Source organism: Pleurodeles waltl, chromosome 8, assembly GCF_031143425.1.
Source record: "Pleurodeles waltl isolate 20211129_DDA chromosome 8, aPleWal1.hap1.20221129, whole genome shotgun sequence".
Lineage (NCBI taxonomy): Eukaryota > Metazoa > Chordata > Amphibia > Caudata > Salamandridae > Pleurodeles > Pleurodeles waltl.
The window spans coordinates 438,869,543-438,941,631 of record NC_090447.1 but is presented as its reverse complement, the minus strand read 5'-3'; the positions used below and the strand labels follow the sequence as shown (position 1 = coordinate 438,941,631).

General features: G+C 47.7%; 1 long non-coding RNA gene across 1 annotated transcript; it reads left to right on the top strand.

The window, feature by feature from the left end:
- The first annotated feature begins 12,472 nt into the window (after positions 1–12,472).
- On the top strand, positions 12,473–57,963 carry LOC138249110 (uncharacterized). The gene is made up of 3 exons (XR_011194722.1): positions 12,473–12,569; positions 25,028–25,101; positions 57,843–57,963. It is a non-coding gene; the product is annotated as an uncharacterized lncRNA (long non-coding RNA).
- The last annotated feature ends 14,126 nt before the right edge of the window (positions 57,964–72,089 follow it).

Here is a 72,089-nt window from a genome sequence, read left to right as displayed (position 1 = left end):
TCTTTCTGGGGTAGTAGGGTAACTTTACTCCTACTTTCTAGGGTCTTGGGGTGGGGTATCTAGGACACCCATACAGTTTTCTTACAGTCCCAGTGACTCTCTACAACCTCCCATAGGTCTGGGGTCCATTCGTGATTCGCATTCCACTTTTGGAGTATATGGTCTGTGTTGCCCCTAGACCTATGTTTACTTATTGCATCCTATTGTGATTCTACATTGTTTGCACTACTTTTTGTACTGTTACTTACCTGTTTTGGGTTTGTGTACATATAACTTGTGTATATTAATTACCTCCTAAGTGAGGGTATTCTCTGAGGTACTTTTGGCAGATTGTCACTAAAATAAAGTACCTTTATTTTTAGCAAGTCTGAGTATTGTTTTTTCTTCTGATATTGTGCTACATGATATAAGTGGTATAGTAGGAGCTTTGCATGTCTCCCAGTTCAGCCTAAGCTGCTTTGCCATAAACTACCTTCTATCAGCCTAAGCTGCTAGAAACACCTCTATTCTACTAATAAGGGATAACTGGACCTGGCACAGGGTGTAAGTACCACCAGGTACCCACTATACGTAGGCCAGCCTCCTACATTGGTGGTGCAGCGGTGGGATAAGTACTTGTAACTGCTTTACCACTTTGTCATTTGGTGCTTTTCATAGGAAAATCATATTCCAAATAGTTCAGTATAGGTACACTTAACCAAAACAGTTTACTTTTCTACTCTAAAACTTTTAACAAAGTTTCTGAAAAGTTTTGAAAACTTCTAAAAGTGTTCCAAAAGCTTGAACAAGTTTTTTCTCTGTGCTTTCTAAAGTTCTAAAACTTTTTCTCTCACTATCCTTAAACCTTTTGCTATCATGTCTACAGTAGAGGCTATGTCCAAAGTTGTTCAGGCAACTTATGAAAGTTTAAACTACAAGAGTTTGAGGGGTCTCTGCCTGGATAGAGGTTTAAGCATAGGTAAAAAAACAACAAAAGAGTTTCTTTTTAACCTGCTCTTACAGGATGACCAGAACCAGTCTGGCCCATCTCAGTAGAGGGTAGAAAAAGGGGAAGCTTCCCAGTCACACTCAGAGGAGTTCCCTGAAGAAGCTGTGGGGGTTCTTACAAAGTACTGCCCCCTAGCAGGGCACCTAGTGACACTGGTAATGTTAGAGGGTCACACATCAGTACGGCATCTTTCACTCCTAGAGGCCAGGTCACTAGGGTCCAGACTGTTAGGGACAGGTCTCTCTCTGCAAATTCCCAAATCTCCTCTGTGTCCAAACATTCCCAAGCCTCCCACCCTGAGGATAACTTAATGGAAAGGGAACTCAGAGAGGGAAAGACAGAGATTGGGGTTAGTGCCCCATGGTAGCAACAGCATTGTTTCAGATAGTAATCCTGTTAGAGCAAGATTCCAGAAACCTGCATAAGATAGTCCCCGCTTACAAGGAGGGGGATTACATTAATATGTGGTTTGCTGCACTTGAGAGGGCCTGTATGCTACAGTTGGTCCCTCAAAGGCAGTGGGCTGCTATCTTGTGGCTATCTTTCACTGGAAAGGGTAGGGATAGGCTCCTTACTGTCATAGAAAGTGATGCCAATAATTACAACGTTTTGAAGGATGCACTCTTGGATGGATTTGGCTTAACCACTGAACAATACAGGATTAAGTTCAGAGACACCAGAAAAGAGTCCTCTCAAGACTGGACAGATTTTGTGGACTATTCAGTGAAGACCTTGGAAGATTGGTTGCATGGCAGTAAAGTTTCTGACTATGAAAGCCTGTATAATCCTATTCTGCGAGAGCAAATTCTTAACAATTGTGTATCTGACTTGTTGCACCAATACCTAGTAGACTCTGATGTGACCTCTCCCCAAGAATTGGGAAAGAAGGCAGACAAATGGGTCAGAACAAGGGCGAACAGAAAAGTTCATACAGGGGGTGACAAGGATGGCAAGAAGAAGGATGATAAGTCTTCTGAGAAGGGTGGGGACAAAAGTAAGCATTCTGAGTCTTCATCAGGCCCACAAAAATCCTCTTGGGGTGGTGGGTCCAAATCCTCTTCAAACAATCAGAAAAAGCCTTGGTGTTATTTGTGTAAAGTCAAAAGCCATTGGGCAAGTGATTCCACTTGTCCAAAGAAAAACACCAAACCTCCCACCACCACAACCCCAACTGCAACCTCTAGTGCCCCTAGTAATAGCAGTGGTTGTGGGAGGTCTACTGAGAATAGGGGAGAGATCAGGAGGAGTTATGGTCCAGTGTATATCCTCCTTGTGTGAGTATTGAAAATAAGTGATACACTGTTCCAATCATACAAAACAAAAAATAGTGACCGGGGTCCTAAATTCTAGGAGCAAGAGGCCTCAGAAACATGTTGACCCGTGAGGGGGTAGTCTTTGGAGAATTCCCAAACTCATCTCTTTGATATGTTCTGCATTACAAGAGTGATTGATCTTAACTTCTTTATTCACTCTTTTGATTCTAATTTTTAACCTTGGCCCTGGACCGTCAGACATTGCAGCGCCGGTCTGACGAGGAGCAGTGCCTATGATGAAGCATGACACCCCATGGGTGTGTGAGGCCTCTTGCTCCTAGAATTTAGGACCCCGGTCACTATTTTTTGTTTTGTATGATTGGAACAGTGTATCACTTATTTTCAATACTCACACTGTGGGAGGTCTACTACTAATAGCCAATCCAAGGGTGTAGCTGGGCTCACTATTGGCAATTTAGTTGGGGTTGGTCTTGTTAGGGAGACCACAGAGGCTGTTTTAGTCTCTGATGGTGGCATTGACTTTGCCACCTTGGTTGCTTGTCCCCTTAATATGGGTAAGTACAAGCAACTAACTCTAATCAACGGTGTTGAGGTTGAGGCCTACAGGGACACAGGAGCCAGTGTAACTATGGTGATAGAAAAATTGGTCCACCCTAATCAACACCTGCTTGGTCAGCAGTACCAAGTGACTGATGCTCATAACAACACTCTTAGCCACCCCATGGCTGGTGTGAATCTCAACTGGGGGGGAGGGGGTTACTGGTCCAAAGAAAGTTGTGGTAGCCACTGAATTACCTGTAGATTGCCTACTAGGGAACGATTTGGAAACATCATCTTGGGCTGAGGTAGAGTTGGAGGCTCATGCAGCAATGCTGGGCATTCCTGGGCATATTTCTGCTTTGACAAGGGCTCAGGCCAAGAAGCAAAAAGGACAGGGAAACTTGTATCCTGGAACAATGTACCAAGTGCTCCCAAAAACTAGGGGTAGAAAGGCTAAATCCCAACCCACTATCCCTCCCTCTACAAATGATTCCCCTTTTGAAGAAGAGGAATCCTCTCCTTGTGCAGAACCTACACCAGAGGAGCTGGCAGCAGACACTGCTGAGCTTTTGGGTGCAGGGGGGCCTGCCAGGGAGGAGCTGAGTGTGGCACAGCAAGCCTGTCCCACATTAGAGGGTTTAAGACAGCAAGCTGTCAAGCAGCAGAATGGGGATGTCAATGATAGCCATAGGGTGTACTGGGAAGACAACCTCTTGTACACAGAGTCGAGGGACTCTAAACCTGGAGCTGCCAGGATATTGGTCATTCCCTTGCAGTACAGAGAGTTTCTTCTCACCCTGGCTCATGACATTCCTTTGGCTGGGCATTTGGGCCAGACGAAAACTTGGGAAAGAGTTTTCCCCTTGTTTTAACAGACTTTTGTAAATCTTGTGTGACCTGCCAAGCCAGTGGCAAGACTGGTGGCACTCCAAAGGCCCCTCTAATTCCACTTCCAGTGGTTGGGGTGCCCTTTGAAAGGGTAGGGGTTAACATAGTTGGCCCCCTTGACACTCCAACAGCTTCAGGTAATAGATTTATCTTGGTGGTAGTGGACTATGCCACAAGATATCCTGAAGCCATCCCCTTAAGGACCACTACAGCTCCTGCCGTGGCAAAGGCCTTCCTGGGAATCTTTTCCAGGATGGGTTTTCCTAAGGAACTGGTGTCAGACAGAGGTAGCAACTTCATGTCTGCATACCTAAAAACAATGTGGAAGGAGTGTGGTGCGACTTACAAGTTCACAATTCCTTACCATCCACAAACAAATGGTCTGGTTGAGAGGTTTAATAAAACTCTCAAAGGTATGATAATGGGACTCCCTGAAAAACTCAGAAGGAGATGGGATGTCCTGTTACCTTGCCTCCTTTTTGCTTACAGAGAGGTACCCAAAAAAGGAGTGGGCTTCAGCCCCTTTGAAGTCCTCTTTGGGCACCCTGTAAGAGGTCCACTTGCTCTTGTGAAGGAGGGTTTGAACAACCTTTAAAAGCACCTAAACAGGACATAGTAGACTATGTACTTGGCCTAAGATCCAGAATGGCTGAGTATATGAGAAAGGCCAGTAAAAACCTTCAGGATAGCCAGGAGCTGCAAAAGCAATGGCATGACCAGAAAGCTGTCCTGACTCAGTACACCCAGGACAGAAGGTGTGGGTATTGGAGCCTGTGGCCCCAAGAGCACTCCAGGACAAATGGAGTGGACCCCATCTAATTGTTGAAAAGAAGGGTGAGGTTACCTATTTGGTAGACCTAGGCACTGCCAGGAGTCCCCTTAGGGGGATTCATGTCAACCGCCTAAAACCCTACTATGACAGGGCTGATCTCACCCTGGACAGGAAGAAGAGAGTGACTCTCCCCCGATCTCTTCTCCACCACTGAAGCTGATGCCTTAGTGGAGGGAGTAGTCTTAGCAGATTGTCTGACTGCAGGACAGAAAGACAACTGCATAAATCTCTTAAGTCAGTTTTCAGACCTCTTTTCACTTGTACCAGTTACAACATCCTGGTGTAAACATACAATTGACAGCCTGCCTGTCACAAGTTACATTTATAGGCAGCCTAACCATGTCAGGGACTGCATTAAACAAGAGGTGCAGAAAATGTTGGACTTAGGGGTGATTGAACCTTCTGAAAGCCCCTGGGCTAGCCCAGTTGTGCTTGTACCAAAACCTCACACCAAAGATGGAAAGAGAGAGATTAGGTTTTGTGAAGATTACAGAGGGCTCAATCAGGTAACAAAAACTGATGCTCACCCTATACCCAGGGCAGATGAGCTCATTGATACACTGGCTTCTGCCATGTATCTTAGCACTTTTGATCTAACTGCAGGGTATTGGCAGATTAGATTATCAAAAGATGCTAAACCCAAGACTGCATTTTCTACCATTGGAGGGCACTACCAATTGACAGTAATGCCCTTTGGTTTGAAAAATGCACCGCCAATTTTCAGAGGTTGGTGAACACAGTCCTGCAAGGGTTGGAAGCTTTCAGTGCAGCATATCTAGATGATATTGCTTTCTTTAGCTCAACCTGGGATGATCACCTGGTCCACCTATGTAAAAGTTTTGGAGGCCCTGCAAAAGGCAGGCCTCACTATCAAGGCCTCAAGGTGCCAGATAGGGCAGGTGAAAGTGGTTTATCTGGGCCACCTGGTTGGTGGAGAAAAGATTGCACCACTACAGGGGAAAATCCAAACTATCATGGATTGGGTTCCCCCTACTACTCAGACCCATGTGAGAGCCTTTTTAGGCCTCACAGAGTACTACAGGAGATTCATAAAGAATTATGGATCCATAGCAGCCCCTCTTAATGATCTCACTAACAAGAAAATGCCTAAGAAGGTATTATGGACAGCCCGCTGTCAGAAAGCTTTTGAGGAGCTCAAACAGGCCATGTGCACTGCACCTGTCCTAAAAAGCCCATGTTACTCCAAGAAATTCATTGTTCAAACTGATGCATCTGAATTAGGGGTAGGGGCAGTACTATCACAACTGAATTTTGAAGGCCAGGATCAACCAGTTGCTTTTATCAGCAGACGGTTGACCCCTAAAGAAAAGGGTTGGTCTGCCATAGAGAGGGAGGCCTTTGCTGTGGTCTTGGCACTGAAAAGGTTGAGACCATACCTGTTTGGTACTAACTTTATTGTTCAGACAGACCACAAACCTCTACTTTGGCTAAAACAAATGAAAGGTGAAAACCCTAATTTGTTGAGGTGGTCCATATTCCTACAGGGAATGGACTATACAGTGTAACATAGACCTGGGAGTACCCACTCCAATGCAGATAGACTTTCCAGATATTTCCACTTAGACAGTGAAGACTCATCTGGGCAAGGTGAGCCTTATTGTCCTTCGTTTGGGGGGGGGGGTTGTGTAGGAAAGTGCCATCTTGCCTGGCACGTTACTCCCATTTTCACTGTATGTATGTTTGTTTTTGCCCATGTGTCACTGGGATCCTGCTGGTGCAGGACCCCAGTGCTCATAATGTATGCCCTGTATGTGTTCCCTTAGTGGTGCCTAACTGTATCACTGAGGCTCTGCTAACCAGAACCTGTGTTTATGCTCTTTGTGCTTTCTAAAATTGTCACTGTAGGTTAGTGACCAATTTTACCAATTCTCATTGGCAAACTGGTACACCTACATAATCCCCTTCCATATGATACCTAGGTACCTAGGTATTGGGGTTCCAGGAGATCCCTATTGGTTGCAGCATTTCTTTGGCACCCATAGGGAGCTCTGACAATTCTTACACAGGCCTGCCAGTGCAGCCTGAGTGAAATAACATCCACGTTATTTCACAGCCATTTACCACTGCACTTAAGTAACTTATAAGTCACCTATATGTCTAACCATCACCTGGTGAAGGTTGGGTGCAAAGTTACTTAGTGTGTGGGCACCCTGGCACTAGCCAAGGTGCTAGCCCAAAAGGGGAGGAGGGACCAGGAGATTATATGGTCCAGTGTACAGTCTCCCAAATATAGTGAATAAATAGAAAATACACTGTTCCAGAAAGGCTGCCAGCCTAGGAGACCAGTAGTCTCAGGAGCGAGAGCCCTCAAGCATCACAATGGATGACTAGCATCATCATCGGGAAATGCTCCTCATCAGGCCGGCACTGCAATGCCTGGCGGGCACCCCGATATTGGGGCTCTAAACCGTACTACTCTGATAGTGACTGGTAAGTTCAACTATACAGACCAAGATGCTTATAATTAGGCACCAGTACACAAGAGAGAGGGAAAAAAAGGTGTTAAAATTGGTTATTCATCACACAATCTACATCATAATTTTTAATCAGTTAAACGAGGATGAAGACCAAGATTAAAATCAAAAAAATGAAAGTCACAAATTGAGATGTAATGCTCAATAACTTTCAAAAGACAAATAAATATCAGAGGACTCTAGGTATTATAGGACCTCTAAGCTCGGGTCGACATGTTTCGCGTCTAGTGGTCCAGCCGGATCCATTGACGCTTCATCAGGACTAAACACATACAAACGTTAAGTCACCTCTTCATCAAAAAAGAAAAAAACTCATATTAGGGTAAATAGCACCGGTCACTCACATTTAAGTAAACTGGTTAAGTCAGGTCTCCCTAGGAGACAGAAACATAAAAAATACACAAACCAACAGTACCCAAGGTGTGGTTATAAAGGTAATTAAATAAATATATAAGTGATGGGTCATTGAAAAATGTGACAAGTCAAGCTTACCATCCCCAATTCGAGAACAGGTTCCTTGGGAGGCACGTTCCAAGGACTCAAAATGACACTGTGCATGATAAATAACAACAACATCAGTCTCTTATACCACATAACATATATGAGACAAGAACGGGTATATCCTGTCAGATGTGAAGTATTATTGTAAACAATTTGTATGAAAAAACCAGAGTAATAAGGAGGAGTAAAAGTTTGTTGTAAAACTTATACCCAATGTTGTTGCATCTATGTTAGAGTAAACAATTATTTAGCAAGGGTTAGATGAAATCAAAAATAAAACTAATCGTATTGCGAGGAATGGGGGCTGGACTGATCCCTATTAGTATTGGGAGAAAGCAACTGTTACCCTCACAACAACATCCAAGAATGCATACAGTGAAAACCAGGTCGTACTCACATACCAGTCAAAGGTCCTTTGTGGTAGACCTACCCTCTGGAACGGCGTCCCGAAACCAAATGAGTCGGTGCCGTCAGTGTTCTTAATAGACGCCGCGAAACCAGAAGAGAATGAATCTCCAGGTTTGCGCGCGTCTATGTCATAGAAATTGACGACAGGCTAACGTGTAGCCCCTCGGTATGAAGACAAAGGAAGGACTACCTTCCTGTAAGAGCCAAGGTCCCAGGTAACAAACGAAGGACTCAAACCATATTGATGGTAACAGGGAAATTTAGGAAGGCACATAGCTGTCACCAACAGGAACCGGGGATCAATAGTCCCTTGCTCATCTCACAAAAGGATTTACCTAGTAAGGTAAAAGATCTTAGAGACAGTCTCACATAAATTGTAAGAGACAGTGAGTGAATTTAAATATATTACCTAGTGAGGTAAACCTTACTCAGGCAAAAAATCTTAGAGACAGTCTCACACAAATTATAAGCGACAATATGTAAATTTAAAAATAGATCCTCAGCATTATGATGAGAGTGAAGTCCAGGGGATATCATCATTCAACCCCCGTAGGTTAGTCCCCAATTTAAACACCCATCTTTGTTCAATCCTGAACAGTGCCCCAGGGTCGTCAGGTCGAATTCTTGGTGCTTCTATTACCACCCACCAAAGGTCATCGGGGGAGTGTGAGGACTCCAAAAAGTGTGCACTCAGTTTAGTTGTAATTCTATTACATCTGATGTTGCTTCTATGTTCGTTAATACGTATCTTAACAGGTCTGGATGTCATGCCAATGTAACGTAAATCGCAAGGGCAAGTTATCATGTAAATACAATTCCTAGTGTTACAATTGGTGTGTTTTATAAGACACCAGGTACCCATGGGATCTAGATTCAGTGTTGTAAGGTGCCTAGTGAGACAACACACATTACAGTTACCGCAAGGGTGGTGGCCCTCCACTAAACTGAGTGCACACTTTTTGGAGTCCTCACACTCCCCCGATGACCTTTGGTGGGTGGTAATAGAAGCACCAAGAATTCGACCCTGGGGCACTGTAGGAGGCTGGACTGGCTTGTAGTGAGTATCAAGGGGTACTTACACCTTGCACCAAGCCCAGGTATCCCTTTTTAGTGTAGAGGGGTGTCTAGCAGCTTAGGCTGATAGAAAAGGTAGCTTAGCAGAGCAGCTTAGGCTGAACTAGGAGACGAGTGAAGCTCCTACAGTACCACTAGTGTCACTTGCACAATATCATAAGAAAACACAATACACAGATATACTAAAAATAAAGGTACTTCATTTTTATGACAATATGCCAAAGTATCTCAGTGAGTACCCTCAGTGTGAGGATAGCAAATATACACAAGATATATGTACACAATACCAAAATATGCAGTAATAGCAATAGAAAACAGTGCAAACAATGTATATTCACAATAGAATGCAATGGGGGCACATAGGGATAGGGGCAACACAAACCATATACTCTAGAAGTGGAATGCGAATCACGAATGGACCCCAAACCTATGTGACCTTGTAGAGGGTCGCTGGGACTGTAAGGAAACAGTGAGGGTTAGAAAAATAGCCCACCCCAAGACCCTGAAAAGTGGGTGCAAAGTGCACCTAAGTTCCCCAAAGAGCACAGAAGTCGTGATAGGGGAATTCTGCAGGAAAGACCAACACCAGCAATGCAACAACGATGGATTTCCAGACAAGAGTACCTGTGGAACAAAGGGACCAAGTCCAAAAGTCAAGATCAAGTCGGGAGTGGGCAGATGACCAGGAAATGCCAGCTGTGGGTGCAAAGAAGCTGCCACAGGATGGTAGAAGCTGAGGATTCTGCAAGAACGACAAGAGCTAGAAACTTCCCCTTTGGAGGATAGATGTCCCACGTCGTGAAGAGTTGTGCAGAAGTGTTTTCCCGCAGAAAGACCGCAAACAAGCCTTGCTAGCTGCAAAGCTTGCGGTTATGGCTTTTGGATGCTGCTGTGGCCCAGGAGGGACCAGGATGTTGCCAATTGCGTGAGGAGACAAAGGGGGCGTCCAGCAGGACAAGGAGCCCACTCAGAAGCAAGCAGCACCCGGATAAGTGCCGGAACAGGCACTACAAAGTGGAGTAAATCGGTGCTCACCTGAAGTTGCACAAGAGAGTCCCACGCCGCCGGAGGACAACTCAGGAGGTCGTGCAATGCAGGTTAGAGTGCTGTGGACTCAGGCTTGGCTCTGCACAAAGGAAATCCTGGAAAAGTGCACAGGAGCCGGAGTAGCTGCAAAACACACGGTTCCCAGCAATGCAGTCTGGCGTGGGGAGGCAAGGACTTACCTCCACCAAACTTGGACTGAAGAGACACTGGACTGTGGGAGTCACTTGGACAGAGTTGCTGAGTTCAAGGGACCTCGCTCGTCGTGCTGAGAGGAGACCCAGAGGACCAGTGATGCAGTTCTTTGGTGCCTGCGGTTGCAGGGGGAAGATTCCGTCGACCCACTGGAGATTTCTTCGGAGCTTCTAGTGCAGAGAGGAGGCAGACTACCCCCACAGCATGCACCACCAGGAAAACAGTCGAGAAGGCAGCAGGATCAGCGTTACAAGGTCGCAGTAGTCGTCTTTGCTACTTTGATGCAGTTTTGCAGGCTTCCAGCGCGGTCAGCAGTCGATTCCTTGGCAGAAGGTGAAGAGAGAGATGCAGAGGAACTCTGATGAGCTCTTGCATTCGTTATCTAAGGAATTCCCCAGAGCAGAGACCCTAAATAGCCAGAAAAGGAGGTTTGGCTACCTAGGAGAGAGGATAGGCTAGCACCACCTGAAGGAGCCTATCAGAAGGAGTCTCTGACGTCACCTGCTGGCACTGGCCACTCAGAGCAGTCCAGTGTGCCAGCAGCACCTCTGTTTCCAAGATGGCAGAGGTCTGGAGCACACTGGAGGAGCTCTGGGCATCTCCCAGGGGAGGTGCAGGTCAGGGGAGTGGTCACTCCCCTTTCCTTTGTCCAGTTTCGCGCCAGAGCAGGGCTGGGGGATCCCTGAACCAGTGTAGACTGGCTTATGCAGAAATGGGCACCATCTGTGCCCCTGAAAGCATTTCCAGAGGCTGGGGGAGGCTACTCCTCCCAAGCCCTAACACCTTTTTCCAAAGGGAGAGGGTGTAACACCCTCTCTCTGAGGAAGTCCTTTGTTCTGCCTTCCTGGGCCAGGCCTGGCTGGACCCCAGGAGGGCAGAAACCTGTCTGAGGGGTTGGCAGCAGCAGCAGCTGCAGTGAAACCCCGGGAAAGGTAGTTTTGCAGTACCCGGGTCTGAGCTAGAGACTCTGGGGATCATGGAATTGTCTCCCCAATGCCAGAATGGCATTGGGGTGACAATTCCATGATCCTAGACATGTTACATGGCCATGTTCGGAGTTACCATTGTGACGCTATACATATGTCGTGACATATGTATAGTGCACGCGTGTAATGGTGTCCCTGCACTCACAAAGTCCGGGGAATTTGCCCTGAACAATGTGGGGGCACCTTGGCTAGTGCCAGGTTGCCCACACACTAAGTAACTTAGCACCCAACCTTTACCAGATAAAGGTTAGACATATAGGTGACTTATAAGTTACTTAAGTGCAGTGGTAAATGGCTGTGAAATAACGTGGACGTTATTTCACTCAGTCTGCACTGGCAGGCCTGTGTAGGAATTGTCAGATTTCCCTATGGGTGGCACAAGAAATGCTGCAGCCCATATGGATCTCCTGGAACCCCAATACCCTGGGTTCCTCAGTACCAGATACTAGGGAATTATAAGTGTGTTCCAGTATGCCAATGTAAATTGGTGAAATTGGTCACTAGCCTGTTAGTGACAATTTGGAAAGAGAATGAGAGAGCATAACCACTGAGGTTCTGGATAGCAGAGCCTCAGTGAGACAGTTAGTCATAACACAGGTAACACATACAGGGCACACTTATGAGCACTGGGGCCCTGACTGGCAGGGTCCTAGTGACACATACAACTAAAACAACATATATACAGTGAAATATGGGGGTAACATGGCAGGCAAGATGGTACTTTCCTACAGGCACTGTTCAGGATTGAACAAAGATGGGTGTTTAAATTGGGGACTAACCTACTGGGGTTGAATGATGACATCGCCTGGACTTCACTCTCATCATAATGCTGAGGATCTATTTTTAAATTTACCTATTGTAGCTTATAATTTGTGTGAGACTGTCTCTAAGATATTTTGCCTGAGTAAGATTTACCTCACTAGGTAATATATTTAAATTCACTCACTGTCTCTTACAGTTTATGTGAGACTGTCTCTAAGATCTTTTACCTTACTAGGTATATCCTTTTGTGAGATGAGCAAGGGACTATTGATCCCCGGTTCCTGTTGGTGACAGCTATGTGCCTTCCTAAATTTCCCTGTTACCATCAATATGGTTTGAGTCCTTCGTTTGTTACCTGGGACCTTGGCTCTTACAGGAAGGTAGTCCTTCCTTATTCTTCATACCGAGGGGCTACACGTTAGCCCGTCGTCAATTTCTATTACATAGACGCGCACGAACCTGGAGATTCATTCTCTCCCAGTTTCGCGGCGTCTATTAAGAACTCTGATGGCGCCCGACTCATTTGGTTTCGGGACGCCGTTCCAGAGGGTAGGTCCACCACAAAGGACCTTTGATTAGTATGTGAGTACGACCTGGTTTTCACCATATGCATTTTTGGATGTTGTTGAGAGGGTAACAGTTGCTTTCTCCCAATACTAATAGGGATCAGTCCTGCCCCCATTCCTCGCAATACGATGAGTTTTATTTTTGATTTCATCTAAACCTTGCTAAATAATTGTTTACTCTAACATAGATGCAACAACATTGGGTATAAGTTTTACAACAAACTTTTACTCCTCCTTATTACTCTGTTTTTTTCATACAAATTGTTTACAATAATACTTCACATCTGACAGGATATACCCGTTCTTGTCTCATATATGTTATGTGGTATAAGAGACTGATGTTGTTATTTATCATGCACAGTGTCATTTTGAGTCCTTGGAACGTGCCTCCCAAGGAACCTGTTCTCGAATTGGGGATGGTAAGCTTGACTTGTCACATTTTTCAATGACCCATCACTTATATATATATTTAATTACCTTTATATCCACACCTTGGGTACTGTTGGTTTGTGTATTTTTTTATGTTTCTGTCTCCTAGGGTGACCTGACTTAACCAGTTTACTTAAATGTAAGTGACCGGTGCTATTTACCATAATATGAGTTTTTTTCTTTTTTGATGAAGAGGTGACTTAACGTTTGTATGTGTTTGGTCCTGATGAAGCGTCAATGGATCCGGCTGGACCACTAGACGCGAAACATGTCGACCCGAGCTTAGAGGTCCTATAATACCTAGAGTCCTCTGATATTTATCTGTCTTTTGAAAGTTATTGAGCATTACATCTCAATTTGTGACTTTCATTTTTTTGATTTTAATCTTGGTCTTCATCCTCGTTTAACTGATTAAAAATTATGGTGTAGATTGTGTGATGAATAACCAATTTTAACACCTTTTTTTCCCTCTCTCTTGTGTACTGGTGCCTAATTATAAGCATCTTGGTCTGTATAGTTCAACTTACCAGTCACTATCAGAGTAGTACGGTTTAGAGCCCCCCTATCGGGGTGCCCGCCAGGCATTGCAGTGCCGGCCTGGTGAGGAGCATTTCCCGATGATGATGCTAGTCATCCATTGTGATGCTTGAGGGCTCTCGCTCCTGAGACTACTGGTCTCCTAGGTTGGCAGCCTTTCTGGAAAAGTGTATTTTATATTTAGTCACTAGCCAAGGTGCCCCCACATCGTTCAGGGCAAATTCCTCGGGCTTTGTGAGTGCGGGGACTCCATTACACGCGTGCACTGTACATAGGTCACTACCTATGTACAGCGTCACAATGGTAACTCCGAACATGGCCATGTAACATGTATAAGATCATGGAATTGTCCCCCCAATGCCATTCTGGCATTGGGGGGACAATTCCATGATCCCCCGGGTCTCTAGCACAGAACCCGGGTACTGCCAAACTGCCTTTCCGGGGTCTCCACTGCTGCTGCTGCTGCTGCCAACCCCTCAGACAGGTTTCTGACCCCCTGGGGTCCAGGCAGCCCTGGCCCAGGAAGGCAGAACAAAGGATTTCCTTTGAGAAAGGGTGTAAAACCCTCTCCCTTTGGAAATAGGTGTGAAGGCTGGGGAGGAGTAGCCTCCCCTAGCTTCTGGAAATGCATTGCAGATGGTGCCCATCTCTGCATAAGCCAGTCTACACCGGTTTAGGGATCCCCCAACTCTGCTCTTGTGCAAAACTGGACAAACATAAGGGAAGTGACCACTCCCCTGACCTGCACCTCCCAGGGGAGGTGCCCAGAGCTCCTCCAGTGTGTCCCAGACCTATGCCATCTTGGAAACAGAGGTGTCTGTGGCACACTGGACTGCCCTGAGTGGCCAGTGCCAGCAGGTGACGTCAGAGGCTCCTTCAGATAGGCTCTTACCTCTCTTGGTAGCCAATCCTCCTTCCTAAGTAGCCAAACCTCCTTTTCTGGCTATTTAGGGTCTCTGCTTTGGGGATCTCACCAGATAACGAATGCAAGAGCTCACCAGAGTTCCTCTGCATCTTCCTCTTCACCTTCTGCCAAAGGATCGACCACTGACTGCTCAGGACGCCTGCAAAAACGCAACAAAGTAGAAAGACCACTACTAGCAACCTTGTATCGCTTCATCCTGCCGGCTTTCTCTACTGTTTCCAGGTGGTGCATGCTCTGGGGGTAGCCTGCCTCCTTTCTGCACCAGGAGCTCTGAAGAAATCTCCCGTGGGTTGACGGAATCTTCCCCCTACAACCGCAGGCAACAAAAGACTGCATCACCGGTCCTCTGGGTTCTGGGTCCCCTCTCAGCATGATGAGCAATGTCCCTGGAACTCAGCAACTCTGTCCAAGTGACTCCCACAGTCCAGTGACTCTTCAGTCCAAGTTTGGTGGAGGTAAGTCCTTGCCTCCCCACACTAGACTCCATTGCTGGGTACTGCGTGATTGGCAGCTGCTCCAGCTCCTGTGCACTCTTCCAGGTTTTTCTTCATGCACAGCCAAGCCTGGGTCCCCGACACTCTAACCTGCAGTGCACAACCTTCTGAGTTGTCCTCCGGCATCGTGGGACTCCCTTTTGTGACTTCGGATGGACTCCCGTTCACTTTTCTTCTAAGTGCCTGTTCAGGTACTTCTGCAGGTGCTGCCTGCTTCTGTGAGGGCTCCCTACGTTGCTGGACTCCCCCTCTGTCTCCTCCTCCAAGTGGCGACATCCTGGTGCCTCCTGGGCCACAGCAGCATCCAAAACCCTAACCGCGACCCTTGCAGCTAGCAAGGCTTGTTTGCGGTCTTTCTGCGTGGGAATACCTCTGCAAGCTTCTTCACGACGTGGGACATCCATCCTCCAAAGGGGAAGTTCCTAGTCCCCTTCTTTCTTGCAGAACTCCAAGCTTCTTTGAACAGGTGGCATCTTTCTTGCACCCTCAGCTTGCATTTCCTGGGCTCCTGCCCACTCTCAACACTGTCGCGACTCTTGGACTTGGTCCCCTTGTCTTACATGTACTCAGGTCCGGAAATCCACTGTTGTTGCATTGCTGGTGTTTGTTCTTCCTGCAGAATCCCCCTATCACGACTTCTGTGCTCTCTGGGGGTAGTAGGTGCACTTTACACCTACCTTTCAGGGTCTTGGGGTGGGCTATTTTTCTAACCCTCACTATTTTCTTACAGTCCCAGCGACCCTCTACAAGCTCACATAGGTTTGGGGTACATTCGTGGTTCGCATTTCACTTTTGGAGTATATGGTTTGTGTTGCCCCTATACCTATGTGCTCCTACTGTAATCTGTTGTAACTTTACACTGCTTGCATTACTTTTCTTGCTATAACCTACATAATTTTTGGTTTGTGTACATATATCTTGTGTATATATCTTATCCTCATACTGAGGGTACTCACTGAGATACTTCTGGCATATTGTCATAATAATAAAGTACCTTTATTTTTAGTACTTCTGTGTATTGTTTTTTCTTATGATATTGTGCATATGACACAAGTGGTATAGTAGGAGCTTTACATGTCTCCTAGTTCAGCCTAAGCTGATTTGCCATAGCTACCTTCTATCAGCCTAAGCTGCTAGAAACCCCTCTTCTAGACTAATAAGGGATAACTGGACCTGGCACAAGGTGCAAGTACCTCTGGTACCCACTACAAGCCAGGCCAGCCTCCTACACGCCATCAGAGACTAAAACAGCCTCAGTGATCTCCCTAATTAGTCCAACCCTAACTACATTACCAATAGTGAGCCCAGCTACACTATTTGACTGGCTATTAGTAGTGTTCTTCCCATCACCACTGCTATTCCTAGGGGCACTAGTGGCTGCAGTTGGGGTTGTGGTTTTGGTAGGTTTGAGTTTTTCTTTGGACAATGAGGATCATTTGCCCAATGGCCTTTGGCTTTACACATATAAAACCAAGGTTTCTTATCTTTGCGAGAAGAGGATTTGGACCCACCACCCCAAGAGGATTTTGTAGGCCTGATGAAGACTCTGATGATTTTTTATCTTTGTCCCAACCCTTGTCATGTGACTTACCATCCTTCTTCTTGCCAACCTTGTCACCCCCTGTATGAGCTTTTGGGCTCACCCTTGCTCTGACCCATTTGTCTGCCTTCTTTCCCAATTCTTGGGGAGAAGTCAGATCTGAGTCCACAATATATTGATGCAACAAGTCAGACACACAATTATTCAAGATATGCTCTCTCTGAATCAAGTTATATAGGCTTTCATAATCAGTCACCTTACTGCCATGTAACCATCCTTCTAGGGCCTTAACAGAACAGTCTACAAAGTCTGTGCAGTCCTGTGATGACTCCTTTCTGGTATCTCTGAACTTAAGCCTACACTGTTCAGTGGTTAAGCCCAGACCATCCAGGTGTGCATTCTTAAGAATTTGGTAATTATCTGCATCATCCTCTCTGACAATAAGAAGTCTGCCTCTCCCCTTGCCAGAGAAGGATAACCAAAGTATAGCAGCCCACTGTACATAAGGGCCCCTCTGAACTTTACAGGCCCTGTTGAGTGCAGCAAACCACGTGTTGATGTCATCACTATCCTTGTAATGAGGGACACATTTGTGCAGATTCCTAGAATCAAATGAAGATTCCCTAACATTTGTATTCCTAAACCTGCTGGTGCCACCATGGGGAACTAACCCCAAACCCTGCCTCTCTTTCTCCACAGCCAGGGATTCCCTGTCTAGGGCCAACTGTTGCTGCATTAGCCTCAGTCTGGCCTCCTCTAACCTCAGCTTTCTGAGTTCCCTATCTAGGGACTGGTCCTCAGGGTTAGAATTATGTGAAGCCTCTGAAACAGAGGCAACATGAGAGTATGCAGAGGCAGACCTATCTCTAACAGGGGCTACTCTAGTGACCTAGTGTGAGAAAGTAGCCTCTTTCTAGCCTTGTTACCCGCACTTTTGGCCTGTTTGTGAGTGGATGTCAGGGTGTTTTCACTGTCTCACTGGGATCCTGCTAGCCAGGGCCCAATGCTCATAGTGAAAACCCTATGTTTTCAGTATGTTTGTTATGTGTCACTGGGACCCTGCTAGTCAGGGCCCCAGTGCTCATAAGTTTGTGACCTATATGTATGTGTTCCCTGTGTAATGCCTAACTGTCTCACTGAGGCTCTGCTAATCAGAACCTCAGTGGTTATGCTCTCTCTGTACAAATTGTCACTAACAGGCTAGTGACCAATTTCACCAATTCACATTGGCATACTGGAACACCCTTATAATTCCCTAGTATATGGTACTGACGTACCCAGGGTATTGGGGTTCCAGGAGATACCTATGGGCTGCAGCATTTCTTTTGCCTCCCATAGGGAGCTCTGACAATTCTTACACAGGCCTGCCACTGCAGCCTGAGTGAAATAACGTCCACGTTATTTCACAGCCATTTACCACTGCACTTAAGTAACATATAAGTTACCTATATGTCTAACCTTTACCTGGTAAAGGTTGGGTGCTAAGTTACTTAGTATGTGGGCACCCTGGCACTAGCCAAGGTGCCCCCACATTGTTCAGGGCAAATTCCCCAGACTTTGTGAGTGCGGGGACACCATTACACGCGTGCACTATACATAGATCACTACCTATGTATAGCGTCACAATGGTAACTCTGAACATGGCCATGTAACATGTCTAAGATCATGGAATTGTCACCCCAATGCCATTCTGGCATTGGGGAGACAATTCCATGATCCCCCGAGTCTGTAGCACAGACCTGGGTACTGCCAAACTACCTTTCCCGGGGTTTCACTGCAGCTGCTGCCAACCCCTCAGACAGGTTTCTGCCCTCCTGGGGTCCAGCCAGGCTTGGCCCAGGAAGGCAGAACAAAGGACTTCCTCAGAGAGAAGGTGTTACACCCTCTCCCTTTGGAAAAAGGTGTCAGGGCTGGGGAGGAGTAGCCTCCCCCAGCCTCTGGAAATGCTTTGATGGGCACAGATGGTGCCCATCTCTGCATAAGCCAGTCTACACCGGTTCAGGGATCCCCCAGCCCTGCTCTGGTGCGAAACTGGACAAAGGAAAGGGGAGTGACCACTCCCCTGACCTGCACCTCCCCTAGGAGGTGCCCAGAGCTCCTCCAGTGTGCTCCAGACATCTGCCATCTTGGAAACAGAGGTGCTGCTGGCACACTGGACTGCTCTGAGTGGCCAGTGCCAGCAGGTGACGTCAGAGACTCCTTCTGATAGGCTCTTACCTGTGTTGCTAGCCTACCCTCCTTCCTAAGTAGCCAAACCTCCTTTTCTGGCTATTTAGGGTCTCTGCTTTGGGGAATTCTTTAGATAACGAATGCAAGAGCTCATCAGAGTTCCTCTGTATCTCTCTCTTCACCTTCTGCCAAGGAATCGACCGCTGACTGCTCTGGACACCCTCGCCCCTCTCAAGACCTTTACAACCAATCACACCAACAAGAAAGCCGCCTGGTTCACCGAGGACCTCCGGATCTCCAAGCACACCTGTCGGAAGCTAGAGAAGAAATGGCTCCACGACCGAACACCAGACAACCACACAGCCCTCAAGAGCGCCACCCGCAGACATCACCAACACATCAGGACCGCCAAGAAGACCGCCTTCAAGGACCACCTAGACAACAACGCACACAACACCAAAGAGCTCTTCAGCATCGTGAAAGAACTCTCCAACCCCAGCTCCATCACCAACGACATCCCGCCATCTCAAGACCTGTGCGACTCCCTGGCCACCTTCTTCTACCGCAAGATCACCGACATCCACGACAGCTTCAACCCCGACCCCCCTGCACCCACCACTGAGTCCACCACCCCTGCGACTACCACTCGCACTAGTTGCCTGACCGTCTGGTCCAGCGTCAGCGACAAAGACACCATCAAAACCATGAACTCCATCCACTCCGGATCCCCATCGGACCCCTGCCCTCACCACGTCTTCAACAAAGCCAGCGCAGCCATCGCGCCCCACCTCCGGAAAACAATCAACTGTTCCTTCGAGACAGCAACCTTCCCAGAAAGCTGGAAGCACGCCGAGATCAACGCCCTTCTGAAGAAGCCCAAGGCGGACCCCAAGGACCTCAAGAACTTCCGTCCCATCTCCCTGCTCCCTTTCCTGGCAAAAGTGACCGAGAAGATTGTCAACAAACAGCTGACCCGCTACCTCGAAGTCAACAACATCCTGGACCCTTCCCAATCCGGTTTTCGCAGTAACCACAGCACCAACACCGCCCTCATCGCTGCCACTGACGACATCCGGACCCTGATGGACAAAGGAGAAACAGCTGCCCTCATCCTCCTGGACCTATCAGCAGCCTTTGACACGGTCTGCCACCGCACCCTATCAGCACGCCTCCATGACACCGGTATCCAAGAGAAGGCCCTGGCCTGGACCATATCCTTCCTCTCCGGCAGAACCCAGAGCGTCCGCCTCCCACCCTTACACTCCAAAACCACTGAGATCATCTGCGGCATCCCACAGGGATCCTCCCTCAGCCCGACACTGTTCAATATCTACATGGCCCCCCTCGACTACGTCGCACGACAACACAACCTCAACATCATCTCCTACGCCGATGACACCCAGCTGATCATATCCCTCACTGAAGATCCCCACACCGCCAAAGCTAACCTCCACAGAGGAATGAAGGCCGTAGCCGACTGGATGAAGGACAGCAGACTGAAGCTGAACTCAGACAAGACGGAGGTCCTCATTCTCGGACCCACCCCATCAGCCTGGGACGACTCTTGGTGGCCCACGTCACTAGGCACAGCCCCGGAACCCACGGACCACGCACGCAACCTGGGGGTCATCCTCGACTCCACTCTCTCCATGACCAGGCAAGTCAACGCCGTCTCCGCGTCCTGCTTCAACACCCTTCGTATGCTCCGCAGGATCTTCAAATGGATCCCCCTCGACACGAGAAAAACCGTTACCCAGGCCCTCATCACCAACAGACTCGACTACGGGAACGCCCTCTACTCAGGAATTACAAACAAGCTCCTGAGACGACTCCAACGCATCCAGAACGCCTCGGCCCGACTCATCCTCGATGTCCCCCGCCGCAGACACATCACACTCCACCTGAGAGGCCTGCACTGGCTCCCCGTCAACTAAAGGATCACCTTCAAGCTCCTGATCTACGCACACAAAGCACTGCACAAGTTATCCCTTATTAGTGAAATGTAGTAGTGATCTAGCAGGTTAGGCTGATAGAGGTAGCTATAGCAGAGCAGCTTAGTCTGAACTAGGAGACATGCAAAGCTCCTGCAATACCACTTATAGTTACACAGTATTTATACACAAGTAAAGACAATACTCAGTGTTACCAAAAATAAAGGTATTTATTTGGGTGATACAGTACCAAAAATATCTTAGAGACAATACTCCTTCTGGAGGTAAGTATTATAGATAATATATACACTAGACACCAAAATTAGACAAGTAAATAGTCATAGAAGAATGCAAACAATAGGAAATGATAGAGAATGCAATAGGAGAAAATAGGTCTAGGGGCAACACAAATCATATACTAAGAAAGTGGAATGCAAATCACAAATTCCCCCCTAGACAAGTGTAGTGTGTGCAGAATTGCTGGGAGAGTAAGAATACAGAAAAGCAGCAGTAAAATACTTCAAGTTTCCTTAGGACACACTACACATCGTGATTGGGATTTTGCAGCAGACAACCATGTCTGCAAAGAACAACTGCTGGATTCCTGGACCTGAAGACCTGTAAAGGAAGGGGACCAAGTCCAGAAGTCGAAAGAAGTTCCAGGAAGGACAGGAGCCCCTGCCAACCCAGAAGAGGGTGCAAAAGAAGAGTCCACGGTTAGTCAAAGACTGCAGAATTGCACTCTAGGAAGATGCCAGTGGGTTCCTGCATGATGCAAAGGATGGATCACGACGTGAAGATCGTTGCAGATGTGATTTCGTGTTGGAAGTCGCCATCAAGCCTTGGCTACAACAAAAGTGCATTTTTCATCAAAATGGCGCTAGATGGACCCAGGAGGGACCGGGGGGGCTCAACTCTGTGTGAGGAGGAAGAGGGGGCTCTCAGCACTTTAGAGAGCCCTCCGGATCCCATCCAGCACCCCAGGAGGTCCCAGGACACAGGGACAAAGGAGGTGCAAAACACAGTTGATGCAGCACAACAAAGGAAGGTCCCACGCCACCGGGGAACAACTCAGCGAGTTGAGCATCACAGGATGGAGTGCTGGGGACATGGGCCAGGCTGTGCACAAAGGAATTTTACAAATAGTGCACAGAGGCCTCAGGAGGTAACGAAGACGCAGTACACAGGGGTACCATCACTCTCGGGGAAGGCAAGGTCTTACCTCCTCCAAATTGTGTCAGCAGGACCTAAGAACAGTCTATGTCGATGATGTCTACCCTCTGAGTCCTTAGGAGCACGCTCGTCACTGTGAGAGGAGTCCAAGGGTATCGGTCGTCATCTTAGAAGGTGCCTGCTGTAGCAGGGAAGTGACTCCGTCACTCCACAGGAGATTTCTTCGGTCCTTCTGCTGCAGGGTGAAGACAGGGAGTCCCCAGAGCGTGCACACCTTGGAAACTGTTGTAATTTCTGGCTGGAGCTGAGATTGCAGAGTCACAGTAGCCTTTATGGATACTTTGTTGCAGTTACAGCAGTTCCTGGAGCAGTCTGCGGTTGATCAGAAGGTCAGAAGCTGAAGCAGATGTTGCAGAGGATTCCTGGAGGAAACTTGCAAGCTGACAATGAAGAGGAACCCACAGGAGAGACCATAAATAGCCCTGAGAAGGGGATTGTCTACCTTATCAGGTATGGATCTTTCAGGAGGGGTCTCTGATGTCACCTGCTTGCACTGTTCCCTCACAGACCTCCAGAGGGTCCCCACACCTTGGAAAACAAGATGGCTAACACGAGGGACACACTGGAGGAGCTGTGGGCACCACCCCTGGGGTGGTGATGGACAGGGGAGTAGTCACTCCCCTTTCCTTTGTCCAGTTTCCCACCAGAGTAGGGGAGAAGGGGTCCCTGAACTGGTGTAGACTAGTTTATGCAAGGAGGGCACCATCTGTGCCCTTCAGAGCATTTCCAGAAGCTGGGGGAGGCTACCCCTCCCCAGCCTGTAACACCTATTTCCAAAGGGAGAGGGTGTAACACCCTGCTCTCAGAGGAAATGCTTTGTTCTGCCTTCTTGGGACTGTGCTGCCCAGACCCTAGGAGGGCAGAACCCTGTCTGTGAGGTGGCAGCAGCTGTAGCTGCAGTGCAAGCCTCAGAGAGCTGGTTTGGCAGTACTGGGGAACCGTGGTGGAGCCCCCAGAATGCATGGAACTGGCTCCCCGATACCAGATTTAGAATGGGGGGACAATTCCATGATCTTAGACATGTTACGTGGCCATATTCAGAATTACCATTGTGAAGCTCCATATAGGTATTGACCATGTAGCTGACAATGAAGAGGAACCCACAGGATAGACCATAAATAGCCCTGAGAAGGGGATTGTCTACCTTATCAGGTATGGATCTTTCCGGAGGGGTTACTGATGTCACCTACTGTCACTGTTCACTCACAGACCTCCAGAGTGTCCCCACACCTTGGAAAACAAGATGGCTAACGTGAGGGACACACTGGAGGAGCTCTGGGCACCACCCCTGGGGTGGGAGTAGTCACTCCTCTTTCCTTTGTCCAGTTTCACCCCAGAGCAGGGACTGGGGATCCCTGAACCAGTGTAGACTGGTTTATGCAAGAAGGGCACCATCTGTGCTCTTCAGAGCATTTCCAGAGGCTCTGGAGGCTACCCTTTCCAAGCCTGTGACACATATTTCCAAAGTGAGAGGGTGTAACACCCTCCTCCCAAAGGCAATGCTTTGTTCTGCCTTCCTGGGACTGAGCTGCTCAGAACCCAGGAGGGCAGAACCCTGTCTGTGAGGTGTCAGCAGCTGTAGCTGCAGTGCAATCCTCAGAGTACTGGTTTGGCAGTACTAGGGGTCCATGGTGGAGCCCCCAGGATGCATATAATTGTCCCCCAATACCAGATTTGGAATGGGGGGGACAATTCCATGATCTTAGACACCTTACATGGCCATATTCGGAGTTAACATTGTGAAGCTACATATAGGTATTGACCTATATGTAGTGCACGCATGTAATGGTATCCCCGCACTCATGAAGTCCAGGGAATTGGCCCTGGACAGCGTGGGGGCTCCTTTGCTAGTGCAAGGGTGCCCTCACACTTAGTAACTTTGCACCTAGCCTTTAGTAAATGAAGGTTAGACATATAGGTGACTTAAGGGTTACTTAAGTGCAGTGAAAATGGCTGTGAAATAGTGTGAGCACTATTTCACTCCGGCTGCAGTGGCAGTCCTGAAGAAAGGCTTGTCTGAGCTCCTTATGGGTGGCAAAAGAAATGCTGCAACACATAAGAATCTCCTGGAACACCAGTGCCCTGGGTACCTAGGTACCATATACTAAGTACATATAAGGGGGGTCCAGTGTGCCAATTGGTATTGGAATATGAAGTCACTAAACTATAGTGACTAATTTGGAAGCAGAGAGATCATAAGCACTGGTGTTCAGAACGTCAGTGATACAGTTAAGCAGTACTGACAACACACACATTAGGCCACAAACTATGAGCACTGGGGTCCTGGCTAGCAGGGTCCCAGTGAGACAGTAAAATCACACTGACACACACTCACAAACAAGCCAAAAGTGGGGGTAACTATGTTAGAAAGAGGCTACTTTCTCACAGAACTGGGGTGCTGGCTAGCAGGATCTCAGTGAGACACTAAAAACACACTGACACACATTCACAAACAGACAAAAATGGGGGTAGCCACGTTGCTAGAAAGAGGCTACTTTCTCACAACATGTACCCTGTCCCTGGGCTGAAGGGCCTACCAGAGGGGTGACTCACAGTGCAGTGACCAGGATATAAGGCAAGCCTTATATCTGTGGTGAAATGGTGCATGAACCATTTCATGCAGGCTGCAACGGCAGGCCTGCAGGCACAGTTTGCGTGGGCTCTCAAGGGTGGCACAATACATGCTGCCGCCCACAGGGGACCCCTGGTGTACCATTGCCTTTGGTACCTAAGTATAATATACTAGGGACTTGCATGAGTGCCCCAGTATGCCAATTGTGGGTGTAAAAAGTTACCAAGCAACCATATTTAGGGGAGAGAACACTGGCACTGGGGTCCTGGTTAGCAGGCTCCCAGTGCACTACAGTACAAGACATACTGCCACCAGGCAAAAAAAAGTGGGTGGTACTACAACCAGAACCCAACTTACAACACCCACTTCTCAGCGATGTGGGAAACACAGATTTAGGAGAGAGAGGGGCTACACTTATTTAACATGGGGCTCCTCCTCCACCAAGACTTAACTGATCTTCAGCGAAATGGTAGAAAATAATAACTTAGCATATATATTTTTTCTTTCCTGTTTTCATTGTAAACATTTTCAGTTTAACTAACTATGAAAAAAACTTTAAAGGGTGGGTTTAAAATTGTTGCTTAATTTATTAAAAAAATTATTTCAAACAACATGCAAATCCATGTTTTTTTTCTTTATTTCAGAGAGAGAACAGTTACCCTAGAACAAATTCATTCTTTTAAAGAAACAACCGAACAGAACATGGACAAAAAAGAAGGTCTGCCTTTTTATTTTATTTATTTTAAGTTGTGTAGGAAAGTACCCTCTTTCTTGGCATGATTACCCCCTTTTTCTAACTGATGTCAGTGTGCTTGACTCTGTTCACAGGAATTCTGCTAACCAGGACCCCAGTGATTATGCTCTCTTTCCCAAAACTTTATATTTCACCCACAATTGGCACACTGGTGCCCCATTATAAGTCCCTAGTAAATGGTACTTAGGTACCCAGGGCTTTGGGGTTCCAGGGGATCCCTATAGGCTGCTGCATATATTTTGTCACCCTTAGGGAGCCCATGCAAAGGCTTCTGCACTTCGACCTCTACTTACAGGTCACCCCAGAGGGCCGGGTGCAAAGTACCTGTGTGTTAGGTGTAGGAAAGTACCATCTGGCCTGGCATGCTACCCCCATATTTCACTGTATATATGTTGTTTTAGTGTATGTGTCACTGGGATCCTGCCAGCCAGGACCCCAGTGCTCATAAGTGTGCCCTGTATGTGTTCCCTGTGTGATGACTAACTGTCTCACTGAGGATCTGCCAATACCCTGCAGTCAAATCAAAAGTGCTTAGATACTTGGCAGATGCCAGTGTATCTATGAGCTCATCTGCCCTGGGTATAGGGTGAGCATCAGTTTTGGTTACCTGGTTGAGACCTCTATAGTCTACACAAAACCGCATTTCCTTCTTTCCATCTTTGGAATGAGGTTTTGGTACAAGTACCACAGGAGAGGCCCATGGACTTTCAGAGTGCTCAACCACTCCTAGTTCAAGCATTTTCTGTACCTCTTGCTTTATGCAGTCTCTGACATGGTCAGGCTGCCTATAGATCTTACTTTTGACAGGCAAGCTGTCTCCAGTATCTATAGTGTGCTCACACCAAGAAGTGGTGCCTGGCACAGTAGAAAAGAGTTCAGAAAACTGACCCAGGAGATTTATGCAGTGGTCTTTCTGCTCAGCAGTAAGACAATCTGCCAAAACTACACCTTCCACTAGAGCATCTTGTTCTGTGGAAGAGAAGAGATCAGGGAGAGGGTCACTCTCTTCTTCCTGTCCTTCATCTGTTGCCATGAGCAGGGTGAGATCAGCCCTGTCATAGTAGGGTTTAAGGCGATTGACATGGAGCACTCTAAGGGGACTCCTGGCAGTGCCTAAGTCAACCAAGTAGGTGACTTCTCCCTTTTTCTCAACAATAATGTGGGGACCACTCCATTTGTCTTGGAGTGTTCTTAGGGCCACAGGCTCCAAGACCCACACCTTCTGTCCTGGTTGGTACTGAATCAGAACAGCCTTCTGGTCATGCCATTGCTTTTGGAGCTCTTGGCTGGCTTGAAGGTTTTTGCTGGCCTTTTTCATATACTCAGCCATTCTGGATCTTAGGCCAAGTGCATAGTCCCCCAAACAAAGGACAATAAGACTAGCCATGCCCTGATGAGTCTTCATTGTCTAAGTGGAAATATCTGGAGAGTCCATCTGCATTGGAGTGGGTACTCCCAGGTCTATGTTCCACTGTATAGTCCATTCCCTGTAGAGATATGGACCACCTCAACAATTTAGGGTTTTCACCTTTCATTTGTTTCTAGCCAAAGTAGAGGTTTGTGGTCTGTCTGAACAATGAAGTGAGTGCCAAACAGGTATGGCCTCAACTTCTTCAGCGCCCAGACCACAGCAAAGGCCTCCCTCTCTATGGCAGACCAACGCTTTTCTCTAGGGGTCAACCTCCTGCTGATAAAAGCAACAGGTTGATCCTGGCCCTCAGGATTGAGTTGTGATAAGACTGCCCCTACCCCTAATTCAGATGCATCAGTTTGAACAATTAATTTCTTGGAGTAACAAGGGCTTTTTAGGACAGGTGCAGAGCACATTGCCTGTTTCAGCTCCTCAAAAGCTTTCTGACAGCTAGCTGTCCACAATACCTTTTTAGGCATTTTCTTAGATGTGAGGTCATTAAGAGGGGCTGCTATGGAGCCATAGTTCTTTATGAACCTCCTGTAATACCCAGTGAGGCCTAAGAAGGCTCTCACCTGGGTCTGAGTTGTAGGGGGAACCCAATCTATAATAGTTTGGATTTTCCCCTGAAGTGGTGCAATCTGTTCTCCACCGACCAGGTTTCTAAGATAAACCACTTTCCCATGCCCTATCTGACACTTTGAAGCCTTGGTAGTGAGGCCTGCCTTTTGCAGGGCCTCCAAAACTTTCCATAGGTGGAGCAGGTGATCATCCCAGGTGGAGCTAAAGACAGCTATATCATCTAGATATGCTGCACTAAAAGCCTCCAAACTTTGCAGGACTGTATTCACCAACCTCTGAAAAGTGGCAGGTGCATTTTACAAACCAAAGGGCATTACCATGAATTGGTAGTGCCCTCCAATAGTCGAAAATGCAGTTTTTGCTTTAGCATCCTCTGATAATTTGATCTGCCAATACCCTGCAGTCAAATCAAAGGTGCTTAGATACTTGGCAGATGCCAGTGTATCTATTAGCTCATCTGCCCTGGGTATAGGGTGAGCATCAGTTTTAGTTACCTGGTTGAGACCTCTGTAATCCACACAAAATCTCATTTCCTTCTTTCCATCTTTGGAATGAGGTTTTGGTACAAGTACCACAGGAGAGGCCCATGGACTTTCAGAGTGCTCAACCACTCCCAGTTCAAGCATTTTCTGAACCTCTTGTTTTATGCAATCCCTGACATGGTCAGGCTGCCTATAGATCTTACTTTTGACAGGCAAGCTGTCTCCAGTATCTATAGTGTGCTCACACCAAGAAGAGGTGCCTGGCACAGTAGAAAAGAGTTCAGAAAACTGACCCAGGAGATTTATGCAGTGGTCTTTCTGCTCAGCAGTAAGACAATCTGCCAAAACTACACCTTCCACTAGAGCATCTTGTTCTGTGGAAGAGAAGAGATCAGGGAGAGGGTCACTCTCTTCTTCCTGTCCTTCATCTGTTGCCATGAGCAGGGTGAGATCAGCCCTGTCATAGCAGGGTTTAAGGCGATTGACATGGAGCACTCTAAGGGGACTCCTGGCAGTGCCTAAGTCAACCAAGTAGGTGACTTCTCCCTTTTTCTCAACAATAATGTGGGGACCACTCCATTTGTCTTGGAGTGTTCTTAGGGCCACAGGCTCCAAGACCCACACCTTCTGTCCTGGTTGGTACTGAATCAGAACAGCCTTCTGGTCATGCCATTGCTTTTGGAGCTCTTGGCTGGCTTGAAGGTTTTTGCTGGCCTTTTTCATATACTCAGCCATTCTGGATCTTAGGCCAAGTGCATAGTCCACTATGTCTTGCTTAGGAGCTTTTAAAGGTTCTTCCCAACCCTCCTTTACATGTGTTAGAGGACCTCTTACAGGGTGCCCAAATAGGAGTTCAAAGGGGCTGAAGCCCACTCCTTTCTGGGGTACCTCCCTGTAAGCAAAAAGGAGGCAAGGTAACAGGACATCCCATCTCCTCCTGAGTTTTTCAGGGAGTCCCATTATCATTCCTTTGAGAGTTTTGTTAAATCTCTCAACCAGTCCATTTGTTTGTGGATGATAGGGTGTGGTGAATTTGTATGTTACACCACATTCCTTCCACATGGCCTTTAAGTAAGCAGACATAAAGTTGCTACCCCTGTCTGATACCACCTCTTTTGGGAAGCCCTCCCTGGAAAAGATTCCGAGGAGGGCCTTTGCCACTGCAGGAGCTGTAGTGGTCCTTAAAGGAATTGCTTCAGGATATCTGGTGGCATGGTCCACTACCACCAAAATAAACCTATTGCCTGAAGCAGTAGCAGGGTCAAGGGGCCAACTATGTCAACCCCTACCTTTTCAAAGGGGACCCCAACCACAGGTAGTGGAATAAGGGGAGCCTTTGGAGTGCCACCTGTTTTGCCACTGGCGTGACAGGTTTCACAGGACTTATAAAATTCCTTTGTGTCCTCTGACATTCTAGGCCAATGAAACAGGAGGACAAGCCTATCCCATGTTTTCATCTGCCCTAAATGTCCAGCCAAGGGAATGTCGTGGGCTAGAGTTAGGAGGAACTCTCTGTATTGCAGGGGAATAACCAATCTCCTGGCAGCTCCAGGTCTTGGGTCCCTTGCCCCTGTATCCAAGAGGTTGTCCTCCCAGTAAACTCTGTGAGAGTCACTGACATCCCCATTTTGCTGTTTGACAGCTTGCTGTCTTAGATCCTCTAGTGTGGGACAGGTCTGCTGTGCCACACTCAGCTCCTCCCTGGCAGGCCCCCCTCCACCCAAAAGATCAGCAGTGTCTGCTTCCAGCTCCTCTGGTGAAGGTTCTGCACAGGGGGAAATTCTTCTTCCTCAGAAGTTGAATCCACTGTAGAGGGAGGGATAGTAGGTAGGGATTTACCTTTACTAACCCTAGCTTTAGGGAGCACTTGGTCCATTGTTCCAGGATCCAAGTCACCCTGTCCTTTTTGCTTTTTGGCCTGAGCCCTGGTCAAAGCAAAAATATGCCCAGGAATGCCCAACATTGCTGCATGAGTCTCCAACTCCACTTCTGCCCAAGCTGATGTCTCTAAATCATTCCCTAGTAGACAGTCTACAGGTAAATCTGAGGCAACCACATCTTTCTTTGGACCAGTAACCCCCCCCCCCAGTTGAGATTCACAACAGCCATGGGGTGGCTAAGAGTGTTGTTATGAGCATCAGTCACTTGGTACCAAGTAGGTGTTGTTCAGGGTGGACCAGTTTCTCTATTACCATGGTAACACTGGCACCTGTGTCCCTGTAGGCCTGAACCTCAACACCATTTAGTAGGGGAAGTTGCTTGTACTTATCCATATTAAGGGGACAAGCAACCAAGGTGGCCAAATCAATGGCACCTTCAGAGACTAACACAGCCTCTGTGGTCTCCCTAACAAGACCAACCCCAACTAAATTATCAAAAGTGAGCCCAGCTACTCCCTTGGATTGGCTATTAGTAGGTTTGCTCCCACCACCACTGCTATTACTAGGGGCATTAGGTGTAGCTGCAGGGGTTGTAGTGGTGGGAGGCTTGGTGCTTTTCTTTGGACAACTGGCATCAGTTGTCCAATGGCCTTTTACTTTACATAAATAGCACCATGGTTTCTTTACTTGATTAGAAGAGGATTTGGGCCCACCACCCCCACCAGAGTGTTTTTGTGGGCCTGATGAAGACTCATTTTCAGATTTCTCCCCACCCTTGTCTGAAGACTTACCATCCTTCTTTTTGCCATCCTTGTCACCCCCTGTATGAACATTTCTGTTCACTCTTGTTCTGACCCATTTGTCTGCCATCTTTTACAATTCTTGGGGAGAGGTCAGATCTAAGTCCACTAGATATGGTGTAACAAATCAGACACACAGTTATTAAGAATATGCTCTCTCAGGATTAAGTTATACTGGCTTTCATAGTCAGAAACTTTACTGCCATGTAACCACCCCTCCACGGCCTTCACTGAATGGTCAACAAAGTCTACCCAGTCTTGTGAAGACTCCTTTTTGGTTTCTATGAACTTAATCCTGTACTGTTCAGTGGTTAAGCCATAACCATCCAGGAGTGCATTCTTTAAAACTGTAAAATTATTGGCATCACTTTCCTTCACAGTAAGGAGCCTATCCCTACCCTTTCCACTGAAAGATAGCCATAGGATAGCAGCCCACTGCCTTTGAGGGACCCCCTGTACAACACAGGCCCTCTCAAGTGCAGCAAACCACTTGTTAATGTCATCTCCCTCCTTGTAAGTGGAAACTATCTTATGCAGATTCCTAGAATCATGCTCTTTCACAGGATTACTATCTGTAATACTGCTGCTGCCACCACGGGGTCCAAACCCCAACCTCTGCCTTTCTTTTTCTAAGTCAAAAGTTTCCCTGTCTAGAGCCAGCTGTTGCTGTTTAAGCTTCAGTCTGGACTCTTCCACTCTCAATCTATTGAGTTCCCTTTCTAACATTCTGTCATCAGGGTGGGTGGGTTGGGCATGCTTAGACACAGAAGAATGGTGTGAATGGACAGAGGGAGACCTGTCCCTAACAGATGGCACTCTAACAACCTGGCCTAAAGGAATTACATCCCTACTGTGATGAGAGCTCACATTATTACCAGCCATGCTTGGTGGCCTGCTAATGGGCAGGTTGGGAAGATTCTCATCTAACACCTTTGCTGGGGCTACCTCAGAATTTCTGCCGTGGTAAATGGCTGTGAAATAACGTTCCATGATCCTCTGAGTCTCTAGCACAGACCCGGGTACTGCCAAACTACCTTTCCCGGGGTTTCACTGCAGCTGCTGCTGCTGCCAACCCCTCAGACAGGTTTCTGCCCTCCTGGGGTCCAGCCAGGCTTGGCCCAGGAAGGCAGAACAAAGGACTTCCTCAGAGAGAAGGTGTTACACCCTCTCCCTTAGGAAAAAGGTGTCAGGGCTGGGGAGGAGTAGCCTCCCCCAGCCTCTGGAAATGCTTTGATGGGCACAGATGGTGCCCATCTCTGCATAAGCCAGTCTACACCAGTTCAGGGATCCCCCCAGCTCTGCTCTGGCGCGAAACTGGCCAAAGGAAAGGGGAGTGGCCACTCCCCTGACCTGCACCTCCCCTGGGAGGTGCCCAGAGCTCCTCCAGTGTGCTCCAGACCTCTGCCATCTTGGAAACAGAGGTGCTGCTGGCACACTGGACTGCTCTGAGTGGCCAGTGCCAGCAGGTGACGTCAGAGACTCCTTCTGATAGGCTCTTACCTGTGTTGCTAGCCTATCCTCCTTCCTAAGTAGCCAAACCTCCTTTTCTGGCTATTTAGGGTCTCTGCTTTGGGGAATTCTTTAGATAACAAATGCAAGAGCTCATCAGAGTTCCTCTGCATCTCTCTCTTCACCTTCTGCCAAGGAATCGACTGCTGACTGCTCTGGACGCCTGCAAAACCGCAACAAAGTAGCAAAGACGACTACTGCAACCTTGTATCGCTGATCCAGCCGCCTTTTCGTCTGCTTTCCTAGTGGTGCATGCTGTGGGGGTAGTCTGCCTCCTCTCTGCACTAGAAGCTCCGAAGAAATCACCCGTGGGTCGACGGAATCTGTCTCCTCACGCAATTGGCGACATCCTGGTCCCTCCGGTGCTACAGCAGCGTTCAAAAACCCTAACCGCGACCCTTGCAGCTAGCAAGGCTTGTTTGCGGTCTTTCTGCGTGGGAACAACTCTGCAAGCTTCTTCACGACGTGGGGCATCCATCCTCCAAAGGGGAAGTTCCTAGTCCTCTTTGTTCTTGCAAAACACCAAGCTTCTTCCATCGGGTGGCAGCTCCTTTGCACCCACAGCTGGCATTTCCTGGGCATCTGCCCACTCTCGACACTATCGCGACTCTTGGACTTGGTCCCCTTATCTTACAGGTACTCAGGTCTGGAAATCCACTGTTGTTGCTTTGCTGGTGTTGGTTTTCCTTGCAGTATCCCCCTATCACGACTCCTGTGCTCTCTGGGGGTTGTAGGTGCACTTTACACCTACCTTCCAGGTTCTTGGGGTGGGCTATTTTTCTAACCCTCACTGTTTTCTTACAGTCCCAGCGACCCTCTACAAGCTCACATAGGTTTGGGGTCCATTTGTGGTTCGCATTCCACTTTTGGAGTATATGGTTTGTGTTGTCCCTATACCTATGTGCTCCTATTGCAGTCTCTTGTAACTTTACATTGCTTGCATTACTTCCTTTTTCTATTACTGCATATTTTTGGTATTGTGTACATATATCTTGTGTATATTTGGCATCCTCATACTGAGGGTACTCACTGAGATACTTTTGGCATATTGTCATAAAAATAAAGTACCTTTATTTTTAGTATATCTGTGTATAGTGTTTTCTTATGATATTGTGCATATGACACCAGTGGTATAGTAGGAGCTTTGCATGTCTCCTAGTTCAGCCTAAGCTGCTCTGCTATAGCTACCTTCTATCAGCCTAAGCTGCTAGAAACACCTCTTCTACACTAATAAGGAATAACTGGACCTGGCACAAGGTGTAAGTACCTCTGGTACCCACTACAAGCCAGGCCAGCCTCCTACATTGGTTGTGCAGCGGTGGGATAAGTACTTGCAACTACTTACCACTTTGTCATTGTGCACTTTTCATAAGAGAATAATATACAAAACAAGTTCAGTGTATGTACACCTAACCAAAAAGTTTTGCTTTTCTTCTCTTATACTTTCTGCTAAGTGCTGAAAAGAACTCCTAAACTTTCAAAAAGTTTCAAAAAGTTTTATTTTTTCTGTTCTTTAAAAAGTCCTGAAACTTTTTCTCTCTTCTCACTGTCCCTAAACCTTCTTCTATCATGTCTGATGTAGGAATTTCTCGTAAAATGGTCAATACAACATATGACAATCTTAACTTTAAGAGCCTAAAAAGTCTCTGCATTGATAGAGGTTTAGTGGTAGGAAAGAACCCTTCGAGAGAATGTCTGTTTAACATGCTCATTGAGAAGGATAAGGCCCAGGTTGGCCCTTCATCTGAGAAGTTGGTAGATAGCTCACACTCTGACTCAGGGGAGCCCCTTGACGGTGGTGTACAGGGTTCTCTTCCTAATCTGCCCCTTAGCAGACCACATAGCAATGCTGGTAGTAATAGAAGCTTCCATTATAGTAGGGATGTTTTTGTTCCTGAAGGCCAGGTTGTTAGAGTGCAAGCTGTTAGGGACAGGTCTCCCTCTGTTGAATCCAGTATATTTTCTGTGTCCAAGCATTCCCAACCCACCCACCCTGAAGACAAAATGTTAGAAAGGGAACTCAACAAGTTGAGAGTGGAAGAGACCAGACTGAAGCTTAAACAGCACCAGCTGGCTCTAATCAGGGAATCCCTAGATCTGGAGAAGGAGAGACATAGGTTGGGGTTTGGACCCCATGGTGGCAGCAGCAGTATTCCTGATAGCAATCCTGTGAGAGAGCATGATTCTGGGAATCTGCACAAGATAGTTCCCCCTTACAAGGAGGGGGATGACATTAACAAGTGGTTTGCTGCACTTGAGAGGGCCTGTATGGTACAGGGTGTCCCTCAAAGGCAGTGGGCTGCTATTCTATGGCTATCGTTCAATGGAAGGGGTAGGGATAGGCTCCTTACTGTGAGAGAAAGTGATGCCAATAATTTTGCAGTTTTGAAGGATGCACTCTTGGATGGATTTGGCTTAACCACTGAACAATACAGGATTAAGTTCAGAGACACCAGATAAGAGTCCTCACAAGACTAGATAAACTTTGTTGACTGTTCAGTGAAGGCCTTGGAGGGGTGGTTACATGGCAGTAAAGTTTCTGACTATGAAAGCCTGTATAATCTTATTCTGAGAGAGCATATTCTGAATAACTGTGTGTCTGACTTGTTACACCAATATCTAGTGGACTCAGATCTGACCTCTCCCCAAGAATTGGGAAAGAAGGCAGACAAATGGGTCATAACAAGAGTGAACAGAAACGTTCATACAGGGGGTGACAAGGATGGCAAGAAGAAGGATAGTAAGTCTTCTGACAAGGGTGGGGACAAATCTAAAAATGAGTCTTCATCAGGCCCACAAAAACACTCTGGTGGGGGGGGTGGGTCCAAATCCTCTTCAAATCAAATCAAAAAGCCTTTGTGTTATTTATGTAAAGTAAAAGGCCATTGGACAACTGATGCCAGTTGTCCAAAGAAAAATACCAAACCTCCTACTACCACAACCCCTACTGCAACCTCTAGTGCCCCTAGTAATAGCAGTGGTGGTGGGAGCAGACCTACTAATAGCCAATCTAAGGGAGTAGCTGTGCTCACTTTTGGTAATTTAGTTGGGGTTGGTCTTGTTAGGGAGACCACAGAGGCTGTGTTAGTCTCTGAAGGTGCCATTGATTTGGCCACCTTGGTTGCTTGTCCCCTTAATATGGATAAGTACAAGCAACTTCCCCTAATAAATGGTGTTGAGGTTCAGGCCTACAGGGACACAGGTGCCAGTGTTACCATGGTAATAGAGAAACTGGTACACCCTAAACAACACCTACTTGGTCACCAGTACCAAGTGACAGACGCTCATAACAACACTCTTATCCACCCCATGGCTGTTGTGAATCTCAACTGGGGGGGGGGGGTTACTGGTCCAAAGAAAGTTGTGGTTGCCTCAGATTTACCTGTAGACTGTCTACTAGGGAACGATTTAGAGACATCAGCTTGGGCAGAAGTAGAGTTGGAGGCTCATGCAGCAATGCTGGGCATTCCAGGGCATATTTTTGCTTTGACAAGGGCTCAGGACAAAAAGCAAAAAGGACAGGGTGACTTGGATCCTGGAACAATGGACCAAGTGCTCCCTAAAGCTAGGGGTAGCAAGGGTAAATCCCTACCCACTATCCCTCCCTCTACAGATAATTCAACTTCTGAGGAAGAAGAATTTCCTCCCTGTGCAGAACATTCACAAGAGGAGTTGGCAGCAGACACTGCTGAGCTTTTGGGTGGAGGGGGGCCTGCCAGGGAAGAGCTGAGTGTGGCACAGCAATCCTGTCCCACATTAGAGGGTCTCAGACAGCAAGCTGTCAAGCAGCAAAATGGGGATGTCAGTGACACACCATAGAGTTTACTGGGAGGACAACCTCTTGTACACAGAGGCAAGGGACCCAAAACCTGGAGCAGCCAGGAGATTGGTAATTCCCCTGCAGTACATAGAGTTCCTCCTAACTCTAGCACATGACATTCCTTTGGCTGGAAATTCGGGTCAGATTAAAACATGGGAAAGGCTTGTCCCCCTGTTTCACTGGCCTAGGATGTCAGAGGACACAAAAGAATTTTGTAAATCTTGCGTGACCTGCCAAGCCAGTGGCAAAACTGGTGGCACTTCAAAGGCTCCCCTTATTCCACTACCTGTGGTTGGGGTTCCCTTTGAAAGGGTAGGGGTTGACATAGGTGGCCCCCTTGACCCTCCTACTGCTTCAGGCAATAGGTTTATCTTGGTGGTAGTGGACCATGCCACAAGATATCCTGAAGCTATTCCTCTAAGGACCACTACAGCTCATGCAGTAGCCAAAGCCCTCCTGGGACTCTTTTCCAGGGTGGGTTTCCCAAAAGAGGTTGTATCAGACAGGGGTAGCAACTTTATGTCTGTATACTTGAAGGCTATGTGGAAGGAATGTGGTGTAACCTACAAATTCACCACACCTTATCATCCACAGACAAATGGACTGGTAGAGAGGTTTAATAAAACTCTCAAAGGAATGATAATCGGACTCCCTGAAAAACTCAGGAGGAGATGGGATGTCCTGTTACCTTGCCTCCTTTTTGCTTACAGGGAGGTACCCCAGAAAGGAGTGGGCTTCAGCCCCTTTGAACTCCTATTTGGGCACCCTGTAACAGGTCCTCTAACACTTGTGAAGGAGGGTTGGGAACAACCTTTAAAAGTTCCTAAGCAAGATATAGTGGACTATGTACTTGGCCTAAGATCCAGAATGGCGGAGTACATGAAAAAGGCCAGTAAAAACCTTCAGGCCAGCCAAGAGCTCCAAAAGCAATGGCATGACCAGAAGGCTGTTCTGATTCAGTACCAACCAGGACAGAAGGTGTGGGTATTGGAGCCTGTGGCCCCAAGAGCACTCCAAGACAAATGGAGTGGACCCCATCTCATTGTTGAAAAGAAGGGCGAGGTCACCTACTTAGGGTGCTCCATGTCAACCGCCTAAAACCCTACTATGACAGGGCTGATCTCACCCTGCTCATGGCAACAGATGAGGGACAGGAAGAAGAGAGTGACCCTCTCCCTGATCTCTTCTCTTCCACAGAAGAGGATGCTCTAGTGGATGTTGTAGTTTTAGAAGACTGTCTTACTGCTGAGCAGAAAGACAACTGCATAAATCTCCTAGGTCAGTTTTCGGAACTCTTTTCAACTGTGCCAGGCACCACATCTTGGTGTGAACACACAATTGATACTGGAGACAGCATGCCTGTCAAGAGTAAAATCTATAGGCAGCCTGACCATGTCAGGGACTGCATAAAGCAAGAAGTTCAGAAGATGCTTGACTTAGGAGTGGTTGAACATTCTGAAAGCCCATGGGCCTCTCCTGTGGTGCTTGTACCAAAGCCTCACTCAAAAGATGGAAAAAGGGAGATGAGATTTTGTGTAGATTACAGAGGTCTCAACCAGGTAACAAAAACTGATGCTCACCCTATATCCAGAGCAGATGAGCTCATAGATACACTGGCATCTGCCAAGTATCTAAGCTCCTTTGATTTGACTGCAGGGTATTGGCAGATCAAATTATCAGAGGATGCTAAAGCAAAAACTGCATTTTCGACTATTGGAGGGCACTACCAATTCACAGTAATGCCCTTTGGTTTGAAAAATGCACCTGCCACTTTTCAGAGGTTGGTGAATACAGTCCTGCAAGGGTTGGAGGCTTTTAGTGCAGCATATCTGGACGATATAGCTGTCTTTAGCTCCACCTGGGATGATCACCTGGTTCACCTGTGGAAAGTTTTGGAGGCCCTGCAAAAGGCAGGCCTCACTATCAAGGCTTCAAAGTGCCACATAGGGAAGGGAAAAGTGGTTTATCTGGGACACCTGGTAGGTGGAGAACAGATTGCACCACTTCAGGGGAAAATCCAAACAATCATGGATTGGGTTCCCCCTACAACACAGACCCAGGTGAGAGCCTTCCTAGGCCTCACTGGGTATTACAGGAGATTCATTAAAAACTATGGCTCCATTGCAGCCCCACTTAATGATCCCACTTCCAAGAAGATGCCTAAAAAGGAATTGTGCACAGCTAGCCGTCAGAAAGCTTTTGAGGAGCACAAACAGGCCATGTGCACTGCACCGGTCCTGAAAAGCCCATGTTACTCCAAGAAATTCATTGTTCAAACTGATGCATCTGAATTAGGGGTAGGGGCAGTCTTATCACAACTCAATCCTGAGGGCCAGGATCAACCTGTTGCTTTTATCAGCAGGAGGTTGACCCCTAGAGAAAAGCGTTGGTCTGCCATAGAGAGGGAGGCCTTTGCTGTGGTCTGGGCACTGAAGAAGTTGAGGCCATACCTGTTTGGCACTCACTTCATTGTTCAGACAGACCACAAACCTCTACTTTGGCTAAAACAAATGAAAGGTGAAAACCAGAAATTGTTAGGGTGGTCCATATCTCTACAAGGAATTGACTATACAGTGGAACATAGACCTGGCTCTCCAGATATTTCCACTTAGACAATGAAGACTCATCAGGTCATGGCTAGTCTTATTGTCCTTCGTTTGGGGGGGGGGGTTGTGTAGGAAAGTACCATCTTGCCTGGCATGTTTCCCCCATATTTCGCTGTATATATGTTGTTTTAGTGTATGTGTCACTGGGACCCTGCCAGCCAGGGCCCCGGTGCTCATAAGGGTGCCCTGTATGTGTTCCCTGTATGATCACTAACTGTCTCACTGAGGCTCTGCTAACCAGAACCTCAGTGGTTATGCTCTCTCTGCTTTCCAAATTGTCACTAACAGGCTAGTGACCAATTTCACCAATTCACATTGGCATACTGGAACACCCATATAATTCCTTAGTATATGGGTATTGGGGTTCCAGGAGATCCCTCTGGGCTGCAATATTTCCTTTACCACCCATAGGGAGATCTGACAATTCTTACACAGGCCTGCCACTGCAGCCTGAGTGAAATAACGTCCACGTTATTTCACAGCCATTTACCACTGTACTTAAGTAACTTATAAGTCACCTATATGTCTAACCTTTACCTTTACCTGCTAAGTTACTTAGTGTGTGGGCACTCTGGCACTAGCCAAGGTGCCCCCACATTGTTCAGGGCAAATTCCCCGGAATTTGTGCGTGCGGGGACACCATTACACGTGTGCACTGTACATAGGTCACTACCTATGTACAGCGTCACAATGGTAACTCCGAACATGGCCATGTAACATGTCTAAGATCATTGAATTGTCACCCCAATGCCATTCTGGCCTTGGGGGGACAATTCCATGATCCCCCGGGTCTCTAGCATAGTTCCCGGGTACTGCCAAACTGCCTTTCCTGGGTCTCCACTGCAGCTGCTGCTGCTGCCAACCCCTCAGACAGGTTTCTGCCCTCCTGGGGTCCAGGCAGCCCTGGCCCAGGAAGGCAGAACAAAGGACTTCCTCTGAGAGAGGGTGTAACACCCTCTCCCTTTGGAAATAGGTGAGAGGGCTTGGGAGGAGTAGCCTCCCCCAGCCTCTGGAAATGCTTTGATGGGCACAGATGGTGCCTAACTCTGCATAAGCCAGTCTACACCGGTTCAGGGATCCCCCAGCTCTGCTCTGGCGCGAAACTGGACAAAGGAAAGGGGAGTGACCACTCCCCTGACCTGCACCTCCCAGGGGAGGTGCCCAGAGCTCCTCCAGTGTGCTCCAGACCTCTGCCATCTTGGAAACAGAGGTGTTGCTGGCACACTGGACTTCTCTGAGTGGCCAGTGTCAGCAGGTGACGTCAGAGGCTCCTTCTGATAGGCTCTTACCTCTCTTGGTAGCCAATCCTCCTTCCTAGGTAGCCAAACCTCCTTTTGTGGCTATTTAGGGTCTCTGCTTTGGGGATCTCACCAGATAACGAATGCAAGAGCTCACCAGAGTTCCTCTGCATCTCTCTCTTCACCTTCTACCAAAGGATCGACCGCTGACTGCTCAGGACGCCTGCAAAACCGCAACAAAGTAGCAAGACGACTACTAGCAACCTTGTATCGCTTCATCCTGCCGGCTTTCTCAACTGTTTCCAGATGGTGCATGCTCTGGGGGTAGCCTGCCTCCTCTCTGCACCAGGAGCTTGGAAGAAATCTCCCGTGGGTTGACGGAATCTTCCCCCTGCAACCGCAGGCACCAAAAGACTGCATCACTGGTCCTCTGGGTCCCCTCTCAGCACAACGAGCGTGGTACCTGGAACTCAGCAACTCTGTCCAAGTGACTCCCACAGTCCAGTGACTCTTCAGTCCAACTTTGGTGGAGGTAAGTGTAGGAAAGTACCATCTTGCCTGGCATGTTACCCCCATATTTCACTGTATATATGTTGTTTTAGTTGTATGTGTCACTGGGACCCTGCCAGCCAGGGCCCCAGTGCTCATAAGTGTGCCCTGTATGTGTTCCCTGTGTGATGACGAACTGTCTCACTGAGGCTCTGCTAACCATAACCTCAGTGGTTATGCTCTCTCATTTCTTTCCAAATTGTCACTAACAGGCTAGTGACCAATTTCACCCATTTACATTGGCATACTGGAACACCCTTATAATTCCCTAGTATATGGTACTGAGGTACCCAGGGTATTGGGGTTCCAGGAGATCCCTATGGGCTGCAGCATTTCTTTTGCCACCCATAGGGAACTCTGACAATTCTTACACAGGCCTGCCCTTGCAGCCTGAGTGAAATAACGTCCACGTTATTTCACAGCCATTTACCACTGCACTTAAGTAACTTATAAGTCACCTATATGTCTAACCTTTACCTGGTAAAGGTTGGGTGCTAAGTTATTTAGTGTGTGGGCATCCTGGCACTAGCCAAGGTGCCCCCACATTGTTCAGGGCAAATTCCCCGGACTTTGTGAGTGCGGGGACACCATTACACTTGTGCACTATACATATGTCACGACATATGTATAGCGTCACAATGGTAACTCCGAACATGGCCATGTAACATGTCTAAGATCATGGAATTGTCACCCCAATGCCATTCTGGCATTGGGGAGACAATTCCATGATCCCCCGAGTCTCTAGCTCAGACCCGGGTACTGCCAAACTACCTTTCCCGGGGTTTCACTGCAGCTGCTGCTGCTGCCAACCCCTCAGACAGGTTTCTGCCCTCCTGGGGTCCAGCCAGGCTTGGCCCAGGAAGGCAGAACAAAGGACTTCCTCAGAGAGAGGGTGTTACACCCTCTCCCTTTGGAAAAAGGTGTTAGGGCTGGGGAGGAGTAGCCTCCCCCAGCCTCTGGAAATGCTTTGATGGGCACAGATGGTGCCCATTTCTGCATAAGCCAGTCTACACCGGTTCAGGGATCCACCAGCCCTGCTCTGGCGCGAAACTGGACAAAGGAAAGGGGAGTGACCACTCCCCTGACCTGCACCTCCCCTGGGAGGTGCCCAGAGCTCCTCCAGTGTGCTCCAGACCTCTGCCATCTTGGAAACAGAGGTGCTGCTGGCACACTGGACTGCTCTGAGTGGCCAGTGCCAGCAGGTGACGTCAGAGACTCCTTCTGATAGGCTCCTCCAGGTGTTGCTAGCCTAGCCTCTCTCCTAAGTAGCCAAACCTCCTTTTCTGGCTATTTAGGGTCTCTGCTTTGGGGAATTCTTTAGATAACGAATGCAAGAGCTCATCAGAGTTCCTCTGCATCTCTCTCTTCACCTTCTGCCAAAGAATCGACCGCTGACTGCTCTGGAAGCCTACAAAGCTGCAACAAAGTAGCAAAGACGACTACTGTGAACTTGTAACGCTGATCCGGCCGCCTTCTCGACTGTTTTCCTGGTGGTGCATGCTGTGGGGGTAGTCTGCCTCCTCTCTGCACTAGAAGCTCAGAAGAAATCTCCCGTGGGTCGACGGAATCCTCCCCCTGCAACCACAGGCACCAAAAGACTGCATCACCGGTCCTCTGGGTCTCCTCTCAGCACGACGAGCGAGGTCCCTTGCTGGACACCCCCTCTGTCTCGTCACGCAATTGGCGACATCCTGGTCCCTTCTGGGCCACAGCAGCATCCGAAAAACCTAACGCGACCCTTGCAGCTAGCAAGGCTTGTTTGCGGTCTTTCTGCACGGAAACACCTCTGCAAGCTTCTTCACGACGTGGGACATCCATCCTCCAAAGGCGAAGTTTCTAGCCCTTGTCGTTCTTGCAGAATCCACAGCTTCTATCATCCAGTGGCAGCTTCTTTGCACCCACAGCTGGCATTTCCTGGGCATCTGCCCACTCCCGACTTGATCGTGACTCTTGGACTTGGTCCCCTTGTTCCACAGGTACTCTCGTCAGCAAATCCATCGTTGTTGCATTGCTGGTTTCGGTCTTCCTTGCAGAATTCCCCTATCACGACTTCTGTGTTCTCTGGGGAACTTAGGTGCACTTTGCACCCACTTTTCATGGTCTTGGGGTGGGCTATTTTTCTAACCCTCACTGTTTTCTTACAGTCCCAGCGACCCTCTACGAGCTCACATAGGTTTGGGGTCCATTCGTGGTTCGCATTCCACTTCTAGAGTATATGGTTTGTGTTGCCCCTATACCTATGTGCTCCCTTTGCATTCTATTGTGACTGTACATTGTTTGCACTGTTTCTATTGCTATTACTGCATATTTTGGTATTGTGTACATATTTCTTGTGTATATTTGCTATCCTCATACTGAGGGTACTCACTGAGATACTTTTGGCATATTGTCATAAAAATAAAGTACCTTTATTTTTAGTATATCTGTGTATTGTGTTTTCTTATGATATTGTGCATATGACACCAGTGGTATAGTAGGAGCTTTACACGCCTCCTAGTTCAGCCTAAGCTGCTCTGCTAAGCTACCTTTTCTATCAGCCTAAGCTGCTAGACACCCCTCTACACTAATAAGGGATACCTGGACCTGGTGCAAGGTGTAAGTACCCCTTGGTACCCACTACAAGCCAGGCCAGCCTCCTACATTGTTGGCAGCGGTGGGATAAGTACTTGCAACTACTTACCACTTTGTCATTTTGTACTTTTCAGAAGAGAAAAATATACAAAACAAGTTCAGTGTATGTACACCTAACCAAAAAGTTTTGCTTTTCTTCTCTTTCTCTTTTGCTAAGTGCTGAAAAGTACCTCTAAAACTTTCAAAAAGTTCTTAAAAAGTTTTAAAAGTTTTTTCTGTTCTTTAAAAAGTTCGGAAACTTTTTCTTTCTTTTTCTGTCCCTTAAACCTTTTCTATAATGTCTGGTACAGGTCAAGCTGTTGATCTGACCAAAGTTGCTTATGACCACCTTAGCTGGAAAGGAGCAAGGAGTCTCTGCGTTGAAAGAGGTTTAGGGGTAGGGAAGAACCCCTCAAGAGAACTGTTAGTTAATATGCACATTGAACAGGATAAGACCTTAGTTGGCACTTCTGGTGAGGGATTAGCTGATGGTTCCCACTCTGATTCTGGGGCACCCCCAGTAAAAGGGTTAGAAGGGGACCTTCCCAACCTGCCCCTTAGCAGGCCACCTAGCAGGGCTGGTACTGATGTGAGTTCTCATCATAGTATAGAGATTGCTCCTTTAGGCCAGGTTGTTAGAGTGCCATCTGTTAGGGACAGGTCTCCCTCTGTTCATTCTCACCATTCTTCTGTGTCAAGGCATGCCCAACCCACCCTCCCTGAAGACAGAGTGTTAGAAAGGCAAATCAATAGATTGAGAGTGGAAGAATCCAGGCTGAAGCTGAAAAAGCAACAGCTGGATCTAGACAGGGAAGCATTTGACTTAGAAAAAGAAAGGCAGAGGTTGGGGTTTGGACCCCATGGTGGCAGCAGCAGTATTACAGATAGTAATCCTGTAAAAGAGCATGATTCTAGGAATCTGCACAAGATAGTTCCCCCTTATAAGGAGGGGGATGACATTAACAAGTGGTTTGCTGCACTTGAGAGGGCCTGTAATGTACAGGGGGTCTCTCAAAGGCAGTGGGCTGCTCTCCAATGGCTATCTTTCAGTGGAAAGGGTAGGGATAGGCTCCTTACTGTTAGAGAAAGTGATGCCAATGATTTTACAGTTCTTAAGAATGCACTCCTTGATGGGTATTGCTTAACCACTGAACAGTACAGGATCAAGTTCAGAGAAACCAAAAAGGAGTCTTCACAAGACTGGGTAGACTTTGTTGACCATTCAGTGAAGGCCTTGGAGGGGTGGTTACATGGCAGTAAAGTTTCTGACTATGAAAGCCTGTATAACTTAATCCTGAGAGAGCATATTCTTAATAATTGTGTGTCTGATTTGTTGCACCAGTACCTGGTAGACTCTAATCTGACCTCTCCCCAAGAATTGGGAAAGAAGGCAGACAAATGGGTCAGAACAAGGGTGAACAGAAACATTCATACAGGGGGTGACAAGGATGGCAAGAAGAAGGATGGTAAGTCTTCTGACAAGGGTGGGGACAAATCTAAAAATTAGTCTTCATCAGGCCCACAAAAACACTCTGGTGGGGGTGGTGGGCCCAAATCCTCTTCAAATCAAAATCAAGTAAAGAAACCATGGTGCTATTTATGTAAAATAAAAGGCCATTGGACAACCGATCCCAGTTGTCCAAAGAAAAGCACCAAAGCTCCTACAACTACAACCCCTGCTGCTACACCTAGTGCCCCTAGTAATAGCAGTGGTAGTGGGAGCAAACCTACTAATAGCCAATCCAAGGGAGTAACTGGGCTCACTTTTGTTAATTTAGTTGGGGTTGGTCTTGTTAGGGAGACCACAGAGGCTGTATTAGTCTCTGAGGGGGCCACTGATTTGGCCACCTTGGTTGCTTGTCCCCTTAATATGGATAAGTACAAGCAACTTCCCCTAATAAATGGTGTTGAGGTTCAGGCCTACAGGGACACAGGTGCCAGTCTTACCATGGTAATAGAGAAACTGGTCCACCCTGAACAACACCTACTTGGTCACCAGTACCAAGTGACTGATGCTCATAACAACACTCCTAGCCACCCCATGGCTGTTGTGAATCTCAACTGTGTGGGGGGGGGGGGGTTACTGGTCCAAAGAAAGTTGTGGTTGCCTCAGATTTACCTGTAAACTGTCTACTAGGGAACGATTTAGAGACATCAGCTTGGGCAGAAGTGGAGTTGGAGGCTCATGCAGCAATGCTGGGCATTCCAGGGCATATTTTTGCTTTAACAAGGTCTCAGGCCAAAAAGCAAAAAGGACAGGGTGACTTGGATCCTGGAAGAATGCACCAAGTGCTCCCTAAATCTAGGGTTAGTAAAGGTAAAACACTACCTACTATCCCTCCCTCTACAGTGGATTCAACTTCTGAGGAAGAAGAATTTCCACCCTGTGCAGAACCTACACCAGAAGAGCTGGAAGCAGACACTGCTGAGTTTTTGGGTGGAGGGGGGCCTGCCAGGGAGGAGCTGAGTGTGGCACAGCAGACCTGTCCCACACTAGAGGGTCTAAGACAGCAAGCTGTCAAACAAGCAAATGGGGATGTCAGTGACTCTCACGGAGTTTACTGGGAGGACAACCTCTTGTATACTGAAGCAAGGGATCCAAAACCTGGAGCTGCCAGGAGATTGGTGATTCCTCAGCAATACAGAGAGTTCCTCCTAACTCTAGCCCACGACATTCCCTTGGCTGGACATTTAGGGCAAATGAAAACTTGGGACAGGCTTGTCCCCATGTTTCATTGGCCTAGAATGTCAGAGGACACAAAGGAATTTTGTAAGTCCTGTGAAACCTGTCAAGCCAGAGGCAAAACAGGTGGCACTCCAAAGGCTCCCCTTATTCCACTACCTGTGGTTGGGGTCACCTTTGAAAGGGTAGGGGTTGACATAGTTGGCCCCCTTGACCCTCCTACTGCTTCAGGCCATAGGTGTATCTTGGTGGTAGTGGACCATCCCACCAGATACCCTGAAGCAATTCCTCTAAGGACCACTACAGCTCCTGCAGTGGCAAAGGCCCTCCTGGGAATCTTTTTCAGGGTGGGCTTCCCAAAAGAGGTGGTATCAGACAGGGGAAGCAATTTCATGTCTGCTTACTTAAAGGCCATGTGGAAGGAATGTGGTGTAACATACAAGTTCACCACACCCTATCATCCACAAACAAATGGACTGGTTGAGAGGTTTAATAAAACTCTCAAAGGAATGATAATGGGACTCCCTGAAAAACTCCGGAGGAGATGGGATGTCCTGTTACCTTGCCTCCTTTTTGCTTACAGGGAGGTACCCCAGGAAGGAGTGGGCTTCAGCCCCTTTGAGCTCCTATTTGGACACCCTGTAAGAGGTCCTCTAACACTTGTGAAGGAGGGTTGGGAACAACCTTTAAAAGCTCCTAAGCAAGACATAGTTGACTATGTACTTGGCCTAAGATCTAGGATGGCTGAGTACATGAAAAAGGCCAGTAAAAACCTTCAGGCCAGCCAAGAGCTCCAAAAGCAATGGCATGACCAGAAGGCTGTTCTGATTCAGTACCAACCCGGGCAGAAAGTGTGGGTCTTGGAGCCTGTGGCCCCAAGAGCACTCCAAGACAAATGGAGTGGACCCCACATTATTGTTGAGAAAAAGGGAGAAGTCACCTACTTGGTTGACTTAGGCACTGCCAGGAGTCCCCTTAGGGTGCTCCATGTCAATCGCCTGAAACCCTACTATGACAGGGCTGATCTCACCCTGCTCATGGCAACAGATGAAGGACAGGAAGAAGAGAGTGACCCTCTCCCTGATCTCTTCTCTTCCACTGAACAAGATGCTCTAGTGGAAGGTGTAGTTTTGGCAGATTTTCTTACTGCTGAGCAGAAAGACCACTGCATAAATCTCCTGGGTCAGTTTTCTGAACTCTTTTCTACTGTGCCAGGCACCACTTCTTGGTGTGAGCACACTAGAGATACTGGAGACAGCTTGCCTGTCAAAAGTAAGATCTATAGGCAGCCTGACCATGTCAGAGACTGCATAAAACAAGAGGTTCAGAAAATGCTTGAACTGGGAGTGGTTGAGCACTCTGAAAGTCCATGGGCCTCTCCTGTGGTACTAGTACCAAAGCCTCATTCCAAAGATGGGAAAAGTGAAATGAGATTTTGTGTTGACTACAGAGGTCTCAACCAGGTAACTAAAATTAATGCTCACCCTATACCCAGGGCATATGAGCTAATAGATACACTGGCATCTGCCAAGTATCTAAGCACCTTTGATTTGACTGCAGGGTATTGGCAGATCAAGTTATCAGAGGATGCAAAAGCAAAAACTGCATTTTCCACCATTGGAGGGCACTACCAATTCACAGTAATGCCCTTTGATTTGAAAAATGCACCTGTCACTTTTCAAAGGTTGGTGAACACAGTCCTGCAAGGGTTGGAAGCTTTTAGTGCAGCATATCTAGATGATATAGCTGTCTTTAGCTCCAGCTGGGATGATCACCTGGTCCACCTATGGAACGTTTTGGAGGCCCTGCAGAAGGCAGGCCTCACTATCAAGGCTTCAAAGTGCCAGATAGGGCAGGGGAAAGTGGTTTATCTGGGACACCTGGTAGGTTTAGAACAGATTGCACCACTTCAGGGGAAATCTTCCCCCTTGCAACCGCAGGCAACAAAAGACTGCATCACCGGTCCTCTGGGTCCCCTCTCAGCATGACGAGCGTGGTCCCTGGAACTCAGCAGCTCTGTCCAAGTGACTCCCACAGTCCAGTGACTCTTTAGTCCAAGTTTGGTGGAGGTAAGTCCTTGCCTCCCCACGCTAGTCTGCATTGCTGGGTACCGCGTGATTTGCAGCTGCTCCGGCTCCTGTGCACTCTTCCAGGATTTCCTTTGTGCACAGCCAAGCCTGGGTCCCCGACACTCTAACCTGCAGTGCACAACCTTCTGTCCTGGTTGGTACTGGATCAGAACAGCCTTCTGGTCATGCCATTGCTTTTGCAGCTCCTGGCTGGCCTGAAGGTTTTTACTGGCCTTTTTCATGTACTCAGCCAATCTGGATCGTAGGCCAAGTACATAGTCCACTGTGTCCTGTTTGGGAGCTTTTAAAGGTTGTTCCCAACCCTCCTTCACAAGAGTGAGTGGACCTCTTACAGGGTGTCCAAAGAGGAGTTCAAAGGGGCTGAAGCCCACTCCTTTCTTGGGTACCTCCATGTAAACAAAAAGGAGGCAAGGTAACAGGACATCCCATCTCCTCCTGAGTTTTTCAGGCAGTCCCATTATCATACCTTTGAGAGTTTTATTAAACCTCCCTACCAGTCCATAAGTCTGTGGATGATAAGGAGTGGTGAACTTATAGGTAACACCACATTCCTTCCACATTGCTTTCAAGAATGCAGACATTAAGTTGCTACCCCTGTCTGATACAACCTCTTTAGGGAAACCCACCCTGGAAAAGATTCCCAGGAGGGCCTTTGCCACTGCAGGAGCTGTAGTGGTCCTTGGAGGAATTGCTTCAGGATATCTTGTGGCATGGTCCACAACCACCAAGATAAACCTATTGCCTGAAGCAGTAGGATGGTCAAGGGGGCCAACTATGTCAACCCCTACCCCTTCAAAGGGGACCCCAACCACAGGTAGTGGAATAAGGGGAGCCTTTGGAGGGCCACCAGTCTTGCCACTGGCTTGGCAGTTCACACAAGACTTGTAAAAATCTTTAGTGTTCTCTGACATCCTAGGCCAGTGAAACAGGGGGACAGGCCTTTCCCATGTTTTGATCTGGCCCAAATGCCCAGCCAAAGGAATGTCATGTGCAAGAGTTAGGAGGACCTCTCTGTACTGCAGGGGAATGACCAATCTCCTGGCTTCTTCAGGTTTTGGGTCTCTTGACTCGGTGTACAAGAGGTTGTCCTCCCAGTAAACTCTATGTGAGTCACTGACATCCCCATTTTGCTGTTTGACAGCTTGCTGTCTGAGACCCTCTAATGTGGGACAGGTTTGCTGTGCCACACTCAGCTCTTCCCTGGCAGTCCCCCCTCCACCCAAAAGCTCAGCAGTGTCTGCTGCCAGCTCATCTGGTGAAGGTTCTGCACAGGGAGGAAATTCTTCTTCCTCAGAAGGAGAATCATCTGTAGAGGGAGGGATAGTGGGTAGGGATTTACCCTTGCTATCCCTACCTTTAGGGAGCACTTGGTCCATTGTTCTAGGATCCAAGTTACCCTGTCCTTTTTGCTTTTTGGCCTGAGCCCTTGTCAAAGCAAAAATATAGCACAGGAATGCCCAGCATTGCTGCATGAGCTTCCAACTCCACTTCTGCCCAAGTGGATGTCTCTAAATCATTTCCTAGTAGACAGTCTACAGGTAAATCTGAGGCAACCACAACTTTCTTTGGACCAGTAACCCCCTCCCCCCAGTTGAGATTCACAACAGCCATAGGGTGGCTGAGCGTGTTGTTATGAGCGTCTGTCATTTGGTACTGCTGACCAAGTAGGTGTTGTTCAGGGTGGACCGGTTTCTCTATGACCATAGTAACACTGGCACCTGTGTCCCTGTAGGCCTGAACCTCAACACCATTTATTAGGGGAGGTTGCTTGTACTTATCCATATTAAGGGGACAAGCAGCCAAGGTTGCCAAATCAATGGCACCTTCAGAGACTAACACAGCCTCTGTGGTCTCCCTAACAAGACCAACCGCAACAACATTGCCAATAGTGATCCCAGCTACTCCCTTGGATTGGCTATTTGTAGGTTTGCTCCACTGCTATTACTAGGGGCACTGGAATTTGCAGCAGGGGTTGTGGTAGTGGGAGGTTTGGTGTTTTTCTTTGGACAACTGGAGTCACTTGCCCAGTGGCCTTTGACTTTACACAAATAACACCAAGGCTTTTTAGGTTGATTATTGGAAGAGGATTTGGACCCACCACCCCACCAGAGGATTTTTGTGGGCCTGAAGAAGACTCAGTTTTACTTTTGTCCCCTCCCTTGTCAGAAGACTTACCATCCTTCTTCTTGCCATCCTTGTCACCCCCTGTATGAACCTTTCTGTTCACTCTTGTTCTGACCCATTTGTCTGCCTTCTTTCCCAATTCTTGGGGAGAGGTCAGATTTGAGTCCACTAGATATTAGTGTAACAAGTCAGACACACAGTTATTCAGAATATGCTCTCTCAGAATAATTATACAGGCTTTCATAGTCAGAAACTTTACTGCCATGTAACCACCCCTCCAAGGCCTTCACTGAACAGTCCACAAAGTCTGTCCAGTCTTGAGAGGACTTTTTTCTGGTGTCTCTGGACTTAATCCTGTATTGTTCAGTGGTTAAGCCAAATCCATCCACGAGTGCATCCTTCAAAACTGTAAAATTGTTAGCTTCACTTTCTCTAACAGTAAGGAGCCTATCCCTACCCTTTCCAGTGAAAAATAGCCACAGTATAGCAGCCCACTGCCTTGGAGGGACCCCCTGTACCATACAGGCCCTCTCAAGTGCAGCAAACCACTTGTTAATGTCATCCCCCTCCTTGTAAGGGGGGACTATCTTGTGCAGATTCCTGGAATCATGCTCTCTGACAGGATTTCTATCAGGAATACTGCTGCTGCCACCATGGAGTCCAAACCCTAATCTCTGTCTTTCCTTCTCCAGGTCTAGGGATTCCCTATCTAAGGCCAACTGTTGCTGTTTAAACTTCACTCTGGTCTCTTCAACCCTCAACTTTTTGAGTTCCCTTTCTAACAAGTTATCCTCAGGGTGGGTGGGTTGGGTATGCTTAGACACAGAAGACAAGTTGGAAACTACAGAGGGGGATCTGTCCCTAACTAACTGGACCCTAGAAACTTGGCCTCTAGGAATAAAGGCTTCCCTACTGTGATGGGAACAACCATTACTACCCACATTACTGGGTGTCCTGCTAGGGGTCAGATCCTGTTCAGAACCCTCCCCACCATCCTCAAGGTGATCTCCTGAGTCAGAATGGGAACCTTCTATTAACCTCTCATTTGATGGGCCTGCTTGGGACTCATCATTTACAACAAGCATGTTAAACAGAAACTCTTTTGTAGGGTTCTTTCCTATCACTAAACCTCTATCTAAGCACACACTTCTTAGGCTCTTGTAATTCAAATTGTCATAACTTGTATTGACAGTTTTAAGAGCTGTTTCTACCACAGGCATGATAGCAAAAGGTTTAGAAATAGTGAGAAGGAAGAAAAAGTTTCAGAACTTTTTAAAGAACAGAGAAAAAAACGTTTTCTAACTTTTGGAAAACTTTTAGAAGTTTTAGAAAACTTTTCAGAACTTTGTAAAAAGTTTTAGAGGAGAAAAGCAAAACCTTTTGGTTAAGTGTACATACACTGAACTGTTTTGTATATGATTCTCTTATGAAAAGTACACAATGACAAAATGGTAAGTAGTTACAAGTACTTATCCCACCGCTGCACAACCAATGTAGGAGGCTGGCCTGGCTTGTAGTGGGTACCAGAGGTACTTACACCTTGTGCCAGGTCCAGTTCTCCTTTATTAGTGTAGAAGAGGTGTTTCTAGCAGCTTAGGCTGATCGAAGGTAGCTATGGCAAAGCAGCTTAGGCTGAACTAGGAGACATGTAAAGCTCCTGCTATACCACTTATATCATATGCACAATATCATAAGAAAACACCATACTCAGAGTTACTAAAAATAAAGGTACTTTATTTTTATGACAATATTCCAAAAGTATCTCAGTGAGTACCCTCAGTAAGAGGATACGATATATACACAAGATATATGTACACAAACCAAAATTAGGTAAGTAATAGCAAGAAAAGTAATGCAAACAGTGTAGAATTACAATAGATTACAATAGGAGCACATAGGTATAGGGGCAACACAAACCATATACTCCAAAAGTGGAATGCGAACCACGAATGGAACCCAAACCTATGTGAGCTTGTAGAGGGTCACTGGGACTGTAAGAAAACAGTGAGGGTTAGAAAAATAGCCCACCCCAAGACCCTGAAAAGTAGGTGTAAAGTGCACCTACTATCCCCAGAGAGCACAGAAGTCGTGATAGGGGGATTCTGCAGGAAGGACAAACACCAGCAATGCAACAACAGTGGATTTCCGGACCTGAGTACATGTAAGACAAGGGGACCAAGTCCAATAGTCGCAACAGTGTCGAGAGTGGGCAGGAGCCCAGAAAATGCCAGCTAAAGATGCAAGGAAGCTGCCACTGGTTGGAAGAAGCTTGGAGTTCTGCAAGAAAGAAGAGGACTAGGGACTTCTCCTTTGGAAGACGGATGTCCCACGTCGCAATGAAGCTTGCAGAAGTGTTCCCACGCAGAAAGACCACAAACAAGACTTGCTAACTGCAAGGGTTGTGGTAGAGGTTTTTGGGTGCTGCTGTGGCCCAGTAGGGACCAGGATGTTGCCACTTGGAGGAGGAGACAGAGGGGGCGCCCAGCAACTCAGGGAGCCCTAACAGAAGCAGGCAGCTCCCGCAGAAGTACCCCCAACAGGCACAAGGAAGAAAAGTGAACCGGAGTCCACGCGAAGTCACAAAAGGGAGTCCCACGACGCCGGAGGACAACTCAGAAGGTTGTGCACTTCAGGATGGAGTGCCGGCACCCAGGCTTGGCTGTGCACGAAGGAAACCCTGGAAGAGTGCACAGGAGCCGGAGCAGCTGCAAATCACGTGGTGCACAGCTTTGCAGTCTAGCGTGGGTAGGCAAGGACTTACCTCCACCAAACTTGGACTAAAGAGTCACTGGACTGTAGGAGTCACTTGGACAGAGTTGCTGAGTTCCAGGGACCACGCTCGTCAGGATGAGAGGGGACCCAGAGGACCAGTGTTGCAGTCTTTTGGTGCCTGCGTTAGCAGGGGAAATATTCCATCGACCCACAGGAGATTTTTTCGGAGCTTCTGGTGCAGGGTGAAGGCAGGCTACCCCCAGAGCATGCACCACCTGGAAACAGTCGAGAAAGCCGGCAGGATTAGGCGCTACAATGTTGCTGGTAGTCGTCTTGCTACTTTGTTGCGGTTTTGCAGGCGTCCTGAGCAGTCAGCGGTCGATCCTTGGTAGAAGGTGAAGAGAGAGATGCAGAGGAACTCTGGTGAGCTCATGCATTCGTTATCTGAAGAATTCCCCAAAGCAGAGACCCTAAATTGCCAGAAAAGGAGGTTTGGCTACCAGGTTAGGAGGATTGGCTACCAAGAGAGGTAAGAGCCTATCAGAAGGAGCCTCTGACGTCACCTGCTGGCACTGGCCACTCAGAGCAGTCCAGTGTACCCCCAACACCTCTGTTTCCAAGATGGCAGAGGTCTGGGACACACTGGAGGAGCTCTGGGCACCTTCCCTGGGAGGTGCAGGTCAGGGGAGTGGTCACTCCCCTTTCCTTTGTTGAGTTTTGCACCAGAGCAGGGCTGGGGGATCCCTGAACCGGTGTAGACTGGCTTTTGCAGAGATGGGCACCATCTGTGCCCATCAAAGCATTTCCAGAGGCTGGGGTAGCCCACTCCTCCCCAGCCCTTCACACCTATTTCCAAAGGGAGAGGGTGTAACATCCTCTCTCATAGGAAATCCTTAGTTCTGCCTTCCTGGGCCAGGGCTGCCTGGACCCCAGGAGGGCAGAAACCTGTCTGAGGGGTTGGCAGCAGCAGCAGCTGCAGTGGAGACCACGGAAAGGCAGTTTTTGGCAGTACCCGGGTGTAGGAGGCTGGACTGGCTTGTAGTGAGTACCAAGGGGTACTTACACCTTGCACCAGGCCCAGGTATCCCTTATTAGTGTATAGGGTGTCTAGCAGCTTAGGCTGATAGATAATGGTAGCTTAGCAGAGCAGCTTAGGCTGAACTAGGAGACGAGTGAAGCTCCTACAGTACCACTAGTGTCACTTGCACAATATCATAAGAAAACACAATACACAGATATACTAAAAATAAAGGTACTTTATTTTTATGGCAATATGCCAAAGTATCTCAGTGAGAACCCTCAGTATGAGGATAGCAAATATACACAAGATATATGTACACAATACCAAAAATATGCAGTATAGTCTTAGCAAACAATGTATAGTTACAATAGGATGCAAAGGGGACACATAGGGATAGGGGCAACACAAACCATATACTCCAAAAGTGGAATGCGAACCACGAATGGACCCCAAACCTATGTGACCTTGTAGAGGGTCGCTGGGACTGTAAGAAAACAGTGAGGGTTAGAAAAATAGCCCACCCCAAGGCCCTGAAAAGTGAGTGCAAAGTGCACTAAAGTTCCCCAAAGAGCACAGAAGTCGTGATAGGGGAATTCTGCAGGAAAGACACAAACCAGCAATGCAACAACGATGGATTTCCAAACGAGGGTACCTCTGGAACAAGGGGACCAAGTCCAAAAGTCACAAGCAAGTCGGAGATGGACAGATGCCCAGGAAATGCCAGCTGTGGGTGCAAAGAAGCTGCTACTAGGCAGTAGAAGCTGAGGATTCTGCAGGAACCACAAGGGCTAGAAACTTCCCCTTTAGAGGATGGATGTCACACGTTGTGAAGAGTTGTGCAGAAGTGTTTTCCCACCAAAAGACTGCCAACAAGCCTTGCTAGTTGCAAACCGTGCGGTTAGGGTTTTTGGATGCTGCTGTGGCCCAGGAGGGATCAAGATGTCGCCAATTGCGTCAGGGGACCGAGGAGGCGTCCAGCAGGACAAGGAGCCCTCTCAGAAGCAGGAAGCACCCATAGAAGTGCCAGAACAGGCACTACAAAGAGGAGTGAAATGGTGCTCACTCGAAGTTGCACAAAGGAGTCCCACGCCGCCGGAGGACAATTTAGAAAGTCGTGCAATACAGGTTAGAGTGCCGTGGACCCAGGCTTGGGTGCGCACAAAGGATTTCTGCCGGAAGTGCACAGAGGCCAGAGTAGCTGCAAAAGATGCGGTTCCCAGCAATGCAGTCTGGCGTGGGGAGGCAAGGACTTACCTCCACCAAACTTGGACTGAAGAGTCAATGGACTGTGGGAGTCACTTGGACAGAGTTGCTGGATTCAAGGGACCTCGCTCGTCGTGCTGAGAGGAGACCCAGGAGACCAGTGATGCAGTTCTTTGGTGCCTGCAGTTGCAGGGGGAAGATTCCGTCGACCCACGGGAGATTTCTTCGGAGCTTCTAGTGCAGAGAGGAGGCAGACTACCCCCACAGCATGCACCACCAGGAAAACAGTCGAGAAGGCGGCAGGATCAGCGTTACAAGGTCGCAATAGTCATCTTTGCTACTTTCTTGCAGTTTTGCAGGCTTCTAGCGCAGTCAGCAGTCGATTCCGTGGCAGAAGGTGAAAAGAGAGATGCAGAGGAACTCTGATGAGCTCTTGCATTCGTTATCTAAGGAATTCCCCAAAGCAGAGACCCTAAATAGCCAGAAAAGAGGGTTTGGCTACTTAGGAGAGAGGATAGGCTAGCAACACCTGAAGGAGCCTATCAGAAGGAGTCTCTGACGTCACCTGCTGGCCCTGGCCACTCAGAGCAGTCCAGTGTGCCAGCAGCACCTCTGTTTCCAAGATGGCAGAGGTCTGGAGCACACTGGAGGAGCTCTGGGCACCTCCCAGGGGAGGTGCAGGTCAGGGGAGTGGTCACTCCCCTTTCCTTTGTCCAGTTTCGCGCCAGAGCAGGGCTGAGGGGACCCTGAACCGTTGTAGACTGGCTTATGCAGAAATGGGCACCATCTGTGCCCATGAAAGCATTTCCAGAGGCTGGGGGAGGCTACCCCTCCCCTGCCTTAACACCTTTTTCCAAAGGGAGAGGGTGTAACACCCTCTCTCTGAGGAAGTCCTTTGTTCTGCCTTCCTGGGCCAAGCCTGGCTGGACTCCAGGAGGGCAGAAACCTGTCTGAGGGGTTGGCAGCAGCAGCAGCTGCAGTGAAACCCCTGAAAAGGCAGTTTGGCAGTACCAGGGTCTGTGCTACAGACCCGTGGGATCATGGGATTGTGCCAACAATGCCAGGATGGCATAGAGGGGGCAATTCCATGATCTTAGACATGTTACATGGCCATATTCGGAGTTACCATTGTGAAGCTACACATAGGTAGTGACCTATGTGTAGTGCACGCGTGTAATGGTGTCCCCGCACTCACAAAGTCCGGGGAATTTGCCCTGAACAATGTGGGGGCACCTTGGCTAGTGCCAGGGTGCCCACACACTAAGTAACTTTGCACCTAACCTTTACCAGTAACTTAGCAGGTAAAGGGTAAACATATAGGTGACTTATAAGTTACTTGAGTGCAGTGGTAAGTGGCTGTGAAATAACGTGGACGTTATTTCACTCAGGCTGCAGTGGCAGGCCTGTGTAGAATTGTCAGAGCTCCCTATGGGTGGCAAAAGAAATGCTGCAGCCCATAGGGATCTCCTGGAACCCCAATACCCTGGGTACCTCAGTACCATATACTAGGGAATTATAAGGGTGTTCCAGTATGCCAATGTGAATTGGTAAAATTGGTCACTAGCCTGTTAGTGATAATTTGGAAAGAAATGAGTGAGCATAACCACTGAGGTTCTGGATAGCAGAGCCTCAGTGAGACAGTTAGTCATAACACAGGTAACACTTTCAGGCACACTTATGAGCACTGGGGCCCTGGCTGGCAGGGTCCCAGTGACACATACAACTAAAACAACATAGATACAGTGAAAAATGGGGGTAACATGCCAGGCAAGATGGTACTTTCCTACACTACCCCCCCCCCCCCCCAAACGAAGGACAATAAGACTAGTCATTACCTGATGGGTCTTCATTGTCTAAGTGGAAATATCTGGAGAGTCCATCTGCATTGGAGTGGGTACTCCCAGGTCTATGTTCCACTGTATAGTCCATTCCCTGTAGGGATATGGACCACCTCAACAATTTAGGATTTTCACCTTTCATTTGTTTTAGCCAAAGTAGAGGTTTGTGGTCTGTCTGAACAATGAAGTGAGTGCCAAACAGGTATGGCCTCAACTTCTTCAGTGCCCAGACCACAGCAAAGGCCTCCCTCTCTATGGCAGACCAATGCTTTTCTCTAGGGGTCAACCTCCTGCTGATAAAAGCAACAGGTTGATCCTGGCCCTCAGAATTAAGTTGTGATAAGACTGCCCCTACCCCTAATTCAGATGCATCAGTTTGGACATATAATTATTTAGAGTAACAGGGGCTTTTCAGGACAGGTGCAGAGCACATGGCCTGCTTCAGCTCCTCAAAAGCTTTCTGACAGTTTGCTGTCCATAATACCTTCTTAGGCATTTTCTTTGAAGTGAGGTCATTAAGAGGGGCTGCAATGGAGCCATAGTTCTTTATGAACCTCCTATAGTACCCAGTGAGGCCTAAAAAGGCTCTCACTTGAGTCTGAGTAGTAGGGGGAACCCAATCTATAATAGTTTGGATTTTCCCCTGAAGTGGTGCAATCTGTTCTCCACCAACCAGGTGTCCCAGATAAACCACCTTCCGCTGCCCTATCTGGCACTTTGAAGCCTTGATAGTGAGGCCTGCCTTTTGCAGGGCCTCTAAAACTTTCCATAGGTGGACCAGGTGATCATCCCAGCTGGAGCTAAAGACATCTATATCGTCCAGATATGCTGCACTAAAAGCTTCCAGCCCTTGCAGGACTGTGTTCACCAACCTTTGAAAAGTGGCAGGTGCATTTTTCAATCCAAAAGGCATTACTGTGAATTGGTAATGGCCTCCAATGGTTGAAAATGCTGTTTTAACTTTTGCATCTTCTGATAATTTGATCTGCCAATACCCTGCAGTCAAGTCAAAAGTGCTTAGATACTTGGCAGATGCCAGTGTATCTATGAGCTCATCTGCCCTGGGTATAGGGTGAGCATCAGTTTTGGTTTCCTGGTTGATTGATACAGTACCTATTTTAATTGGTTTAGGTTGATGCATTAACGCTATTTGGAATTTTCAGTGAGGTATGTGTTTCTTTTTGTCTTGGTTGAGCACAATACTTTTGGTGGTTTATGTATACACATAGCTTTATAGTAATATTATGGTTATATTGGATTCTATTTTGTAGTCATCCGCACGTCTGCGCCGGGGTTGTTCACTCTCACTCTTCGCACTGGATGTGACAATGTAATAATTAATCTGTGTATGCATGAAATTTAAGGACTTATAAAGGGTCCACATAAATTGTTTTGGATTGTGATAAAAGATATATACTGATATGCATGTTTGAGAATTATGAGGCAATGAATTATATTATTTTTGCATATGAATAAGCACTGTCTTTTCATCTTCTTGTAATATGTTTTATTTCAATAAGTGTTGACATTTGTTATACTTTCTGTAGCCTTGAAAAAGTCGAGGGGAGTATACCCCCCATGACGAAACACGTGTTGGCTGTTCTTCGTGGCTGTTGTTCGTTTTTCCTTTTCTTGGATGATGGAATCTCCATGTTGCCTTTTGTTTTATTAAAGGACCAAATGTTCACCACATACTGATTTCATGGATTATTGTTCGACTATATATCTATTAATATTTCTATAACTTATGTATTTTTGTTAAACATAGAGGCGGTTTCTTTATATGAGTGCCTAGGTCCTTTTTCTTACACTTTATTATCTGTCTTGTACAGTTGTTGGGGGTGGGGAAGATTCCTCCAGGGCCGGGAGCACCTATACTTATACGTTAAGGGGACTGTTGGGAGCGCTTTTCGTTTTCCCCTGGAAATTTCTTCCCAGTTTGATAATTGTTCATCTATATCGTCCAGATATGCTGCACTAAAAGCTTCCAGCCCTTGCAGGACTGTGTTCACCAACCTTTGAAAAGTGGCAGGTGCATTTTTCAATCCAAAAGGCATTACTGTGAATTGGTAATGGCCTCCAATGGTTGAAAATGCTGTTTTAACTTTTGCATCTTCTGATAATTTGATCTGCCAATACCCTGCAGTCAAGTCAAAAGTGCTTAGATACTTGCCAGATGCCAGTGTATCTATGAGCTCATCTGCCCTGGGTATAGGGTGAGCATCAGTTTTGGTTTCCTGGTTGAGACCTCTGTAGTCTACACAAAACCGCATTTCTTTCTTTCCATCCTTGGAATGAGGTTTTGGTACAAGTACCACAGGAGAGGCCCGTGGACTTTCAGAGTGCTCAACCACTATCAGTTCTAACATTTTCTGCACCTCTTGCTTTATGCAGTCTCTGACATGGTCAGGCTGCCTATAGATCTTACTTTTGACAGGCAAGCTGTCTCCAGTATCTATAGTGTGCTCACACCAAGAAGTGGTACCTGGCACAGTAGAGAAGAGTTCAGAAAACGGACCCAGGAGATTTATGCAGAGGTCTTTCTGCTCAGCAGTAAGACAATCTGCCAGTACAACCCCTTCCACTAGAGCATCTTGTTCTGTGGAAGAAAAGAGATCAGGGAGAGGGTCACTCTCTTCTTCCTGTCCCTCATCAGTTGCCATGAGCAGGGTGAGATCAGCCCTGTCATAGTAGGGTTTCAGGCGATTGACATGGAGCACCCTAAGGGGACTCCTGGCAGTGCCTAAGTCAACTAAGTAGGTGACTTCACCCTTCTTTTCAACAATTGTGTGGGGTCCACTCCATTTATCTTGGAGTGCTCTTGGGGCCACAGGCTCCAAGACCCACACGTTCTGCCCTGGTTGGTACTGAACCAAAACAGCCTTCTGATCATGCCATTGCTTCTGGAGCTCTTGGCTGGCCTGAAGGTTTTTACTGGCCTTTTTCATGTACTCAGACATCCTTGATCTGAGGCCAAGTACATAGTCCACTATGTCTTGTTTTGGAGCTTTTAAAGGTTGTTCCCAACCCTCCTTAACAAGTGTTAGGGGACCTCTCACAGGGTGACCAAATAGGAGTTCAAAGGGGCTGAAGCCCACTCCTTTCTGGGGTACCTCCCTGTAAGCAAAAAGGAGGCATGGTAAAAGGATATCCCATCTCCTGCGGAGTTTTTCAGGGAGTCCCATAATCATGCCTTTGAGAGTTTTGTTAAATCTCTCCACCATTCCATTTGTTTGTGGATGATAGGGTGTAGTGAACTTGTATGTCACACCACACTCCTTCCACATGTCTTTTAAGTAAGCAGACATGAAATTGCTTCCCCTGTCTGATACCACCTCTTTTGGGAAGCCCACCCTGGAAAAGATTCCCAGGAGGGCCTTTGCCACTGCAGGAGCTGTAGTTGTCCTTAGAGGAATTGCTTCAGGATATCTGGTGGCATGGTCCACTACCACTGAGATAAACCTATTGCCTGAAGCAGTAGGAGGGTCAAGGGGGCCAACTATGTCAACCCCTACCCTTTCAAAGGGAACCCCAACCACAGGTAGTGGAATAAGGGGTGCCTTTGGAGTGCCACCTGTCTTGCCACTGGCTTGACAGGTTTCACAGGACTTAAAAAATTCCTTTGTGTCCTCTGACATTCTAGGCCAATGAAACAGGGGAACAAGCCTGTCCCAAGTTTTCATTTGCCCCAAATGTCCAGCTAAGGAAATGTCGTGAGCAAGAGTTAGGAGGAACTTTCTGTACTCCTGAGGAATCACCAATCTCCTGGCAGCTCCAGGTTTTGGATCCCTTGCTTCAGTGTACAAGAGGTTGTCCTCCCAGTAAACTCTGTGAGAGTCACTGACATCCCCATTTGCTTGTTTGACAGCTTGTTGTCTTAGACCCTCTAGTGTGGGACAGGTCTGCTGTGCCACACTCAGCTCCTCCCTGGCAGGCCCCCCTTCACCCAAAAGCTCAGCAGTGTCTGCTTCCAACTCCTCTGGTGTAGGTTCTGCACAGGGTGGAAATTCTTCTTCCTCAGAAGTAGAATCCACTGTAGAAGGAGGGATATTAGGTACTAATTTACCTTTGCTACCCCTAGCTTTAGGGAACACTTGGTCCATTCTTCCAGGATCCAAGTCACCCTGTCCGTTTTGCTTTTTGGCCTGAGCCCTGGTCAAAGCAAAAATATGCCCTGGAATGCCCAGCATTGCTGCATGAGCCTCCAACTCCACTTCTGCCCAAGCTGATGTCTCTAAATCATTCCCTAATAGACAGTCTACAGGTAAATCTGAGGCAACCACAACTTTCTTTGGGCCAGTAACCCCCCCCCAGTTGAGATTCACAACAGCCATGGGGTGGCTAAGGGTGTTGTTATGAGCATCGGTTACTTGGTACTGGTGACCAAGTAGGTGTTGTTCAGGGTGGACCAGTTTCTCTATTACCATTGTAACACTGGCACCAGTGTCCCTGTAGGCCTGAATATCAACACCATTTATTAGGGGTAGTTGCTTGTACTTATCCATGTTAAGGGGACAAGCAACCAAGGTAGCTAAATCAATAGCCCCCTCAGAGACTAACACAGCCTCTGTGGTCTCCCTAATCAGACCAACCCCAACTAAGTTACCAATAGTGAGCCCAGCTACTTCCTTGGATTGGCTATTAGTAGGTTTGCTCCCACCACCACTGCTATTAGTAGGGACACTAGGTGTAGCAGTAGGGGTTGTAGTGGTAGGAGGCTTGGTGCTTTTCTTTGGACAACTGGGATCGGTTGTCCAATGGCCTTTTATTTTACATAAATAGCACCATGGTTTCTTTTCTTTGTTTTGATTTGAAGAGGATTTGGGCCCACCACCCCCACCAGAGTGTTTTTGTGGGCCTGATGAAGACTCATTTTTAGATTTGTCCCCACCCTTGTCAGAAGACTTACCATCCTTCTTCTTATTGCCATCTTTGTCACCCCCTGTATGAACTTTTCTGTTCACCCTTGTTCTGACCCATTTGTCTGCCTTCTTTCCCAATTCTTGGGGAGAGGTCAGATCAGAGTCCACCAAGTACTGGTGCAACAAATCAGACACACAATTCTTAAGAATATGCTCTCTCAGGATCAAGTTATACAGGCTTTCATAATCAGTAACTTTACTGCCATGTAACCACCCCTCCAAGGCCTTCACTGAATGGTCAATGAAATCAACCCAGTCTTGTGAAGACTCCTTTTTGGTCTCTCTGAACTTCATCCTGTACTGTTCAGTGGTTAAGCCATAACCATCCAGGAGTGCATTCTTAAGAACTGTAAAATTATTGGCATCACTTTCTTTCACAGTAAGGAGCCTATCCCTACCCTTTCCACTAAATGATAGCCATAGGATAGCAGCCCACTGCCTTTGAGGGACATCCTGTACAACACAGGCCCTCTCAAGTGCAGCAAACCACTTGTTAATGTCATCCCCCTCCTTATAAGGGGGAACTATCTTATGCAGATTCCTAGAATCATGCTCTCTTGCAGGATGACTATGGGGAATACTGCTGCTGCCACCATGGGTTTCCAACCCAATTTTCTGTCTTTCTCTTTCAATTTCTAAGGACTGCCTATCTAAATCCAGCTGTTGCTTCTTGAGCTTCAGCCTGGATTCCTCCACTCTCAATCTATTGAGCTCCCTTTCTAACACTCTGTCATCAGTGTGGGTGGGAGGGACATGTCTTGAAACAGAAGTATGATGAGAATGGACAGAAGGAGACCTGGCCCTAACAGATGGCACCCTAACAGCTTGGCTAACAGAAACAGCACTTCTACTATGATGAGAAGGAATACTCTTACTGTGATGTGAGACCACACTATCTGTATGATGTGACTCAACATCACTACCAACTATGCTAGGTTGTCTGCTAATGGGCAGGCTAGGAAGTTTCCCTTCTACATCTTTTGCTAGGGGTGCCCCAGGATCAGATTGGGAACCATCAGCTAACTTTTCAACAGAAGTGCCACCTCTGGCCTTATCCTGTTCAACAAGCATGTTAACCAACAGTTCTCTACAGGGATTCTTCCCTACACTTAAACCTCTTTCTATGCAGAGACTCCTTGCTCCTTTCCAGCTAAGGTGATCATAAGCAAGTTTGGACAGATCAACAGTTTGGCCTGTGCCAGACATTTTAGAAAGTGTTTAAGTGACAGAAAAAGTGAAGAAAACGTTTTTCAGAACTTTTGGAAAGACAGAAAAAAAACTTTCAAAACTTTTTAAGAACTTTTAGAAAGTTTAGAAGTACTTTTCAGCACTTTAGCAAAGAAGTGAAAGGAGGAAAGCAAAACTTTTTGGTTAGGTGTACATACACTGAACTTGTTTTGTATATTTTTCTCTTATGAAAAGTACAGTGGCAAAAGTGGTAAGTAGTTGCAAAGTACTTATCCCACCGCTGCACAACCAATGTAGGAGGCTGGACTGGCTTGTAGTGAGTACCAAGGGGTACTTACACCTTGCACCAGGCCCAGGTATCCCTTATTAGTGTATAGGGTGTCTAGCAGCTTAGGCTGATAGATAATGGTAGCTTAGCAGAGCAGCTTAGGCTGAACTAGGAGACGAGTGAAGCTCCTACAGTACCACTAGTGTCACTTGCACAATATCATAAGAAAACACAATACACAGATATACTAAAAATAAAGGTACTTTATTTTTATGACAATATGCCAAAGTATCTCAGTGAGTACCCTCAGTATGAGGATAGCAAATATACACAAGATATATGTACACAATACCAAAAATATGCAGTATAGTCTTAGAAAACAGTGCAAACAATGTATAGTTACAATAGGATGCAAAGGGGACACATAGGGATAGGGGCAACACAAACCATATACTCCAAAAGTGGAATGCGAACCACGAATGGACCCCAAACCTATGTGACCTTGTAGAGGGTCGCTGGGACTGTAAGAAAACAGTGAGGGTTAGAAAAATAGCCCACCCCAAGGCCCTGAAAAGGGAGTGCAAAGTGCACTAAAGTTCCCCAAAGAGCACAGAAGTCGTGATAGGGGAATTCTGCAGGAAAGACACAAACCAGCAATGCAACAACGATGGATTTCCAAACGAGGGTACCTCTGGAACAAGGGGACCAAGTCCAAAAGTCACAAGCAAGTCGGAGATGGACAGATGCCCAGGAAATGCCAGCTGTGGGTGCAAAGAAGCTGCTACTAGGCAGTAGAAGCTGAGGATTCTGCAGGAACCACAAGGGCTAGAAACTTCCCCTTTAGAGGATGGACGTCACACGTTGTGAAGAGTTGTGCAGAAGTGTTTTCCCACCAAAAGACTGCCAACAAGCCTTGCTAGCTGCAAACCGTGCGGTTAGGGTTTTTGGATGCTGCTGTGGCCCAGGAGGGATCAAGATGTCGCTAATTGCGTCAGGGGACAGAGGAGGCGTCCAGCAGGACAAGGAGCCCTCTCAGAAGCAGGAAGCACCTGTAGAAGTGCCAGAACAGGCACTACAAAGAGGAGTGAAATGGTGCTCACTCGAAGTTGCACAAAGGAGTCCCACGCCACCGGAGGACAATTTAGAAAATTGTGCAATGCAGGTTAGAGTGCTGTGGACCCAGGCTTGGGTACGCACAAAGGATTTCTGCCGGAAGTGCACAGAGGCCAGAGTAGCTGCAAAAGATGCGGTTCCCAGCAATGCAGTCTGGCGTGGGGAGGCAAGGACTTACCTCCACCAAACTTGGACTGAAGAGTCAATGGACTGTGGGAGTCACTTGGACAGAGTTGCTGGATTCAAGGGACCTCGCTCGTCGTGCTGAGAGGAGACCCAGGGGACCGGTGATGCAGTTCTTTGGTGCCTGCGGTTGCAGGGGGAAGATTCCGTTGACCCACGGGAGATTTCTTCGGAGCTTCTAGTGCAGAGAGGAGGCAGACTACCCCCACAGCATGCACCACCAGGAAAACAGTCGAGAAGGCGGCAGGATCAGCGTTACAAGGTCGCAATAGTCATCTTTGCTACTTTCTTGCAGTTTTGCAGGCTTCTAGCGCAGTCAGCAGTCGATTCCGTGGCAGAAGGTGAAAAGAGAGATGCAGAGGAACTCTGATGAGCTCTTGCATTCGTTATCTAAGGAATTCCCCAAAGCAGAGACCCTAAATAGCCAGAAAAGAGGGTTTGGCTACTTAGGAGAGAGGATAGGCTAGCAACACCTGAAGGAGCCTATCAGAAGGAGTCTCTGACGTCACTTGCTGGCCCTGGCCACTCAGAGCAGTCCAGTGTGCCAGCAGCACCTCTGTTTCCAAGATGGCAGAGGTCTGGAGCACACTGGAGGAGCTCTGGGCACCTCCCAGGGGAGGTGCAGGTCAGGGGAGTGGTCACTCCCCTTTCCTTTGTCCAGTTTCACGCCAGAGCAGGGCTGAGGGGTCCCTGAACCGGTGTAGACTGGCTTATGCAGAAATGGGCACCATCTGTGCCCATGAAAGCATTTCCAGAGGCTGGGGGAGGCTACCCCTCCCCTGCCTTAACACCTTTTTCCAAAGGGAGAGGGTGTAACACCCTCTCTCTGAGGAAGTCCTTTGTTCTGCCTTCCTGGGCCAAGCCTGGCTGGACTCCAGGAGGGCAGAAACCTGTCTGAGGGGTTGGCAGCAGCAGCAGCTGCAGTGAAACCCCTGAAAAGGCAGTTTGGCAGTACCAGGGTCTGTGCTACAGACCCGTGGGATCATGGGATTGTGCCAACAATGCCAGGATGGCATAGAGGGGGCAATTCCATGATCTTAGACATGTTACATGGCCATATTCGGAGTTACCATTGTGAAGCTATACATAGGTAGTGACCTATGTGTAGTGCACGCGTGTAATGGTGTCCCCGCACTCACAAAGTCCGGGGAATTTGCCCTGAACAATGTGGGGGCACCTTGGCTAGTGCCAGGGTGCCCACACACTAAGTAACTTTGCACCTAACCTTTACCAGTAACTTAGCAGGTAAAGGGTAAACATATAGGTGACTTATAAGTTACTTAAGTGCAGTGGTAAATGGCTGTGAAATAACGTGGACGTTATTTCACTCAGGCTGCAGTGGCAGGCCTGTGTAGAATTGTCAGAGCTCCCTATGGGTGGCAAAAGAAATGCTGCAGCCCATAGGGATCTCCTGGAACCCCAATACCCTGGGTACCTCAGTACCATATACTAGGGAATTATAAGGGTGTTCCAGTATGCCAATGTGAATTGGTAAAATTGGTCACTAGCCTGTTAGTGACAATTTGGAAAGAAATGAGAGAGCATAACCACTGAGGTTCTGGATAGCAGAGCCTCAGTGAGACAGTTAGTCATAACACAGGTAACACTTTCAGGCACACTTATGAGCACTGGGGCCCTGGCTGGCAGGGTCCCAGTGACACATACAACTAAAACAACATAGATACAGTGAAAAATGGGGGTAACATGCCAGGCAAGATGGTACTTTCCTACACTACCCCCCCCGCCAAACGAAGGACAATAAGACTAGTCATTACCTGATGGGTCTTCATTGTCTAAGTGGAAATATCTGGAGAGTCCATCTGCATTGGAGTGGGTACTCCCAGGTCTATGTTCCACTGTATAGTCCATTCCCTGTAGGGATATGGACCACCTCAACAATTTAGGATTTTCACCTTTCATTTGTTTTAGCCAAAGTAGAGGTTTGTGGTCTGTCTGAACAATGAAGTGAGTGCCAAACAGGTATGGCCTCAACTTCTTTAGTGCCCAGACCACAGCAAAGGCCTCCCTCTCTATGGCAGACCAATGCTTTTCTCTAGGGGTCAACCTCCTGCTGATAAAAGCAACAGGTTGATCCTGGCCCTCAGAATTAAGTTGTGATAAGACTGCCCCTACCCCTAATTCAGATGCATCAGTTTGGACATATAATTATTTAGAGTAACAGGGGCTTTTCAGGACAGGTGCAGAGCACATGGCCTGCTTCAGCTCCTCAAAAGCTTTCTGACAGTTTGCTGTCCATGATACCTTCTTAGGCATTTTCTTTGAAGTGAGGTCATTAAGAGGGGCTGCAATGGAGCCATAGTTCTTTATGAACCTCCTATAGTACCCAGTGAGGCCTAAAAAGGCTCTCACTTGAGTCTGAGTAGTAGGGGGAACCCAATCTATAATAGTTTGGATTTTCCCCTGAAGTGGTGCAATCTGTTCTCCACCAACCAGGTGTCCCAGATAAACCACCTTCCGCTGCCCTATCTGGCACTTTGAAGCCTTGATAGTGAGGCCTGCCTTTTGCAGGGCCTCTAAAACTTTCCATAGGTGGACCAGGTGATCATCCCAGCTAGAGCTAAAGACATCTATATCGTCCAGATATGCTGCACTAAAAGCTTCCAGCCCTTGCAGGACTGTGTTCACCAACCTTTGAAAAGTGGCAGGTGCATTTTTCAATCCAAAAGGCATTACTGTGAATTGGTAATGGCCTCCAATGGTTGAAAATGCTGTTTTAACTTTTGCATCTTCTGATAATTTGATCTGCCAATACCCTGCAGTGAAGTCAAAAGTGCTTAGATACTTGCCAGATGCCAGTGTATCTATGAGCTCATCTGCCCTGGGTATAGGGTGAGCATCAGTTTTGGTTTCCTGGTTGAGACCTCTGTAGTCTACACAAAACCGCATTTCTTTCTTTCCATCCTTGGAATGAGGTTTTGGTACAAGTACCACAGGAGAGGCCCATGGACTTTCAGAGTGCTCAACCACTATCAGTTCTTACATTTTCTGCACCTCTTGCTTTATGCAGTCTCTGACATGGTCAGGCTGCCTATAGATCTTACTTTTGACAGGCAAGCTGTCTCCAGTATCTATAGTGTGCTCACACCAAGAAGTGGTACCTGGCACAGTAGAGAAGAGTTCAGAAAACGGACCCAGGAGATTTATGCAGAGGTCTTTCTGCTCAGCAGTAAGACAATCTGCCAGTACAACCCCTTCCACTAGAGCATCTTGTTCTGTGGAAGAGAAGAGATCAGGGAGAGGGTCACTCTCTTCTTCCTGTCCCTCATCAGTTGCCATGAGCAGGGTGAGATCAGCCCTGTCATAGTAGGGTTTCAGGCGATTGACATGGAGCACCCTAAGGGGACTCCTGGCAGTGCCTAAGTCAACTAAGTAGGTGACTTCACCCTTCTTTTCAACAATTGTGTGGGGTCCACTCCATTTATCTTGGAGTGCTCTTGGGGCCACAGGCTCCAAGACCCACACTTTCTGCCCTGGTTGGTACTGAACCAAAACAGCCTTCTGATCATGCCATTGCTTCTGGAGCTCTTGGCTGGCCTGAAGGTTTTTACTGGCCTTTTTCATGTACTCAGACATCCTTGATCTGAGGCCAAGTACATAGTCCACTATGTCTTGTTTTGGAGCTTTTAAAGGTTGTTCCCAACCCTCCTTAACAAGTGTTAGGGGACCTCTCACAGGGTGACCAAATAGGAGTTCAAAGGGGCTGAAGCCCACTCCTTTCTGGGGTACCTCCCTGTAAGCAAAAAGGAGGCATGGTTGTAGGAGGCTGGACTGGCTTGTAGTGAGTACCAAGGGGTACTTGCACCTTGCACCAGGCCCAGTTATCCCTTATTAGTGTATAGGGTGTCTAGCAGCTTAGGCTGATAGATAATGGTAGCTTAGCAGAGCAGCTCAGGCTGAACTAGGAGACGTGTGAAGCTACTACAGTACCACTTAGTGTCATATGCACAATATCCTAAGAAAACACAATACACAGTTATACTAAAAATAAAGGTACTTTATTTTTATGACAATATGCCAAAGTATCTTAGAGTGTACCCTCAGTGAGAGGATAGGAAATATACACAAGATATATATACACAATAGCAAAAATATGCAGTATAGTCTTAGAAAACAGTGCAAACAATGTATAGTTACAATAGGATGCAATGGGGAAACATAGGGATAGGGGCAACACAAACCATATACTCCAGAAGTGGAATGCGAACCACGAATGGACCCCAAACCTATGTGACCTTGTAGAGGGTCGCTGGGACTATTAGAAAATAGTGAGAGTTAGCAAAATAACCCACCCCAAGACCCTGAAAAGTGAGTGCAAAGTGCACCAAAGTTCCCCTAAGGACAAAATAGTCGTGTTAGAGGGAGAATGCAAGGAAAACACAAATCAGCAATGCAACAACGATGGATTCCTGTCTGAAGGTACCTGTGGAGCAAGGGGACCAAGTCCAAAAGTCACAAGCAGCTCGGAGATGGGCAGATGCCCAAGAAATGCCAGCGGTTGGTGCAAAGAAGCTCTTACTAGGCTGAAGAACTGTGAATACTGCAGGAACGACAAGGGCTAGAGACTTCCCCTTTGGAGGATGGATCCCCCACGCCTTGGAGAGTCGTGCAGAAGTGTTTTCCCGCCGGATGGACGCCAACAAGCCTTGCTACACGCAAATCGTGCGTTTGGCGTTTTTGGACGCTGCTGGGGCCCAGGAGGGACCAGAAGGTCGCAAATTGGACCTGCAGAGAGAGGGGACGTCGAGCAAGACAAAGAGCCCTCACTGAAGCAGGTAGCACCCGGAGAAGTGCCAGAAACAGGCACTACGAGGATGCGTGAAACGGTGCTCGCCGAAGTTGCACAAAGGAGTCCCACGTCGCCGGAGACCAACTTAGAAAGTCGTGCAATGCAGGTTAGAGTGCCGTGGACCCAGGCTTGGCTGTGCACACAGGATTTCCGCCGGAATTGCACAGGGGCCGGAGAAGCTTGCAAAGTCGCGGTTCCCAGCAATGCAGCCCAGCGAGGTGAGGCAAGGACTTACCTCCACCAAACTTGGGCTGAAGAGTCACTGGACTGTGGGGGTCACTTGGACGGTGTCGCTGGATTCGAGGGACCTCGCTCGTCGTGCTGAGAGGAGACCCAAGGGACCGGAGATGCAGCTTTTTGGTGCCTGCGGTTGCAGGGGGAAGATTCCGTCGACCCACGGGAGATTTCTTCGGAGCTTCTGGTGCAGAGAGGAGGCAGACTACCCCCACAGCATGCACAAGCAGGAAAACAGTCGAGAAGGCGGCAGGATCAGGGTTACAGAGTTGCAGTAGTCGTCTTTGCTACTATGTTGCAGGTTTGCAGGCTTCCAGCGCGGTCAGCGGTCGATTCCTTATCAGAAGGTGAAGAGGGAGATGCAGAGGAACTCGGCTGAGCTCATGCATTCGTTATCTAAAATTTCCCCAGAGACAGAGACCCTAAATAGCCAGAAAAGAGGGTTTGGCTACCTAGGAGAGAGGAAAGGCTACTAACACCTGAAGGAGCCTATCACAAGGAGTCTCTGACGTCACCTGGTGGCACTGGCCACTCAGAGCAGTCCAGTGTGCCAGCAGCACCTCTGTTTCCAAGATGGCAGAGGTCTGGAGCACACTGGAGGAGCTCTGGACACCTCCCAGGGGAGGTGCAGGTCAGGGGAGTGGTCACTCCCCTTTCCTTTGTCCAGTTTCGCGCCAGAGCAGGGGCTAAGGGGTCCCTGAACCGGTGTAGACTGGCTTATGCAGAATTGGGCACCTCTGTGCCCAACAAAGCATTTCCAGAGGCTGGGGGAGGCTACTCCTCCCCTGCCTTCACACCATTTTCCAAAGGGAGAGGGTGTCACACCCTCTCTTAGAGGAAGTTCTTTGTTCTGCCATCCTGGGCCAGGCCTGGCTGGACCCCAGGAGGGCAGATGCCTGTCTGAGGGGTTGGCAGCAGCAGCTGCAGAGAAACCCCAGGAAGGGCAGTCTGGCAGTACCAGGGTCTGTGCTACAGACCACTGGGATCATGGAATTGTACCAACAATGCCAGGATGGCATAGAGGGGGCAATTCCATGATCATAGACATGTTACATGGCCATATTCGGAGTTACCATGGTGAAGCTACATATAGGTAGTGACCTATATGTAGTGCACGCGTGTAATGGTGTCCCCGCACTCACAAAGTTCAGTGAATTGGCTCTGAACAATGTGGGGGCACCTTGGCTAGTGCCAGGGTGCCCTCACACTAAGTAACTTTGCACCTAACCTTTACCAGGTAAAGGTTAGACATATAGGTGACTGATAAGTTACTTAAGTGCAGTGTAAAATGGCTGTGAAATAACGTGGACGTTATTTCACTCAGGCTGCAGTGGCAGGCCTGTGTAAGAATTGTCAGAGCTCCCTATGGGTGGCAAAAGAAATGCTGCAGCCCATAGGGATCTCCTGGAACCCCAATACCCTGGGTACCTCAGTACCATATACTAGGGGATTATAAGGGTGTTCCAGTAAGCCAATGTAAATTGGTAAAAATGGTCACTAGCCTGTCAGTGACAATTTGGAAAGAAATGAGAGAGCATAACCACTGAGGTTCTGATTAGCAGAGCCTCAGTGAGACAGTTAGTCACTACACAGGTAACACATACAGGCACACTTATGAGCACTGGGGCCCTGGGTTACCAGGGTCCCAGTGACACATACAACTAAAACAACATATATACAGTGAAAAATGGGGGTAACATGCCAGGCAAGATGGTACTTTCCTACACAACCCCCCCCCAAACGAAGGACAATAAGACTAGCCATTACCTGATGAGTCTTCATTGTCTAAGTGGAAATATCTGGAGAGTCCATCTGCATTGGAGTGGCTACTCCCAGGTCTATGTTCCACTGTATAGTCCATTCCCTGTAGGGATATGGACCACCTCAACAATTTAGGATTTTCACCTTTCATTTGTTTTAGCCAAAGTAGAGGTTTGTGGTCTGTCTGAACAATGAAGTGAGTGCCAAACAGGTATGGCCTCAACTTCTTCAGAGCCCAGACCACAGCAAAGGCCTCCCTCTCAATGGCAGACCAACGCTTTTCTCTAGGGGTCAACCTTCTACTAATAAAAGCAACAGGTTGATCCTGGCCCTCAGAATTAAGTTGTGATAGGACTGCCCCTACTCCTAATTCAGATGCATCTGTTTGGACATAGAATTTTTTAGAGTAACAAGGGCTTTTCAGGACAGGTGCAGAGCACATGGCCTGCTTCAGCTCCTCAAAAGCTTTCTGACAGTTTGCTGTCCATAATACCTTTTTAGGCATTTTCTTGGATGTGAGGTCATTAAGAGGGGCTGCAATGGAGCCATAGTTCTTAATGAACCTCCTGTAATACCCAGTGAGGCCTAGGAAGGCTCTCACCTGAGTCTGAGTGGTAGGGGGAATCCAATCAATAATAGTTTGGATTTTCCCCTGAAGTGGTGCAATCTGTTCCCCACCAACAAGGTGTCCCAGATAAACCACCTTACTCTGCCCTATCTGGCACTTTGAAGCCTTGATAGTGAGGCCTGCCTTTTGCAGCGCCTCCAAAACTTTCCAAAGGTGGACCAGGTTATCATCCCAGCTGGAGCTAAAGACAGCTATATCATCCAAATATGCTGCACTGAAAGCTTCCAGCCCTTGCAGGACTGTGTTCACCAACCTCTGAAAAGTGGCAGGTGCATTTTTCAAACCAAAAGGCATTACAGTAAACTGGTAATGTCCTCCAATGGTAGAAAATGCAGTCTTAGGTTTAGCATCTTCTGACATTTTGATCTGCCAATACCCTGCAGTCAAATCAAAAGTGCTTAGATACTTGGCAGATGCCAGTGTATCTATTAGCTCATCTGCCCTGGGTATAGGGTGAGCATCTGTTTTGGTTACCAAGTTGAGACCTCTATAGTCTACACAAAACCTCATTTCCTTCTTTCCATCTTTAGAATTGGGTTTTGGTACCAGTACCACAGGAGAAGCCCATGGACTGTCAGAGTGCTCAACCACTCCTAGTTCCAACATCTTCTGAACTTCTTGCTTTATGCAGTCCCTGACATGGTCAGGCTGCCTATAGATCTTACTTTTGACAGGTAAACTGTCTCCAGT